At 28.9% G+C, this 72089-nt stretch overlaps 6 protein-coding genes across 7 annotated transcripts; 5 read left to right on the forward strand and 1 right to left on the reverse strand.

Annotated features, from left to right (window-relative positions):
• Positions 1-9297: 9297 nt before the first annotated feature.
• LOC145745580 (uncharacterized) lies at positions 9298-16128 on the forward strand. 2 transcript variants are annotated; one of them, XM_082563694.1, is made up of 17 exons: positions 9298-9429; positions 9501-9599; positions 9947-10050; positions 10260-10406; positions 10505-10651; positions 10916-11067; positions 11340-11449; positions 11602-11758; positions 11877-12017; positions 12185-12301; positions 12743-12905; positions 13269-13395; positions 13877-14039; positions 14230-14319; positions 14433-14587; positions 14970-15055; positions 15248-16128. In XM_082563694.1, the coding sequence occupies exons 1-17, from the start codon at positions 9341-9343 to the stop codon at positions 15343-15345; spliced, it is 2145 nt and encodes a 714-aa protein (XP_082419820.1). In that variant the 5' UTR covers positions 9298-9340; the 3' UTR covers positions 15346-16128. The 2 variants fall into 2 exon arrangements, with proteins under 2 accessions (XP_082419820.1, XP_082419821.1); XM_082563695.1 differs by lacking the exon at positions 10260-10406.
• Positions 16129-17156: 1028 nt separating this feature from the next.
• On the forward strand, positions 17157-21795 carry LOC145745735 (uncharacterized). Its single transcript, XM_082563888.1, has 14 exons — positions 17157-17289; positions 17655-17825; positions 17984-18141; positions 18258-18367; positions 18491-18647; positions 18770-18910; positions 19010-19126; positions 19240-19402; positions 19736-19862; positions 19953-20112; positions 20302-20391; positions 20485-20639; positions 20739-20824; positions 21398-21795. The coding sequence occupies exons 1-14, from the start codon at positions 17187-17189 to the stop codon at positions 21493-21495; spliced, it is 1836 nt and encodes a 611-aa protein (XP_082420014.1). The 5' UTR covers positions 17157-17186; the 3' UTR covers positions 21496-21795.
• Positions 21796-23898: 2103 nt separating this feature from the next.
• On the forward strand, positions 23899-24981 carry LOC145746008 (zinc finger MYM-type protein 1-like). Its single transcript, XM_082564186.1, has one exon. The coding sequence runs from the start codon at positions 23899-23901 to the stop codon at positions 24979-24981; it is 1083 nt and encodes a 360-aa protein (XP_082420312.1).
• A 22444-nt stretch (positions 24982-47425) lies between these two features.
• LOC145746009 (uncharacterized) lies at positions 47426-55254 on the forward strand. The gene is made up of 19 exons (XM_082564187.1): positions 47426-47514; positions 47586-47684; positions 48033-48136; positions 48346-48492; positions 48576-48719; positions 49258-49415; positions 49516-49625; positions 49776-49932; positions 50073-50213; positions 50394-50510; positions 50639-50801; positions 51129-51255; positions 51626-51788; positions 51982-52071; positions 52185-52339; positions 52728-52813; positions 53235-54503; positions 54718-54931; positions 55119-55254. Exons 1-17 carry the CDS (start codon positions 47426-47428, stop codon positions 53330-53332), a joined length of 2148 nt encoding a protein of 715 aa, XP_082420313.1. The 3' UTR covers positions 53333-54503; positions 54718-54931; positions 55119-55254.
• A 4188-nt stretch (positions 55255-59442) lies between these two features.
• On the forward strand, positions 59443-66120 carry LOC145744613 (uncharacterized). Its single transcript, XM_082562506.1, has 16 exons — positions 59443-60621; positions 60853-60956; positions 61157-61303; positions 61669-61839; positions 61998-62155; positions 62272-62381; positions 62506-62662; positions 62785-62925; positions 63026-63142; positions 63255-63417; positions 63771-63897; positions 63988-64147; positions 64339-64428; positions 64521-64675; positions 64775-64860; positions 65434-66120. The coding sequence occupies exons 3-16, from the start codon at positions 61201-61203 to the stop codon at positions 65529-65531; spliced, it is 1836 nt and encodes a 611-aa protein (XP_082418632.1). The 5' UTR covers positions 59443-60621; positions 60853-60956; positions 61157-61200; the 3' UTR covers positions 65532-66120.
• Positions 66121-66285: 165 nt separating this feature from the next.
• Positions 66286-68103, reverse strand: LOC145745704 (uncharacterized). The gene is made up of 4 exons (XM_082563848.1): positions 67626-68103; positions 67307-67385; positions 67085-67238; positions 66286-66947 (listed from the first exon to the last, which is right to left on the reverse strand). Exons 1-4 carry the CDS (start codon positions 67788-67790, stop codon positions 66728-66730), a joined length of 618 nt encoding a protein of 205 aa, XP_082419974.1. The 5' UTR covers positions 67791-68103; the 3' UTR covers positions 66286-66727.
• Between the last annotated feature and the right edge of the window lie 3986 nt (positions 68104-72089).

Genomic DNA, 72089 nt, shown 5'->3' on the forward strand with positions numbered 1-72089 from the left:
ACTTTTAGTTTTTTTGATAAATTCTAAGTGTAAATATGTCAAATAAAATGAATTTATGTACTTTTATGTGTGGTTTTATTTATTTAGACCAATGTGTGTTGGATTGTAATTTAACAAACCCATGTCCAGTTGTAATAGATGAAACCAAGATGTCAAGCAAATTAGAAATTCTTGAAGAAATGTTAGAAGCTGGTGAAGTAGCTGACATTTTAAAAAGTAAGGTTAAATGCCATGGTATTTTTATTGTTTATTTATTTGTTTAAGAATAGTAAAGCTCGTTACTTAATGTTAGAATTCAATTTAACCTGAAGCGTGGTGTAGTGGTAAGAACACTTGCTACAACACATGAGGTCGTGGGTTCAATCCCCTCTGCTTTCATGCTGTAGTGCACGCTATAAATGGTATAAACTCCTGCTTAGCCTGCACCTAATCAGCAGCATAATTATCGGGCATTTATAATCTATATAATATTCCAAACTGCAACAGGCAACTCAAGACTGAGTCAGTGTAACTGATTTTATTCTGTGTCCACATCAAGGATGAAGATAAATACATAAACATAAAAATTGTTGAATCTAAATAAGACTTTTTAGATCAACTAAAAAAGTTAATTTTTATTTATAAATATGTTTAATTTTATATACATGTAATAGTATGACACCAATTAAAACATAATATCAATTTGTGATGTAGTGGACTGGCAGATAGAACATCTTGTTAAAGCTGCTGTTGAAGGTTTGAAAAATAACATCATGAGTGATTTACAAAACCAGGTTGTATGTGAAGATTCCTTGAACCGATTTCAACTTCTTCATTCACTTTGCTCAAAAAAAGGAGTAGAAGAAAAATGGGTTTGTATACTACTTTAACTGTACAATAAAAGTTTAGAAGACTACAGTTAGCCTGTTAATACTTTAACATTACATTGCATGTTTTATATAGTATTGTTTACTCAATATTTATTTTTTTAAAGGCCTATCAAGAGTCTATTGGTGATGAACTTGCTAAAGTAAACGCTGTTGCAACCTTTATTATTTACTTAAAGATTTTGACAGATTCAGGCTATCCAAAAAGAGGGTAATCAAACATGTATTTTGTTAAATTGATGGCATGTTATGTATCATCAACAAAATATAGAAGAAAGTTAGTTAAATTATACTTTTTATATATTTTAGAAAAGAACTGGAGACTTTAACATTAATTCGGTCAATGATTTGGAATTATTGTGATGCATCTTCAGAATTTTGTGCAACTTGTTTCAAAAATAATCTTCATCAGTTGTTAGTTAAAGATTTAAGAACCTTGAAGGACACATTTTTTAAAAACATTACGGTACAAAAATATATAGCATTGAATCTAAAATATAATATTTAGTAAAAAATGTAAAAAACCATATCTAAATAAATTTACATCTTTATTACTCTATGCTTTTTACAGACTGAAGGAGATATTGTTTTGTCAGCGGTGCTGATTTTAATGAAATGTGCAAAAGCGGAAAGTAGTTCTGATTTTTTACGAAGTATGTTATCAGAAAGAGACATTATTTCATGGTATGCACTAACTACAGCAGAGGTTGATGTGAGTTATAAATTTATTTCAAATTTATTTTTATGTTTCGGTCATTTACTTTTAAAGTTAAAGTTAAGACTAGCAGGCTAAAGTAGCAGTTTACAATATTTGGCATTTTTAATTCTGCATTTTTTTTTTATATATCTTTATACGTAATGTGAAAACTTTGAATGCGCGGCCCTAACAAAGAGTTACATCAGTTATTTCGACTTGTCTCAATTTCACTTTGGCATTTTGGGATATTATAAAGAATATAATTGGCTTATAAAGAAGCTGCTGATTAGGTGCTGGATCAGAAAAAGTTTATACCGTTTATAGCGCTGTTTTCAAGGGCGCTACAGCATAAGATCACTGGGGATTAAACCCAGGGCTTCATGTAATGTGGAAAGTGTTCTGACCACTACACCACGCTGCCAGTATCTACACCACTATGCTGGTAATTTGTGTAGCATTGTTTTTGCTTGCAGGTCAAGTGTGAGGGATGCTTGTTTTCTTGCAGTAACATATTGTTGGCTTATATTGCTTTTGAAAATAAAACTAGAGTTGCCACAGTTGGAAAAAATGTCATTGAGTTCCTTATGAAGGTATTAAAAATCAAGTTTAACATTAGATAGTTATAGATTAAAAAAAACTGTTGTGTAAGTTTCTATTTTATATTATTTAAAAAAATTTCATTCCCTTATGTCTCTAATAAATTAGATATTTAGCTTCTTTATTTATTATGATTTTTAGACATTGGTGCAAGCTGTTAAGGAAGAAGACCATAGATATAATGGATTTAGTGCAGAAGAAGTTGTGATGGCCTTTACAAAACTGGCCCTTAATGAAAAAAACAGTTCCGCAATTTCAAAACATTCTGACATTTTTAGGATTGTTGAGCAGCTTCTGGATGCTGAAGGTTTAACTGTTTTCAGATATTCATTTTTCTTAATATTATGGTACCGGCAGCAAGGTGTAGTGATCTGACACTTCGTGTTCTGACATTTCCTATACTACATAAAGTTATGGGTTTGATTTCCAGTGATCTCATGATGTAGCCCCCTTGAGTAAGGAGCTATAAGTGATATAACCTCCTACTGAGCTAATACTTAATCAGCAGCATAATTATCGACAATTATAATCAATAATATCCCAAACTGCCACAGGCAACTTAAGACAGGGCCAGGGTAACTGATGTTACTTTGTTTAGGTTGCGCTTTCGACCTTCTCACATCGAGAATAAAGATCTATATAAAAAAAAAGTTAAAAATTTAGTTTTCATACTTATTTAGGAAGGGATAATGAAAAGGAAGCAGCTATCAATTTCCTGGGAAATATCAGTTTTTATCAATCCAATCGACGGGAAGTTTGTAAAAATTCATTTTTTATGGAAAGCATACAATTATTATCGAATGACAGGTGAATTAAAAACATCTATTTTCCACTTGTTATTAGGTTATATTCTTTATTTAGCTTAATTCTCAAAATATTAATCTTTCAGCAGTTAAATTGTCAACCTTAAGCATAAATGCTATACATATGTTTAAAGTGCATGGTGTAGTGGTAAGAACACTTGCTACATCACCTTAAGGTCGTGGGTTCAATCCCCACTGCTCTTATGCTGTAGCGCTCGTGAGTAAGGCGCTATAAACGGTATAAACTCCTGCTGAGCCAGCACTTAATCAACAGAATAATTATTGGGCAAATATAATCTATAATATCCCAAACTGCTAAAGGCAACTCGAGACTGGGTTGGAGTAACTGATGTTACTCTATGTTTAGGTCGCGCATTTGACCTTTCCACATTGAGGATAAGGATATATACCAAGAAAGTTATTTTACAGCAAAATTAACTTCATTTTATTATTTTAGAGCATTTTTAAGTTCGCTTAATGAGATGACAAATGTATCTGAAATACCAACAGATGAAGGCAAGGTGGACTCTTATCAACTATCTCCTAAGCCTGACAATGCTAATTCCATTGTGCACAGCCTTGTTGAAAGGTTTTCACAACTTAACACCAAGATAATCTGAAATTTGGGTATGTTTTTCTCTTCTTAAATGACTTTTTTTTAATTGTACATTTATATTATTAGTTATATTTTCAAAAAAAAAAGTGTTTTTTTGTGATATTTGAATTGTATTGTAGTTTAATGTATATATTCAACTTTAGCCTGGTTTAAAAAAAAAATCCTATAAAATGATATATGTAAAATTGCAGAAAAATGCCAAAAAACTCCATCTATTTTCTAATTTGTAATAAAATCTAATAAATGTTCTACTAAATGTTTATCTAATGTGACAATGTATGTATTTTTTATATTTTTTTTATTTTTTAAATTACTATTATTAAATTAACAAAATTAATAGTTTAACATTAGCTTTTAGTTTTTTATAGATTTTTTAAAATTTATTGAAGAAAAATGTATATACTTTAAAACTTAGCTTTTTGCTGGATTAACACTTTAGAACTAAACTTGCTTGAAAATCTATATTAATAAAACATCAATTTGGTATTACTTAGAAGACTTTAATATTTGAGGTTCAAAGTGCTATTTTACTGTATTAACCAAATAACTACTCACATTATAAAGTTTAATAAATTCCTTTACTGCTATTGCATTATTGCCACCTCACTACTATTACCAAGTTTTTAAATGCAGGAGACTGGTGTGCAGTATTTTTGTGGTCAGTTTAAATTAATTTATATAATTAAGTTCTCTTTCAACTTTAAGTAAATATTTGTTTTGGTTAGGTACAGGGCCGGTGAACTTTAAATATTATTTCAAAATTAATAATTATTGCAATGGTAAGCACATTTGTTGTTATGGGGATAATCTTATAGTGTAATAATGTTATTAGCAGAAATTTGCATTTTAGATACATGAGTATATTTGTGGTTGGTTTAAAGTATTTTAAATAATTAGTTTCTCTATTGAGACCTTCTGTAAATATTTGTTAAGGTTAAGGTTCAACCAGTGAAACTTAACATAACAATAAGCATGTATATTGTCATGGAGATATTCAGTTGCTTTTAAGTAGAGGGACCTAGTCTGATTGTTTCATACTGGTGTTGGTAAGCCTAGAAGCATTTAAGTAGTAGTTGGTGTAGTAAAATAATGAAATTTGTTGCAATTGGTGATTATAACTCTACTTCTGAAAATGATCTTTCTTTTAAAACTGGAGAAGTTTTGATTGTATATAGCAAGTAAGTAATGTTAAAGATGGTACTGCAGCCTTTTTGTAACACTATTTAAGAGGTTAATGCTTACAGGGTGGGTGAGATATGGAAAGCAAAACATTTACTTTCAGGAAAATGTGGAAGGGTTCCAAGTGATTGTGTAACGCCAGCCACTTCCTATCAAAAAGAAGAGTAAGTTATGTCTAGTAATTTTTAAAAGTAAAAATTAAACATTTAAAGCAGAACAACATTTAAACAATTTGGATAGAAAATTCGAAAAGTTATGATGTTAGGCCAACATTAAGCATTTGTTTTATGTAGGCTTTGATGTTAATGTTTAGATTGTTTTGGTGTTCTTATTTGTAAATCATGCTCACTCAGTAAATGATTGGTAGAAATCTTATACAAAGTTTAATGTCAATTTGGTATAGGATTATCTAAAGCATTGTTTACAAACTGACAGTTACCAATTAATTGCTTTTTTTTGTTGGTTTTCTAAATTAACATTACAATAACTAAATTTATTTAATTTATTTTTAATGTGTTTGTATGGATTATACCTTTTCTTTTTACAACGAAAATTTTGCTTAGGTGGTATTTTGGAAAAATAACACGCTCAGATTGTAGTAAATTATTAAAGAAAAAGGAAAACATTGACGGAACATTTCTTGTTAGAGACAGCTTTGAAAAACCAGGTATTTCAAACAAGCTTTTTTTGTAAGATTAACAAATAATACTGTATAGTAACTCTTGTGATGTTGTTGCTTTTGTTTTAATCAATGCTATTTTAAGCTATGTGTTTTAGGTTCATTTGCCATAGCTGTATTAAAACGAATGATTCTAGGTATGATGTGCGTGTTACATTATACAATTACAAGATTAGAAATATCAAAATTTGAAATCAATAAAAAACAGTTTGATTCAATTAGTGATTTGGTTAAGTACTGCCAAGGTAAAAATTACTTTTTATCTCTTTTTTTTTATTAATTACCCATAGTAAATATATTAAATTAAATGCAGTTTTGCTTGTTTTAATCATATTACTATTGTTGTCTCCTTTTTTAGACAATTGTTTTTTAAACTGTTTGTTAACAAACCCATGTCCAGTTGAAACAAATGAAAACAAGATGTTAAGCCTACCAAAGTTTCTTGAAGAATTGCTTTTAACTAGTCCAATTGCTGACATTGTAAAAAGTAGGCTTAAAAGTTTTGTTGTAAAAATATGTTTAGTTGTTTAAAAAATCAACCTATTATTCCCAGTAGGGCTAGGTTTAGTAGAACAATATCCAATCTATAAAATTACAAAGCTTTTAGCTTGATATTATAACAACCTAAAAGGGTAAACTACATATTACTAAAATATTTTTTGGTTATATAGTGGATTGGGATATAGGATGCCTTGTTAATGCTGCTAATAATGGGTTAACAGTCAATGCTGTAAAGGATTTACAAGACAAAGAAATATGTCAAGACTCTATAAACCGCTTTCAACTTCTTCAATCATATAAAGTTGTATTTCTTTTTAGTTTAACAAACAAAGAAAAAAAATTGTAATTTTTATTGTATTTTTTTTAGACCTATCAAGAGTCTATTGGGGATGAGCTAGCTAGAGTAAATGCTGTTGCAACTTTTATCGTTTACTTGAAGATTTTGACTGAAGTTTCATATCCAAAAAGAGGGTAATTTTGGTAACCGTATTTTTTTTTAACTTATGTGTTATTATGTAATCTGGCAAACTAAAATATAAAATGCAAAATGACATTACCTATCCAAATAGTAGTCTTAAACAATTAGAAAAGAACTGGATGCTTTGATATTAATACGGTCAGTGATTTGGAATTATTGCGATGTCTCTTCAGAATTTTGTGCAACTTGTTTCAAAAATAATCTTCATCAGTTGTTAGTTAAAGATTTAAGAAGCTTGAAGAACACATTTACCGAAAACATTACGGTACAAAAATAAGAAATATTTCATTTAGGTCTTACATAAATATTGAATAAAACATGTCAAAAAACATATCTAAATAATTTTACCCTTTAGTACTTTATGCTTTTTACAGACTGAGGGAGATATTGTTTTGTCAGCGGTGCTTATTTTAGTGAAATGTGCAAAGGCAGAAAACAGTTCTGATTTTTTGATAAGTATGACTCCAGAAAGAGACATTATTTCAAGGTATGCTCAAACCACGGCAGAAGTTCATGTAAGTTTTTATTTGTTTGGGATAATAAAAATCTGTAAAAGTCACAGCAACTCTCCTTTGCTTTACCCTTTTTTATTGCATAATTGCTTGCTTGTGAATTTTTGTGTATTTTTGCATTCAGGTAAATTCCGAAGGATGCTTATTTACTTGCAGTAACATTTTGTTAGCATATATTGCTGATAAAAATAAAACTGATGTTGCTACAGCCGGTAGTAATGTCATTAAATTTTTAGCCAAGGTAAGGTATTTTAAAACATATTAAAAGTTTATTATTTACAGATATTGTTTTATTTATTGCCTGTGTAAAATATATTGTTTTTATTTTTAGACATTGGTGCATGCTGTTAAAGAGGAGGATCACAGATATTATGGTTTTAGTGCAGAAGAAATTGTGATGGCACTTACAAAGTTGGCCCTCAATGAGAAAAACAGCCTTGCCATTTCAAAATATTCTGACATTTTTGCGATTGTAGATCAACTTTTAGTAACTGATGGTATGATTTAAAATTTAACACAGTTTTAACATTAAAAAATTAACTTTAATAACATAGTAGTGAATATTAAATTAAAAAATTAAAAACTATCTGATTTAGGCAGCGAGAATGAAAAGGAGGCAGCTGTAATTTTTTTAGGAAATATCAGCTTTTATCAATCAAATTGCCAAGTAGTTCGGGATAATCCATCTTTTATGCGTAGCATTCAAAGATTATCCAATGACAGGTATATTTATAACACCAAAATTAATAATAAAATTCATAATACAAATCATCTGTATACAAAGTGTTTAACAGAACAATTTCAAAAATTCAGTTGAAATACATTAACTTTTTAAAAGGTATGTTGAAAGAAAATCTATATTATAGTTATTTCATTATTGTTTTTAGATGCTTATCCTCTGTTAGTGAAACATTAAAAGTAGTTAAAACTCCAACACATAAAAACATTGTTCTGTGTTTGCAAGTTATACCATCCCTTGCCGCTAGGTTGGCTTTACCAAACACCAATTTTGAAACTGAAGTATGTTTTGATTTTAAGTAGGATTAAATCTAGTTTTTATTTTTATTAAAACTGCATTTCAAAAACTGCAAATAGTTTTTTATTGTGATAATTTAATTGTAATATCTTGTAGTTTAATATAAACAAATAAAGTAACTTTTTGGCTTAGCAAAATGTAAAATTATATTACATGAATACACAGCTTATTTGAATTGTTTTTGTAGTAGATTTGAACTGAAGCTGGGTTGATTTTAAAAAATGGAAATGATATATGCAGAATTGCAAAAAAGGTTAAGAAATTCAACTAATTTTGTAATTTGTAATAAAATCTAACAAATGTTGTACTAAAAATTTATGTAATGTGACTGTATTTAATCAATATATGTTATATATTTTTCTAAAATTAGTATTATTTAATTAACAAAATTAACAATATTAATGACCCAAATCGATAATTTATCTCTCACTCTTAGTTTTTTTAAGTGTGTTATATATATATTTTTTGTAAATACTAACTTTTAAAAAAGAAAACGAGTTGGATTATTTTATGTAAAGGTAATTTTAGATCATTTTTCATGTATGTATATATACCTATTAAAAGTACATAATTTAATTAATTAATTGTGTTTTTAGATTAACTTCAAAACTATATATATAAAAAAAAACTATATCATAATAAAAAAGCAATAATAAAATATATACTCGTTAGCTACATCACATGTTTGGTTTTTAACATAATTAGGGCCTGCAGCTTGCCACAAAAAGCAAATTAGGCGAAAAATCTGAGGTTGCCTAAAGCAAGTGCGTTTACAAAAATGCTGCTTTGCAGAATTAGCTCAAGTCTGCACTTGGTTTTAGTTGTACGAAATTCGTTTATCGAAAATATTATTATAAAACCTTTTACTGGGTTCTCAACTTATTAGGTGTTTGCATTCAATGTATCTAGAATTCAGCAAATATAAGGTCTGTTGAAATATTAACATAAGATTTAGCGTAGGCATTTTAATACAATTGACGCAGAACAGTTGTAAGGCGTTGAACCTGCGTTTTATATTGCGATTTCACAGGCAGTGCAGTAAGCATTCAAGGTTAAATAACAATTAAAATGCTTGTTCGGGTAACTGTAAGTTTATTAATTTTTCTTAAGCAAATATATGCCTTTTAAACCACGCGGATTGTTAAGCCAATAAATATTTAACTTGTGTGTTGTTGGTACGGTGATCTATTTGCGCCGTACTCAAAACAGTCTATTTAAATAAGTGACAAGAAAGAACTTTAACAGATTTTGACTGCTAAAAGGCAACTAATTATTGTAAGCCTTATATTTTAATGCATGTATTTAACCTTTAATCGGTTTATCGATAAATGACTGTATATCAATATAACAAAGTGGGAAAAAATTGCTAGGCCAAAATGAGATACGTTGCTATACGTGATCACAATTCTACATCCGCAAATGGCCTTTCTTTTACAACTGGAGAGATATTAATTGTATACAACAAGTAAGCGAATATGTGCTTAAATAATTCTTTAATTTTTCGCTGTACAATTTCACAACCGTTTTTGAATTTAGGGTAGGAACGACATGGGAAGCAAGGCATTTGGTATCAGGAAAATGTGGAAATATTCCAAGTGATTGCGTTAAACCAGCAATATCACATCAAAACGAAGAGTAAGTTAAAAAAATCGAATAATATTACCATTACGCTAATTTTTAAAGCTGTTAATAAGCAGTACTTTCATCGTTGTTTTTAATATCGCACTAGCGTTTTACACTGGCCTAGTGTTATTTGTTTTGCGCGTGTTTTAAAAAGTATTTAAAGTTTAATTTGTTTACCGATGTCGCAACGTCGTTTTTAATATTATATTTTCAATATCATTACGTTTTTACAAAACATAGCAGTATCACGTTACTCTGTACCACAAAAAGGGAAAACAAAATACAAGGCTAGACTTTTTTTGTTTGGTTCTGCATGAATACTAGTCTATAAACGTACTACATTATTACATTACATGTAGATGGTACTTCGGAAAAATATCTCGTTTGGATTGTGAAAATTTGCTAAAAAATGAAACAAATTCAATTGGAACATTTCTTGTGAGAGAAAGCACTACTGAAATTGGTAAGTTTCTAGACATAACTGTAATTAACATATATCTGTATATACTAGTAGGAAATTTTGTATGATTGATTGTGTAATATTTAAAGTTATTTAATTATGTGTTAGTACATTTTTGCATTTTATTAATATATTTTTATTCTAGTAATGCCATTAATGAATAAAGGTTGGTCCTATTAATTTATTCATTGTTAATATAAAATAACATTCAGGTTCTTTTGTAATATCTGTATGGATTAACAGTTCTGAAAGAAATTTTAGTCATTTTATAATAAAAAGATTAGACAATCAAAAATTCTTAGTTGGTGGGAATTCAATACAATTTGATTCAATTCAAGAAGCAGTCACATTTTATCAAAGTAAACCCCACTTTTATAACTAAAATTGGTATTTTATGTTTATTCAGTATCTATTTTTTAATGAAAACATAATTTATTTATTTTTTGTTATTTTTTAGGTAATTCACTATTGGGTTGTCCTTTAACAAATCCTTGTCCAGCTTTGAAAGGAAATAATCTTACTGAAATTCAAAACAATATGGAGAATATAAATGTAAAACTTGAAGAATTGCTAAAAGATGGAAAAGTAAATGAAATAGCTAACCGTAAGTAGCCATTGTTTGCTAATTACATACATTACTAATTACATATTACTAATTACATAATTACATACATAAGAGCGACTAATTTACATACAGTGTTGAATAAACAAAGAATTTAAAATTGTTTTTTGCGGTATATCAACCCTGTTTGTGCCACATTGTCATATATTATTATCTTAAAAAACTTGATAAAAGTTTTTGATGATAAAACACCTGAATACATCTATTTGGTAAAAGTAGTTAAAAAGTGTTTATTTTTTTAAATAGTTGACCTGAATATAAAACAAGTTGTGCAAGTTACAATATCTGGTTTAAAAGCTAATGTTGGACAAGATCAAAAACTTGGAACTATATGCAAAGATTCTATAATTCGATTTCTACTTCTTAATGCTTTATATGAAAAGGCCTCTGATTTTCCGGTATTTATGTTTTATTTAATTGTTATTTTATTTATAAAATGCTAAAAACAGAAGTAGTAGTTTTTTCTAAGTTAGGCCTAACTTTTGAATAAATAAATCATTTCTTAAACTGTAATAAAGATCAGCTTTCAATTGGATTTTATAAAAAAACATTATACATAATTGAAAATTAATGTGGTTTAAAATTCTATTAAATATGGTTAGGATAGTACAGAAAATAGTAACAAATTTTAGTTTTAAAAGTTGCAAGAATTTTTGTTGATTATTTTAAGAGAAATCGTAAACATATTGGAGATGAGTTAGCAGACACAAATGCTATTTCTATCTTTATTACATACATGAAGATCTTAACTGATGGGTATTCATTTTATCCCAAAACTGGGTAATATTATTTATTTATAAAAGTGTTTAATTAGTAAATACAATTTGAAACTAAATATATATAATATAGATAGAAATCTTAATTACCTAGAAACTATTAATGTTACCTAATAAAAAATTTACTTTAATTAACAATATTTTAAAAATATTTAGGCTAAACCTTGAAGCCTTTATTATGATACGCTCACTAATATGGAATTACACGGATTTATCTTCAAAGTTTTGCACTTCTTGTTTTACAAATAATCTCCATCGCTTGTTAATTAAAGATTTGGAGAAATTAAAAATCACATTTTCTACAAATCTGAAAGTAAAAATAACAATATTTAAATTTTTTTAAAATGATGTTAATTTCTTAATTTTAACTAATAAATAACTAACAAAAAAAGGACTTGCTAACAGTTAAAATACTGTGTTTTATGTTAAAGACAGAAGGAATGATTGTTGTGTCAGCTGTCTCAATTTTAATGAACTGTGCAAAAGCAGAAAACAGTTCTAACTTTTTAAGAACTATGACACCAGAAGTTGAACTTATCTTGTGGTATTGCAAGAATACAGCAGACATAAATGTAAGTTATTTATTCAGATCTTAAATTATCAGTAAACAGGCACAAAAAAGTAATCAATTGAAGTTGGTATGATTAAGTTAAACAATTTTATATTAAGGCTTTATCTTGCTGGCATAATAACATGTAAAATGGGCAAAATTACAACTTATTTACATATTTGCATGTAGGTAAATTGTGAAGGCTGCTTATGCACTTGCAGTAACATACTGTTAGCATATATTGCTGATGAGAATAAAAGTGACGTTATTACAGCTGGAAGTAATGTCATTGATTTTCTTATAAAGGTATTTGAAACAAGTGTAAGGTGTACCCACTACTGTATCATTATTAAATAAACGTTCTTATGATTTGCGATTTATTAACATTTTAATACTATTTTTTATTTTTTTTGTATATATCTTTATCCTTGATGTGGGAAAGTCAAATGCGCGACTTAAACATATGGTAACATAAGTTATTCCGACCCAGTCTCGAGTTGCCTGTGGCAGTTTGGGATATTATAGATTATAATTGCTCAGTAATTAAGCTGCTGATTAAGTGCTCGCTCAGCAGGAGTTCATACCGTTTATAGCTCCTTACTCAAGGGCGCTACAGCATAAGATCAGTGGGGATTGAACTCCCGACCTCATGTGTGGTGTAGCAAGTGTTCTTACCACTACACCACGCTGCTGTTATACAAACTACATTCTTGTTACAGTGAAATATATAATTTTTTTAATATTTAGACATTGGTGCAGGCTGTTAAAGAAAAGCATCATAGATATAATGGATTTAGTGCAGAAGAAATGATTATGGCACTTACTAAGCTGGCTTCAAATCAGAACAACAGCATGGCAATTTCCAAACATGTTTACATTTTTAAGATCATAGAAAAGCTTGTGGCAAATGGTATGTTATTTTATTTATTTTTTTATGTATATATATATATTTATCCTCGATGTGGGAAAGTCGACTCACGACTTAAACATAGAGTAACATCAGTCACTTCAACCCAGTCTGGAGTTGCCTGTGGCAGTTTAGGATATTACAGATTATAATTGCCCAACAAATAGGCTGCTATTTAAGTATTGGCTTAGCAGAAGTTCTTACCATTTATCGCGCCTTACTCAAGGGTGCTACAGCATAAGAGCAGTGGGAATTGAACCCATGACCTTATGTGGTGTAGCAAGTGTTGTTACCACTACACCACGCTGCTGTCAATTTTATATTTTATGTACAAAAGCTATTAAAAACGAATTTAATGTATTTAAGGAAGTGAAAGTGAAAAGAAGGCAGCCGTTAACTTTCTTGGAAATGTAAGTTTTCATCAATCGAGTCGTGGAGTTGTTCAACAACTTGATTCTCTTATGAGTAGCTTACAAAGATTATCCAATACCAGGTAACGATCAAAAAGTTTAAAACAATTCAAAATGATAATAGTTTCTGACATAGTCCAGCTAAATAAACTTGTTTTTTACTAAATATTTAATAAAAATACCATTTAAAAATGCTTTTATTTAAAATTTTTTTTTTTGTATATATCTTCATTCTCTATGTGGGAAGGTCGAATGTGCTACTAAACATATGGTAACATCAATTACCCTGACCCAGTCTCGAGTTGCCTTTGGCAGTTTGGAATATTATAGATTATAATTGCCCGATAATTATGCTGTTGATTAAGTGCTGGCTCAGCAGGAGTTTATATCGTTTATAGCACCTTACTCAAGGGCGCTACAGCATGAGAGCAGTGGGGATTAAAACTAGACCTCATGGTGATGTAGCAAGAGTTCTTACCACCACACCACGCTGCCTGTATTTTGTTGGTATAAAATGAATCAAGAGTTTAACAATTATGTGTAATATTTGTTTTATATTTTAAGAGAATTTTCTTCTTCTGTTAATGGATTAACTTGGATGTTGGAAAGAGCAAACAATGAAAACATGGTTGGATCTTATAAACTTCCTAATCAAAGTGCTAATGACATTCTGGAATCGATTATTGAAAACCTTACAGAACTTAATAACGACAAATCTGAGACCCAAGTATGATCTTGATATTAAAATCTTTTTGACCTAATTTTATAAGTTTACAGTTTTGATTATTAAATTTTTGTTTTGGCCTAATTTTATTTTACGTTTTATATGTTATAAGTTTAACAAATGTAATTTAATATGTTCGGTAATTTATAACTTATAAGGTCAACGAAACATTATTTTTGCTCACTTTTTTTAGATCACTAAAAGTAGAAGTTACAACAAAAGTGATATTCACATTATGATTAGTCATCATTTAAAAGATTCCATGAACAGTACAGTGCTAGAGGTAAATCCAAATTATTTTTAATATTTAATAAAGAAAATTTAACTTGCTTTGTCTGTAACCCTTTTTTTATATTTTATTGTTATTTTTCTTAACATTTTTTTGTTTTTTTGAAGTTGTATAATAAGCTGAATGCATCTGGTTATAAAGTATGGATCAAACATAGCAATATGTCAGGAAATATTTACAATGAAATGAATACGGCAATGCAGGCAGCAAATGTGGTTTTAATTGCAATTTCCCAAAACTACAAAGATGATTTTGTTACAAGGTGGTTTTAAAGAGTTAAAAAAATTTTTAATCTATATACATTTATCCTCGATGTGGAAAGGTCAACTTCACGATCTAAACATAGAGTTACATCAGTTACCTCGAAGCAGTCTTAAGTTGCCTTTGGCAGTTTGGGATATTATAAATTATAATTGCCTGGTAATTAGGCTGCTGATTTAGTGCTGGCTCAGCAGGAGTTCATACCTTGTTTTTAGCACCTTACTAAGGGGCGTTATAGCATAAGAGCAGTGGGCATCGAACCAACGATCTCATGTAGTGGAGCAAGTGTTCTAACCACTACACCATGCTGCGAGAGTTATATAAAATTTGTTATTTTGCTATTGGTTTTAAGTCATTATTTAAGTGTACATTTGTGTATACAGAATGGAAGCAGATTGCATAACAGAAAATAGCAAAAATTTTATTCCAGTATTAATTGAGAAAGGTTACACCCCTGATGGCTGGTTAGGTAAATTTTAAGTTATATTTTGTTTAAAATTAATAGCCTTAATTTAGACAAGATCACTTATGTTTTTATATTGTTTCCAGATCACTCTAAATATTATAGTACTTATTTGTGGCTTTTGGATAAAAGTCTATCTGCATATTGCTTAACAAATTACAAATCTATTGTTGGTAAATTTGGATTAAATTTGTGCAGGTTTAATGCTTGGTGGTTGTAACTTGGTTGATTTTGGAAATGGATTAAATGAAATGAAATATTTGGAATTGGAGAAAAAAATCAGGGAGTTAAAATAAATCAAAATTTAAATTAAATCTTGGTTTTTCGTTTTCTTTTTAATTTTGCTATATAACGATGGTCATGTATATATTTTTATCTTCTTAAATATCTTTATTTTTATTTTTTCGTCATATTATATTTTTTTATTAAAACTGTTATATTTTCTTAAATACTAAATTGTAAATATTTAAAAAGAAAAACAGTTTATATGTATTTTATGCATAATTGCAATTCTTTATTAGATTGTAGCCATGTTCTTAATCTTGTGAATGTTTTATGATTTATGTATTTAAAATTTTTAATTTAAAACAATAGTAATAAAAACGTGTATATTAAATTTATATTTAAACTAAAATTAAGTCTGTGCTTTCAGGCTTATAAATAAAGTTTGTTTTATTAGCTGTTAAATTAAGAAAGTTTGGTTAAGTTTTGTTTTTGCAAGTAACATAATTGCAATATGTTTGAATTAAGTTTAACTATTTGGTATTGTTCCGTAAAGTATTTGTTTGGCAAATGTTTAAAGGGAAAAAAAGGTGTGTTTATTTATTTTAGTATACTTTGTTTTAAAATCATACCGAATATAATTGCAACCTGGATTTTGTTTCAAATATAAAACTTTATTAAAATACAAACGAAATTTTACAAAATAACAAAAAGTAAAATTTTACTGTGTCAAAACAAGATTTGCATTTTTAACATGGGCATACTATGTACATAATCTTTATAGTGCATAACCTAAATGTACATTTTTATTATTGACTAGCACATAAAATAATTTTTTAAAGTTAACAAATAAATAATTAACCGAATTAAATCTTAGTGCCTATTTAATGACTGGTTAAATAAATAGGTGTTTAGGTTAAAGTCAATAAATGGTAATTCAAATATTATTGTTAAGTTAATATTTAACATTTTTTTAAAAGAACAAATGTATAACAAACAATGCATGTGTTGTAAGTACGTTTATTTTGTAGTCTTTTTATAAGTTAGTGTTGTTGGCCAACACATAGAGAAGTAAATTGTGAGTTAAATAATGAGATATATTGCTATTCGTGATTATTATTCTACTTCTTCTACTGAGCTTTCTTTTAAAACTGGAGAAATATTGATTGTATATAGCAAGTAAGTATATATGTTTTTTATGGTGTTTTTGACAAAATTTTAAATGTTTATTCAATACAGGGAAGGAACTGTATGGGAAGCAAGGCATTTGGTTTCAGGAGAATGTGGAATAGTTCCTAGTGATTGTCTAACTTCTGCAACTACTTATCAAAAAGAAGAGTAAGTTGCTTATTATACAATAATTATTACATAGAAAAGAGTAAAATATTCAGCTTTTTGTTGGCCTAATATGCTATAATTTTAACAAATTCAATATATATTATAAAAGACTAAAAATAATTTTGATTTTAGTGCATATTGGTCTTTTAGGTATATGTGTTTTACTACATTATTATGCAGCTTTAATGTTTAATTTATTGTGTGTACTTTTTAACTTTAACCTAACTAGATGGTTTTATGGGAAAATTTCAAGATGGGATTGCAGAAAATTGTTGAAAAACGCAAACAATTCTGTGGGGACCTTTCTTGTTCGAAATGGCTTTTTTAAACAAGGTACGCACAATAAAGTTAATTTATTTGTAAATATTTATAATAAATTTTTTGTTGTAACAACATAAGGTTATTTTGGCTGGTTTTTAGGCCTTTGACTGATTCAATTTTGCATAACATATTTTTTTATTGCATTATAATGTTGAGGTAAATTTTTGTTGTTGAAAGACAATTATAACATTGATACATTCATTATGATACAGGTTCATTTTCTATATCTGTTTTAAACAAAACATTTCTGGGTTTTATGCGCGTTTTTCATCACCCAATAACAAGAATAGGCATCGAAAAATTTGGGATTGATGAAAATCAGTTTGATTCAATCAAGGATTTGGTTAAATTTTGTCAAGGTAAACAAGTTTTTTACTTAGCAAAACTAAAACATTTTTATTTTTTTCTGCATATCACTTAATTCATGTTGCATTTATGTTTTGTATATATATTTATCCTCAATGTTGGAAGGTTGAATGCGCAACCTTAACATAGAGTAACAACAGTTACTTCGAAGTATTATAGATTATCCGATAATTAATCTGCTGATTAGGTGCTGGCTCAGCAGGAGTTTATACCAATTATAACACCTGTTGAGGGCGCTACAGCATGAAAATACTTGGGATCGAACCCAGGGCGTCATGTAGTGTAGGTAGTGTTCTGACCACCACATCATGCTGCCGGTATTAGGTTGTTTATTAAGTTATCATCTTTTTGTTTGCAGATAATTGTATTTTGGGGTGTGTTTTAACAAATCCATGTCCAGCTTTAAATGAAAATAGTCTCATAGAGAACACAGAAGCACAAAACAACATGGAAAACAATGATTTACTGCTTAAGGTTTTAAAAATAGAGGAGATGATAACAGATGGTAGATTTGAAGAAATTGTTAATAGTAAGTAATTTTTACAGTCTAAGCAATTTCAATGAGCCGTACTGAAATATTATTAATGTTATATTACATAAAAAAAGATTTTTAGAATCTTAAACTTGATTTGACTTGTTTTTTGTATAACTACTTTGTTTTTAAAAAAAGCTTATTTTTGATTTAAGTGGACATGAGTATAAAACAAGTTGTTCAAGCTACTATTATTGGTTTAAACGGCAACATTAAACAAGATTTAAAACAAGGGAAAATTTGCAATGATTCTGTAATTCGATTTAATCTTCTTTACGCTCTTTATCAAAACAAAAAAACTGCTGGATTTCAGGTACAGTTTATGTTACTTAGCATTAGGCTTATACATAACACCACATTTTTCGTAACACTTTAAAAGTAAAAATATATAAATTCTTGTATTTAACTTGAATTAATTTATGTTGTAAGAAAAATCGTAAATCTATTGGAGATGAGTTAGCTGAGGGCAATGCTGTTTCCATCTTTATTATGTACTTGAAGATCCTAACTGATGGATATACATTTTATCCAAAAACAGAGTAAAGTTGTTTTTAAAAAAAATCCATATAGACTTAAAAAACTGAAGAAAATCAAAATAAAAAACTTTGTAGTTACTTAAACTTACTTTTCTTGCTTAAATTAAAAATATTTTAATAATTCAGAAAAAACCTTGAAGCATTTACTATCATACGGTCAGTGATATGGAATTATTGTGATGTATCTTCTAAGTTTTGTACTTCTTGTTTTCGAAATGATCTTCATCGATTGTTAATCAAAGATTTAAAACAGTTGAAAGACACATTTTCTGAAAATATTAAGGTATAAATAAAATTATAATTCTTTGAAAAATTTCCTAATCTATATAACATTATTATTTAATACTTATAATAATTTGAATGCTTAATTTTGATTAAATCACTTTGTAAATATGATTGTTTAAGCTGGAAGGAGAGATTGTTATGTCAGCAGTCTCAATTTTAATGAACTGTGCTAAAGCAGAAAACAGTTCAAATTTTTTGAGTACGATGAGATCAGAAGTTGACATTATCTTGTGGTATTCCAAAAACACAGCAGATGTTAATGTAAGTCGTTCTCCATTTTATCTTTGCTTTATAAAGATATAAAAAATCACATTTAATATTTTGAAAAGTTTAAGTAGTGTTTATTTTTATGTGTTTAAGGTAAATTGTGAAGGCTGCTTATGCACATGCAGTAACATTTTGTTAGCATATATTGCTGATGAAAATAAAAGTGATGTCATTACAGCTGAAAGTAATGTCATTGAGTTCCTAATTCAGGTAATTTGGACTAATAAAATTATTTCATAAACATTATTTGTAGGCCTAGAAGTGTATACCTTAATTATACATATTATAGAGGGTTAAATTAATTGTAATTAAAATTTTTTTAGACGTTGAAGCAGGCTGTTAAAGAGGAGGATCATAGATATTATGGTTTTAGTGCAGAAGAAATTGTGATGGCACTTACAAAGTTGGCCTTAAATAAAAATAACAGCATTGCCATTTCAAAACATTCTGACATTTTTAAAATTGTAGAACAGCTCATGGATGAAGGTACCACAGCTTGTTTTATAAGTTATATATTATTGTTAAATATTACTTCTATTAATTGATCGGCAGCGTGGTGTAGTGGTAAGAACTCTTGCTACATCACATAAGGTCGTGGGTTTAATCCCCACTGCTTTTATGCTGGAGCACCCTCAAGTAAGGCTCTATAAAACTCTTTATTGGGCAATTATAATCTCTAATATCCCAAAAAGTCAGTTGACACTGGGTCAGAGTAACAGTTGTTACTCTATGTTAAGGACATGAAGTCCACTCTTCCACTTAAAGGTATATAAAAAGAAAATATATTTAAGTTATAAAAGTAATGTTATTTTTATCAAGGAAGTGAAATTGAGAAGAAGGCAGCTGTAAATTTTCTGGGAAATGTTGGTTTTCACAAACCAAGTAGCGAGGTAATTCGGCAAAATCGACCTCTAATGAGTAGCTTAAAAAGTTTGACCAACAGCAGGTAAATTGTTAACTTTTAATGAATATAATTATTAACTTTTAATGAAAGATTTTCATAATTTACTTCTTCACCATAATGTAACATTTTAAGAGAGCTTTCTTCTTCTGTGAATGGTTTAACTTGGATGTTGGAAAGATCGGGAAATGAGAATACGGTCGGAACTTATAAACTTCCTAACACGAGTTCAAACTGCATTTTGCAATCAATTGTTGAAGATTTAGAACTAAACAACATCAACTCTGAAATCCAAGTATGAGAATTATTTAAAGAATATAACATTTACTTAAAATTATAATTGCAAAGTTATATGTCATAGTAATTTTGACATTTTAGAATGTATTTTTTACTTCTAACTTTGTTTAGATTTATATGAAGTTAATATATCACTTAAAATTGTAAATTTCTTGTGTAAGAACTCTATTTTATGTTTTTGTTGCAGAGTTCTCCAAGTACAAGTTACAACAAAAACGATGTACGAATTATGATAAGTCACAATTTAACTGATTCAAACAACAAAACAATACTCACTGTAAGTTTTTTTTACTTAAATCGTAAAACAAAGCATGGTACAGTAAATGTAAAAACTACATTTAACAATTAGTAACTTATTTATTTTTAAAAGTTGCACGATAAGTTGACTGCATCTGGGTATAAAGTATGGATGAAACACAGCGATAAGTCTAGGAATATTTACGATCAAACGAATGCATCAATGCAGGCAGCAAATGTGGTTTTAATTGCAATTTCCCAAAACTACAAAGATGATTTTGTTACAAGGTAGTTTGACAAATATAAATTATTCAGTATTTATTAGGAAATATGTCTTACCTGGTTTAAAAACTTATTTTTGACGACAAAAATAAAATATTTCTGCAGAATGGAGGCAGATTGGATAACAAAAAATGGCAAAAACTTTATTCCGATCTTGATTGAGAAAGGTTACACCCCTGGTGGCTGGTTAGGTAAATTTAATTAACACTTTGTTTATTTGTTTAAAAAATTAATATTGTGAGTAAGATGGATATGACTACAATAATAGATCATAAACAAGTTGTAGTGGTTAAGGCACTTGGCTTTCTAAACGAGTGACTTGGTTTCGATCCCCACTGCTTTTATTCTGTAGCATCCTTAAGTAATGTAACGTATTAAGTCTTTATTTATCCAATAACAATCTTATTTAAGCTTATTCAAATATAATTAATTAAATACACAAAATATAAAATATGTACTCAACACTAAAAAAGAACTAGTTCAAAAAAGCTTACTAACAAAAAACACAACTCGCAAACAATAAAGATAACAGTAGGCGTAAACACGTGACTAGAAGAAATAAAAGGTGTAAGCACGTGACTAAAAAATGAGATAACGACAGTTCAATAATATTACAGTAAAGTATTTTAGAAAACTTTTGCTAAACTTATGCCAAGCCTTTAAAAATACAATTTGTGACAAATAATCTGTACCAATAATGTAAAACTTTAAATAAACAAACCTAAATCTACTAGCAGTTTGTTATTTGGACTTTAATTTCTAAGGTTTAATGCTTGGTGGTTGTAACTTGGTTGATTTTGGAAATGGAGTAAATGAAATGAAATATTCGGAACTGGAGAAAAAAATCAGAGAATTAAGATAACTTTTTTATATAATATTGTAACGTAAATTGCCTGTTTTCTTTTGTATAATAAGCTGTTGTATATCTTGTAGTTTATTATTGCGAAAGGTTACGTGCAATCGCCCATTTACTCGTATCACGAATGCCCCGATACCATACAATCAATTACAGTTAAACTTATATCCACGTGTTTCAGAACACGTGATAGAGATACGGTGTAAACACGTGACTTGAGGTGTTAACATGTGACTAGAAACAGATAACACTTAGCGTAAACAAGAAAATGGCGGATTTGTTACAATATCTTCTTTAAAACTTTACTATAAGTGATATTATGTATATGTTTTTTGTTTTGACTGTTTTAATATTTTATATAAGACTTTAATTATATTTTGTAAACATTACACGTTTTCTTATTATTTATACATAATGCATTTTGTAAATAGTAATTTAAAAAATATTAATTTACGAAAACAATTTTTGTGTATATTTGCATGTTTTTATAAATATTCTTTTAATTTTTATTTGTTAATAATAATTTTGCTTCGTTCTGTAATCGAACCCGGGTCCTTAAGCTAAATGTTTAGATTTCACGCCTGAATAAAATCACATCAAAACGGCTGTGTTTGCCTTAAGCAACTTGGTCTTCAGCGTCGTTTTTGGAATTCATTGTAGAGGTTGTTTCGATTAGGATTGTTCATAATGTGTAAGATTGTAAATTCTTAGCAATGGATTAACGTAAATTCTTAGCAATGAATTAACAGAAATTAGTAATAGATTAATTAGCAATGGATAAACAGAAGAAAAGGGTTTTATCACTTGGATTACTTTGCATTTATTTCAAGAGAAGACTTCAGTATATACCAGGTATGTTAATGTTATATAACTTTCATAACATCTAAAACGCTACATAACATATGATAACCAGCAGTGGCGGCTCGTCTATGTAGCTAATGGGGCTAAAACCCCCACTTTTTAACATGTTTTTTTTTAATTATAATTTATTTTATTTTGAATAATATTTGTTTTTTCGGCAATGTTTTTTGCTAAAATTATTAAAAATATTAAAAATTAGCGCCTATTTTGGCCACGAAATACGCCAAAATTTTCGAAAAACGTAGCGTAAACATGTGAGGGCTAAACCAAAATTAGCCCCACGGGCTGTCAAATAAAAAATATTTTAACGCTGTTTTTGCCTTCAGGATTCCGAAATTTAAAAAAAAGTTGAGAACTTGAATCAAAAAGTGGGGCTAAGCCAACCATAAAGTTGCCAAATAATTTGACAATTTTAGCTTTGTGATTTTTTTAAATTTGACGTTCAATTTACTTAGTAATTAAAATATAAAATAATTAAAACATAATTTGGGTATTTTATGATTTTCTCTGGAGGTAATAAGTCCCTAAATAATATTTTTAAGTTAACAAATAAAAATAATCAATTGGATTTTTGTATGTAAGGTCGTCGCACAAGTTTTAGAAAGGGCGTGCACATGTCTTGCGGAAACAGTCATTTTAGGCTAATTCCGCATACGTTTTTTTAGTAAAAAAATGTATAAATTTGTTAATTTTAATTGAATTTTGGTAGTGTTTTTAGCCAAATGTTATTTATTTATTGATTGGCAGTCGAAGTAAAGTGCAGAGTTTATTCTGCCTGCCCACGCCATATCCAGCCAGTCAGCCCAAACGGCGAACGCCATGATTAGCAGATTAGAGTTTTGCCATATATAAAAAAATATCTAATCGTGGAAAACTTGAAAAAACCAAACTGTGTACTAAAATAGTTTGTTGGCTATTATATTTTTTATCATTTTAGCAAGCATTATTTAAACAGAAAATAGCAAGTATTTTGCTTAGTTGTAATTTGGTATAAGACTGATAAGAACAAGTTTGTGATTTCTTAGTAATATTTCGACTATTTTTGTGGATACCATAAACCATGAACCAGGTTGATTGTATTCTGAAAAGTTTTCCTTTGAGTTTTGAGGCAAAGTTAGACTTGAAGCGCCTTGGACCTCATCAGCCAAAATGTATTGAAATAAAAAGTACAGGCCCTAAGCAAAACCGAAAGTTTAATGTTCAGTGGTTTTCGAGAAAGGAATGGCTTACTGTAAGCGAGGAAAAAAAAAGTTTATTTTGCTTTTACTGCCTTTTGTTTCGAAAAGGTGAAGAAAAAGAAGTTACTTGGTCAAAGGAAGGTTTTAAAGATATAAAACATATTTCAGAAAAAATAAAGCGACATGAGAGTTCAAAAATGCACATTACCAATGCACTTTCATATAGCCTACTAGGAACAGTAGATATTCAGTCACAGATTAGTGTAGGACACAGCTTATCTGTTGAGAGGCACAATGAAATTGTTAAAAAGAATAGACACATGCTCGACCTCATTGTTGACTGAAATTTTGTGGAGTACATGAAATAGGTATGCGAGGACATGATGAATCAGAAGGTTCCTTTAACCGAGGCATATTTTTGGATTTATTGCAGCAAATAGCAAAATCAGATAACGTTTTAAAAGAGCATTTGGAAAGTGCCACCGTAAATAAATACACATCCAAGACAATCCAAAATGAACTTTTAGATTGCATGTTTACTGTATATAGAAATACATTAGAGAATGACATAGGTAATGCTGATTTTGTTGCTGTTCAAGCAGATGAGACAACTGATATTGCCAATCGATCACAATTTGCAGTACTTCTTAGATTTGTAGTGGATGGCTATTCTGTTGAACGGTTTCTGTCATATTATGAAGCTAATGATCGTACTGCTGATGGTATGACCTCCCTTTTAAAACATGCACTTCAACCTTTTCATCTAAAAGAAAAGCTTATTGCCCAGACATATGATGGTGCATCTGTTATGAGTGGGAAAAAAAATGGCGTTCAAAAAAAAATGCAGGAATGTTTTCCCCATGCCAAATTTGTGCACTGTTATGCTCACCAACTAAACCTGATACTAAAGCATGCATGTCAAAGTATTAAAAGCATTAAGTTGTTTTTTGCCAACTTGTCTGGATTCTCTACCTTTTTTTCTATGTCTCCGAAACGTTCAGATGTGTTACGATCAGTTTGTGAAAAACGACTTCCAAGACCATGTGAAACAAGATGGAATTTTCAATCTCGAGCTGTCCAAAGTGTTTTAAATAATAAGGAGAATCTTTTAGCAACTTTTGAAAAGATTCTTAATGAAACACACTGGGACATAACTTCAACACAAGGATGTATTGGATTGACACAACTTTTAAAAGATCCCACATTTCTTTACTTTTTGAAGTTTTTCAATGATGTCTTTCACCATACAGATATATTGTATAATATTCTGCAGTCAAGAGAATCGACTGGGGTGACTGTTGCCTTTGCTATTGATTCGTTTCAGAAGGTTATTAATGATATTCGTGGAAAACTTGTGGAACCTAGTATGGAATTTTGTCCAGAGTTGTCAAAAAAAGGGTTGCTACTTCTTCAAGATTGCTGTGCGCAAATGCAAAAGAAGCCTGTGATATAATAATTGTTGAAATTATTAATCGATTTAGCAACATAAAACAATTTGAGTCGTTCTCATTAGTTAATCCATGTTTGTTTAAAAGGTTTAAAAACATATTTCCAGTTAACTTGGTTAAACAGTTGGTACTGGGTTACCCCATGATAGATAGTTTAAAGCTGGCCAACGAACTTAAAGTGTTGTACACTAACAACAGCTTTGAAAACATTAAATCAGTTGTGGGTTTGAATTCATTTCTGATAAAAGGTTCACTTTTGAATACTTTTTCTGAAGTTAGTAAGGTTATAGGAATAGTTTTAACTACTCCAATTGCAACTGCAGAATCTGAGAGGTGTTTTAGTACTTTAAAACGAATTAAAACATTTTCAAGAAACACCATGAGCCAAGATAGGTTAAATGCTTTAGCAGTCTTATCCATTCACAAAGATGTCATTTCAGCCACACCTGATTTTAATAAAAATGTCATAGAATTGTTTTCCAAGTTAAAAATTAGAAGAACTTTTTTAAATTATAAATAAAGTGTTTTTGATGATGAGTGTTGTAATGTTGATGTTTTCTTAGATAAGGATTATGCCGACCCTCCACTGTTGATGTGTTGAGTTTTCCTGGAAAATAATCGATTATGCCGACCCTCCACTGTTGATGTGTTGAGTTTTCCTGGAAAATAATCGATTATGCCTGCTCTCCACTGTTGATGTGTTGAGTTTTCCTGAAAAATAATCGATTATGCCTGCCCTCCACTGTTGATGTGTTGAGTTTTCCTGGAAAATAATCGATTATGCCTGCCCTCCACTGTTGATGTGTTGAGTTTTCCTGGAAAATAATCGATTATGCCTGCCCTCCACTGTTGATGTGTTGAGTTTTCCTGGAAAATAATCGATTATGCCTGCCCTCCACTGTTGATGTGTTGAGTTTTCCTGGAAAATAATCGATTGTGCCTGCCCTCCACTGTTGATGTGTTGAGTTATACTGGAAAAAGTTGATTATGTTTCTCCAGTAAAGGTTGATTGTGTAAAAACCATTTGTTCGGAAAAAAAAACAATGGATACATGCAAATTGGATATATTTAAAAATTTATGTGCATATATATATAAAAGCAATTATAAAAATTTAAAATAAATTAACTGGAATTTATTTTTAGGTTGAAAAGAATTAAAAAGTTTAAAAAAAAAAAGGTTATGAATTTTACTTTCAACCAATATGGGGGAGGGGAATGGAGGTAAGAAACAAATTTTAATAATTTATATAGCTTGTTAAAATACCTTATTAAAAAAAGGAATAGTCAATTTATTTACTTTACACATTTTTTAAAATCAAATTACAAAAATTATAGTGGTCAAGGTGGTGGAAGAAGGGGTCGGGGTGGAGGAAGGGGTCGTGGTGGAGGAAGAGGAAAATGGGTTTGGCGAGGAGAGGAGGGGGAATGGGAGGATAAGGGCTGGGGGAAAAGAGGAAGAAGGTCGGGTGGGTGGAAGGAAAGAGGAGAGAAGATGAAAAAATTAGGGTAACTGCAAATATTATATTTAAATATTTCATTAATTTAACAATTAAATAAAAAAATTTTAGAGAAGAAAACATGAAAAGGAAAGAAGAAGAAGAAAGTGAGGAGGAGAGGTAACTTAGGTCTAAATTAACAAGTTTACAATTAGAAAGTTTAGTTTTTTTATTGGGTTGAAAGTTTAGCGTTATTTTTTTAGAATTTATAGTTTAGTATTATATCATTAAATGAGAATTTAGGTTTTATAATATAAAATCTAGAAGTTTAGCTTTAACGAAGCTAAAAGATTTTTCACCAGCTTATTAAAAATAATTTGATAAAAATATTTATTAAAAAAGAAAAGTGGAGTTAAAGAGGAGGAGAGTAGAGAGGGAGGAAAGAAGGGAGCAGGAGAGGTAAATAGTTCAATATCCCTTCATAGTTTGTTTTGTTTACTTATTATATATAACTAATTATTTGTAATGTTGCTTTTAAGAAATGCTGAAGAGTTAAAGAAAAAGGTGATCAAAGTTTTAATTTTTTTCATTAGTTCGTTTTATATATATTGATTTTTTGTTGATATGTAATTTTAATTTTTTTAAATTATATCATTATTTTTCGCACAAACTATCTAATGACATTAATGTCTCAAATAAATATGTTGCTGATTTTATGTTTTAATTAACTTAAAGTATTTTTACTGCTTTTTGTGTCTAAAAAATGGTTATTAGTGGTCAACTAAATTTTAATCCAGTTTGCTAACCATTAATGAAAGAAATGTATTATGTACTGTACTGCTTTTCATTGAATTTGAAATTTTTTTTAGAAGGAAGACGCCGAAAAAAATAAAAAATAACAAAAAAAAACATTTTTATTTTATGCAAGATATAGGCTACATTAGTAGTTAATTGAATAAAATACAATTGTGTTTATTTAAAAAATGTTATTAAAAATGTTGTATGCCCTACACCCCAGTTACTAATAGCTTTAAAGGCACACCTTAAAATTGTTCCCATTATCAGATAAAATAAAAATTTTATCTTTTTAAGTAATATAAAAAAAGATCGTTTTGTATCTAAAATAGCCGATTTACGGCCATCAATATCAAAAAAATTTGGACCCCCCTAGTCGCGCTGTGACCTTCTAAAATTAGCCCCCCCTGTCATTTTGCCCACGAGCCGCCACTGAAGCGCGTTAGCGTCCTTTTGTAAACAACTACGAATCAAATATCGTTGCTTAGCTAGGGAATAGTCGTGTGCCAGATTTTGATATTCGGGTTCAAAGCTAATAAAATATTGAAATTCACACGCTATAGTTTAATTAAATAGAAAATAAATTCAATTCACTGATAACTAATTATAGTTCACAACTGTGAATCAATCATTATTTTTTTAATAAAAGTTCGACAAAATAACTTGTATTTTATACAAATTAAATGCAGTCTAAATAAAAAAGAAACATATGCATTAAGGTTTCGTGTTATATATATATATATATAATAGGCATTTTTGAAGATGTGTTTATTTAAGATGAGTAGGCTACTCTTTGCTTGCTATGCTACAAAAAAAACCTATGTACAAACATATGCGCATAAGTTTAACGGGCGTTATTGCATTCATTGGACGCCACTTTGAGGCTATAAACAGCATGGCCCCTTTCCAAGCCTCTTTCTTTCCCTTTATTTTTTCGTACAAAAGGCTTGAACGGACTTCGGTTTTGGCTAGACTAGATTCATACTTTTATTATTAGAGACGCCATGTTTTTTAGAATATATCTTACGTATGAATTTTGTTAAACAAACGGATCTACTTTTATGTTACATATTTAGATTGACCTTTATTGCCACAAAATTTGTGTCATTTTTCGTGACACAAAGTGTTAAAAACACGCGCCACGTGTTTTAATACTAGAAATCTTATTACTACATTTAGGTGGTTTTGTAAAAAAATAGCTTATTCGGAATGCGGTTAACTGTTGAAAATAAGACCAATTTCATGGAAACATTTCTTGTACAAAAAAGCATCACTGAAAAAGGTAAGTCGATGTAGCTTATTATATCAATATTTTTTTACTTTTGATTATCCTCGATGTGGGAAAGTCGAAATGCGTGACCCAAACATGAAGTAACATTAGACCCTTAAGTTTCCTTACCAGTTAAGGATATTATAAATTATAATTGCCCGTTAATTATTCTGCTGATTAAGTGTTGACTCGGCAAGAGTTTATACCGTTTATAGCACCTTATTCAAAAGCACTACAGAATGGAAGCAGTGGGGATTAAACCCAGGACCTTATGTAGTGAAGATAGGTGTTTTGACTACAACACAACAAAAAAAAACATTATTTTATTCTTTATTGTATTTACTTTGTACTTAAAATATTCACTTTTAAACAAGGCAGTCCATGTATTTAAACAGGTCATGTCTATGTCACCGTAAATTTCACTGTAAGTGTGCTTGCTGTGCAATAGTTTGTTGTTCCGAAAGGCAGTCCATGCTGATAACAGGTCATGCCGAACTTGTGAAACAGTTTTATTTCCTAATTTATTTTTTTACTAACCTTTTCAATAAATTTGTAATTGCACTATTTCTTGACTGCACCTAAGTACTCACAATAATTTTTTTTTTTTTTTTATGTTTTTTTTATATATTTTTTTTCTGTTACACTGTGTGCTACAATTTCAAAACTCTTCTGTTTAATTACCCTTTGAAATTTTGCCAAACCCAGTGTCAAAACACCAAAGCAGCATTGTTTTTAATAAATTACCAGTAAATTATCCTTATAAATACATTAACTAAGAACTTATTACTGCCGAGAATTTTTTTGTTTTTGCAGACTGGGCTCTCAGACCATATACTTCAAAAAGCAACACCAACCTTACCATATTCCTCCAACCACCCTGAACAAATAATTTGGACCATACAAAGCTACTTATTCATTCAGCTACTCTAACACTTTGCGTCACAAACTTAACTTAAATATGCAGTCTCTCTTTAAACTATCAATGTAATATATTTTAATTTATCAAGTTTCCTCTTTCTCTTCTATTATTAACTAGTTTTAAACATTTATATTCACTTACTCTATATACGTGAACCCCCACTAGTTGGTGGGTTGTTTAATATTTTTGTGCGTTGTATGTGATATACGTTGTGAAAGGCCATTCTGGGACGTTCTTTCTTTAGGTAGGTTTATTTCGGTTAGTCCCTTTATCACATGCAATTTATCGTGACCAGTTCGTGCTTTCCTACTAGAGCCATACTGGGTTATATTAAATGTAATTATTATTTTCTTTAAGTTATTTTTTACACTGTAACTACCATCGACAGTGATTGCTCTACTATTATAAATCATATGTGTCGTAACTTTCTTTTTTTTTCGTTCAATTTTATTTTGTTATTTTGTCACTCCTTTGTTATAGTTTTATTTTTTTTGGTGTATATTCTGTAAAATGTATTTTATTTATCGCATTTATTAATAATATAATCTATACTGGGTTTGGTGACCATGTCATAAAATAATTATCATTTTTATGTAAACATTAATTCTTTTGGCATGTTTTAAATCATTAAATTGATTTTGTCATTTTTTCCCGTCGCATTGTTGTAATATTAATTGTATATCGTATTTATTATTTACTTTTATCAATGCGCGAAAAACCAAAATAAAAAAAAAAACACCATACTGCCATTTAATAAGTAATTTTTACATTTGTTTTTATTGTTTCATTTTTTTTATCATGCACAATATTGTATTACTGTTAAAAGAAACTTTAAGCAAAAATTATATAAGCCTAAATATTTTATTAATATTAAAATTCTTATTGAAAATGCAATAAAGCATGGTATGAAGCACGTGGTTTTCCGAAACACATTAAACTTATTTGAGTTAATTATTAACAAACAAACTGACCAAATATAGCCTACCACAGTCTAAGCACCGGTATTTTACGTTATATGTTAAACTAATCATTGTGTAATGCCATATTGTTAAGAAAAATTAGGTTAATGTTTAATTGTTGTTTGTATTCTTGTACACACAAACCTATATGTAATTTGTTATTAGTTATTGTATAATAACATAATGAAATTCATTGCACATCGTGACTATGCGCCTACTGGATCTATAGATCTGCCTTTTAAAACTGGAGAAATTTTGCTTGTAAATAACAGGTAAGTAAAAATTAAATAGCCATTATCTTTATAATATCCCAGTTTGACACAATTTTATTTTGTTATAGGGTGGGAGAGACATGGGAAGCTATACATTTACTTTCAGGAAAATGTGGAATTATTCCAATTGATTGTGTAACACCAGCAACTTCTTATCAAAAGGAGAAGTAAGTAATATATAATAAACTGTAGAAGCTGATAATAAATTGTAAATGTCAATGTATTTCCTTATCTTATAAAAAAATTCATTAATTACATTGGCATAAAAAATACTTTTTTTTTTTTAAATAAATGTGTACATAGATGGTTTTTTGGAAAAATACCACGCCCAGATTGTAACAAATTATTAAAGAAAAGGGAGCACATGGATGGTACATTTCTTGTACGTGATAGTATTTCAAAACCAGGTTGGTACAATAATACTTTTGAATTCAAAATTAGAATTTATTTTAGTTGTAGTTTAAACAACTACTACTTTAAAAAAATGTTCATAATGTTGTTGCTTCTGTTTTAATTTAAAAATGCATAATATAAGTGACCATTTGTTGTTACTTTTGCTATTCCATTGGTCTTAATATTTTTTTTAGGTTCTTTTTATATAGCTGTGTTAAATAGAACAGTTTTGAACATTATGTATGTTTCTCATCACCTAATAAAAAGAATAAACATTGGAAAATTTGAGCTCAATGAAAAACAATTTGATTCGATTAGTGAGCTTGTAAAGTATTGTCAAGGTAAGCAATATCTTTTTTTTGGTAATCTAGACTTTTTTTGGTAATCTAAATAGTAAGTAAATTAAATAAAAAGCATTTATATACATTTTAAATCAGTTTGTGTTGTTTTTTTTAGACAATTTTTTTTTGGATTGTAATTTAACAAACCCATGTCCAGTTGTAATAGATGAAACCAAGATGTCAAGCGAATTAGAAATTCTTGAAGAAATGTTAGAAGCTGGTGAAATAGATAACATTTTAAAAAGTAATTTCGATGCTTTGGTATTTTTACTGTTTATTTGTTTTAGTATAATCATACCTGTTACTTAGTTTTATATTGCATTTTTAAAACAAAGAAGTTAATTTTTTATTTTTATTTATAAATATGTTTAATTTTATATACATGTAATAGTATGACACCAATTAAAACAAAATATATTTTGTGATGTAGTGGACTTTGATATAGAACATCTTGTTAAAGCTGCTGTTGAAGGTTTAAAAAACAATATCATGAGTGATTTAAAAAACCAGGCAATATGTGAATATTCCTTGAACTGTTTTCAACTTCTTCACTTACTTTTCTTGAAAAAGGAAGTAGATGATAAATGGGTGCGTATATTACTTTAGTAATTGTATAGCGCTTTAGTGACAATTATTAACTAAGCAATCGTTCGTCTTTTTAAAGGCATATCAAGAGTCTATTGGTGATGAACTTGCTAAGGTAAATGCTGTTGCAACCTTTATTGTTTACTTGAAGATTTTGACAGATTTAGACTATCCAAAAAGAGGGTAGGTAACCTTACATGTATTAAGTAGTGTGATTAAATGTAATGTATTTAAAATAATAACTTTTATTAAAATTTAGAAAAAAACTGGAGGTTTTGACTTGGATTCGATCAATAATATATAATTGTTGTGATGCATCTTCAAAATTTTGTACAACTTGTTTAAAAAACAATCTTCATCGATTGTTAATAAAGGATTTACGATGTTTAAAAGACACATTTTTAAAAAATATCACGGTATAAAAAAATAAATATTGTGTAGTATCCATATCTAAATAGTTTTTTTTTATTACTTTATGCTTTCTACAGACAGAGGGAAATTTTGTTTTGTCAGCAGTGAGGATTTTAATGAAATGTGCAAAGGTGGAAAACAGTTCGGATTTTTTACGAAGTATGTTAAAGGAAGAAGACATTATTTCATGGTATGCAAAAACCACAGCAGAGGTTGATGTGAGTTATGAATTTAACTAGTTATGTTCTTGAGTCAAAATTTGTAATCTTTGGCGGCAATTTACATTATTTAGCATCTTAATATTTGCATTTTGTATTAACAATTCTGATTTAAGTGTTATGGAAAAGTTTGATTGTTTTGTAATTTAGCCTATCTTTTAGGAAATGACATAACAATTGTTTTATTTGTATGTATCCCTTATATTATAAAATAAATGACCTTTCTAAACTAGTAAATGCCCTGGGTACTCCGGTTTTTACCGAAAAAAACAAAATTTTATAACTTAGGTATTTATGTTAATGACTGACAGAAGGTGTGGTAACTTTCTTTAAATAACACAAGAATAATAAGTTAATACAGTTAAAAAACACATGCGTTCACGCTCACACCCAAATCTAAACTGACCTTTCTTGAGCGCCTAACAAAAACATGCAAAAACGCAATAAGATTTGGAGCAACAAATTTCGATAAAATAGTAACATTACAATTTTGGTATACTTGGGGCACTTTACAAACTATTGGGCACTAAAGACTACACATAAAAACATTTATGAAAAAAGTTTACTTATTTAACAGTGAAATTAAGGTAAACCAGCATTTACTCTGCTGGTTGACTGTATTTTGCCCTGCCTAAAAAAGCGTGTTATACAAAATATATATTTTCTTACATAATATCAGATAAAAAATACACCATTGTGTACAATGTTTCTAAAGCATACAAGGGGTTTGTTTATTTATGTACATTTTTGCTTGTAGGTCATTTATAAAGGATGTCTCTTTCTTTGTAGTAACATACTATTGGCATACATTGCTGATGAAAATCAAATTGATTTTGCCTCAACTGAAAGTAATGTCATTGACTTTCTAATTAAGGTATTTAAAACAAGTTTAAAATTTAGTATTTATAAATTTAAAACTGAAAAGTAATGTCATTGACTTTCTAATTAAGGTATTTAAAACAAGTTTAAAATTTAGTATTTATAAATTTAAAGAAAATCCTTTTAGTTTTTTTAAACATTTTTCTATTTTTTTTAAAGTCACTAGTATACCAATTGTTTTGCTTCTTTATTTATTGGTTTTAAGTATATTTATTAAAACTTTCATGTTTTATTTTTCTTGTAGTTACTTTTTTTTAAATTTTAGACATTGATGCAGGCTGTTAATGAAAAAGATCATAGATGTGATGATTTTAGTGCAGAAGAAATTGTGATGACACTTACAAAGCTGGCCTTAAATGAAAATAACAGCATTGCAATTTCAAAACATTCTAAAATTTTAGGGATTTTAGAACAACTTCTTAAAGCTGAAGGTATAACTGTTTTTTCGTATTATTATTTGTGTAAATTAATTTTCTTGTTTTTTTCCATGTGTATCTGGGCATTTAATAAAAAAAGTGTTATTGTGTTGTAATAAATGTTAAGTTAAATTAATAATTATACTGCTTTAGGGAGAGATAGTGAAAGGGAAGCAGTGATCAATTTTCTTGGCAATATTAGTTTTGATCCAAATCATGGAACAGTTCGTAATTTTTTTTTGGAAAAGCATAAAAAAATATTAAATGACTTGTAAATTAAAAAATAAAGTTTCTTTTAATAAGCTTGAACCTTAAAAATTTTAATTATTTAGCAACTAATTTGCCTTTGAAAAATTGCTATACGAAAGTGGCTTTTAATAAATTGCTATTTTATTTTATTTTTAATATTTTTAGTTGGCTTTTATGCTTCCTTAATGAGGTAACAAGTATTTTGGAAACACCATCAGATATTGAAGTAGGATCTTATTAACTTTTGTAGCTTATTGTGCATAAGCTTACCTTTCATTTACATTAAAAACAATTAAATTTATTTATTTCACATTTGGTGGAATTATTTTTGTTATCATTTCTTGATTTCATCAAAACCCTATATTAACTCCTATTTGGATATGTCTTTTAATCTTAAACTTGTTTTTAAAATGTGGTTTGCTTTTGACATGGGATTCGATTCTTTGTTATTCTTTTTAAAACAGTTATCTTATGCCTTTCTACAAAGTAGTTGTATTTTGGATTTTGGAATTTAATTTTTTGTTTACCATTATTGAAATTTGAATTTGATTTTAATAAGAAATTGCCGTATAATATAATTATACAGTGAATTCACCTGCATGGTTAATTTATGAAATTCTAACCAGCAGCAAGGTTATCAGCTAGTTAAGAAAAACAATTAACTGTCTTTAGCTTTAATAAAACCTTCCGATTGGGTTGACGGAGACCGCTACAAATTGGTGACTGCCCTCTGTGATTAAAGTGTGAGAATTCTAACAATCAGGACTTGTAGCACCTGACTCACGCTGTGAACATCGCAAAAATGTTGGACACAATACTGTTTGGATTTATTGTCTTCAGTCAGCAAGCCCGTGTTGATCATACCAACAAGAAGATCTTCGTCAACGAACAATAAGTACCCTTTTTATCTTTGTATACTATGAGAAGAGTATACATTTTTGGTGTTTTATGTAGTGTATAATTATATCGTATTTAACGGTTATGTTTCCCTCTTTATTTTCTAAACGTAATCGGTCTGATAAGAGGGTTGTATCTTTTCGTGATAATGTTGATTTTAATTTTCTGGTAGTGATGTTGACTTAGGTTGTAATGGCACTAAAAATGTTAGATGGGGCAACGCGTTGTTTCCAACGCCCTAGTTAATGTCTTGTCATTACCTATCTCGTGTGCTTGTAATTAGTTAGTTATCTAATTACCGTTTTATGTTAGTGTATTAGCAAATGGTAAGTAGTAGATCCTGTTGTTTTTTTTCTGTTATTTGACTCTTGATTGGATAAATAAACGAAATTTTGATTTTAAAGTATTGCCTTTAAAAGTTGGTGTATTTTGGGTGGTTGTGTTGGTGTGTTACGAATATAAATTAGCGTATTTTTATATAAAATTGGTTTGGTTAAATATATTTTTTTTAATGTTAAAACCTTTGTAAAAATGGGAAATCGCAAATGAATATTTTTTAAATATTTTTTGTCATCTAAACTTGAAATGTTGACGCTAATTCGTGACGTTAATTCGTGACGTTACACAACACGTGTTTGATTACAAACATACGAGATTTTTATTTAAATAAATTAAGAAATCAAACGTGTAGTGGGAATTTAAATCACGAGGTTAAAAATTCCCCAGTTGCCAGTATTTTCACGCTCGATTTAAGGCAATTAAGATATCGTAAAACGAAAGCGCGTTAGCGGCCTTTTGTAAACAACTACGAATCAAATATCGTTGCTTAGCTAGGGAATAGTCGTGTGCCAGATTTTGATATTCGGGGGGCAATACTAATAAAATATTGAAATTCACACGCCATGGTCTAATTAAATAGAAAATAAATTCAATTCATTGATAACTAATTATAGTTCACAACTGTGAATCAATCATTATTTTTTTAATAAAAGTTCGACAAAATAACTTGAATTTTATACAAATTAAATGCAGCCTAAACAAAAAAGAAACATATGCATTAAGGTTTCGTGTTATATATATATATATATAATCGGCATTTTTGAAGATGTGTTTATTTAAGATGAGTAGGCTACTCTTTGCTTGCTATGCTACAAAAAAAACCTATGTACAAACATATGCGCATAAGTTCAAAGGGCGTTATTGCATTCATTGGACGCCACTTTGAGGCTATAAACAGCATGGCCCCTTTCCAAGCCTCTTTCTTTCCCTTTATTTTTTCGTACAAAAGGCTTGAACGGACTTCGGTTTTGGCTAGACTAGATTCATACTTTTATTATTAGAGACGCCATGTTTTTTAGAATATATCTTACGTATGAATTTTGTTAAACAAACGGATCTACTTTTATGTTACATATTTAGATTGACCTTTATTGCCACAAAATTTGTGTCATTTTTCGTGACACAAAGTGTTAAAAACACGCGCCACGTGTTTTAATACTAGAAATCTTATTACTACATTTAGGTGGTTTTGTAAAAAATTACCTTATTCGGATTGCGGTTAACTGTTAAAAATGTAAACAATTTCATGGAAACATTTCTTGTACGAAAAAGCATCACTGAAAAAGGTAAGTTGATGTAGCTTATTATATCAATATTTTTTTTACTTTTGTTTATCCTCGATGTGGGAAAACGAAATGTGCGACCCAAACATGAAGTAACATCAGACCCTTAAGTTTGAAGGAAAGGCACTACAGCATGGAAGAAGTGGGGATTAAACCCAGGGCCTCATGTAGTGAAGATAAGTGTTCTGACTACAACACCACACTGCCATTTAATATGTAATTTTTACATTTGTTTTTATGGTTTCATTGTTTTATCATGCACATTGTATTAATGTTAAAAGAAACTTTAAGCAAAAATTATATAAGCCTAAATATTTTATTAATATTAAAACATTATTCAAAATGCAATAAAACAGGGTATAAAGTCCTTACCGAAAACAAACATACTTTAAACTTCTTCAACTTAATTATTAACAGACTATAAAGAGTTTAAATGATCAAAAATTCTTATATTAAAGGATTTAAGTTTTACGTCAATATTTGTTAGGGTTTAGGTAAACCCTAGATTTTAAATATTTTAAAGTTAATATTTAACATAAATGTATGTATGCACATTTATGGCTATGAAAAGTTATATTAAAGATCTGGTGTTGTTTGTTTTTGGTGGAGATAGTTTCATACGCATTTAAGTAGTAGCTTGTGTATAATCATAAAATGAGATACATTGCAATTCGTGATTATGTTGCAACATCAGCAATAGATCTTTCATTTAAAAGTGGTGAAGTTTTACTTGTTTATAGCAAGTAGGTAAAAATTAGTCAAGTTATTATATAATGCCTTAGGTAATTTTGTTTTATATTTTTTTTTGTTATAGGGTAGGAGAGACTTGGGAAGCTAGACATTTACTATCAGGAAAATGTGGGATTATTCCAATTGATTGTGTAACGCCAGCAACTTCTTATCAAAAAGAAGAGTAAGTTATATATAATAAACTGTAGGAGCAGAAGAATATTTTGTAAAGGCTAATATATCTCTTTGCATGGATTATACTTTTTTTTTACAAATAAAATTCTGCTTAGATGGTTTTTTGGAAAAATAACACGCTCAGATTGTAGTAAATTATTAAAGAAAAAGGAAAACATTGACGGAACATTTCTTGTTAGAGATAGCTTTGAAAAACCAGGTTGGTATTTTAAAGTAGTCTAATTTGTAACTAGAATTCAGTTGTAGTTTAAACACTTAATGCCATACAAAAATTTATAAGATTTTTGGTGTTATCAATGTTGAATGATATTGGTGATCTTTTGTTAAAATTTATGCTATTCTAATGGTATCAATATATTTATTTTTCAGGTTGTTTTTTTATAGCTGTATTGAAAAGATCAGTTTTAGGCATAATGCGTGTTTTTCATCATTTAATAAAAAGAGTTGGCATTGAAAGATTTGAAATCAATAAAAAGCAGTTTGATTCAATTGATAAAGTGGTTAAATATTGCCAAGGTAAGCAATAACTTTTAGTTTTTTTGATAAATTCTAAGTGTAAATATGTCAAATAAAATGAATTTATGTACTTTTATGTGTGGTTTTATTTATTTAGACCAATGTGTGTTGGATTGTAATTTAACAAACCCATGTCCAGTTGTAATAGATGAAACCAAGATGTCAAGCAAATTAGAAATTCTTGAAGAAATGTTAGAAGCTGGTGAAGTAGCTGACATTTTAAAAAGTAAGGTTAAATGCCATGGTATTTTTACTGTTTATTTATTTGTTTAAGAATAGTAAAGCTCGTTACTTAATGTTAGAATTCAATTTAACCTGAAGCGTGGTGTAGTGGTAAGAACACTTGCTACAACACATGAGGTCGTGGGTTCAATCCCCTCTGCTTTCATGCTGTAGTGCACGCTATAAATGGTATAAACTCCTGCTTAGCCTGCACCTAATCAGCAGCATAATTATCGGGCATTTATAATTTATATAATATTCCAAACTGCAACAGGCAACTTGAGACTGGGTCAGTGTAACTGATTTTATTCTGTGTCCACATCAAGGATGAAGATAAATACATAAACAAAAAAATTTGTTGAATCTAAATAAGACTTTTTAGATCAACTAAAAAAGTTAATTTTTATTTAGAAATATGTTTAATTTTATATACATGTAATAGTATGACACCAATTAAAACAAAATATCAATTTGTGATGTAGTGGACTGGCAGATAGAACATCTTGTTAAAGCTGCTGTTGAAGGTTTGAAAAATAACATCATGAGTGATTTACAAAACCAGGTTGTATGTGAAGATTCCTTGAACCGATTTCAACTTCTTCATTCACTTTGCTCAAAAAAAGGAGTAGAAGAAAAATGGGTTTGTATACTACTTTAACTGTACAATAAAAGTTTAAAAGACTACAGTTAGCCTGTTAATACTTTAACATTACATTGCATGTTTTATATAGTATTGTTTACTCAATATTTATTTTTTTTAAAGGCCTATCAAGAGTCTATTGGTGATGAACTTGCTAAAGTAAACGCTGTTGCAACCTTTATTGTTTACTTAAAGATTTTGACAGATTCAGACTATCCAAAAAGAGGGTAATCAAACATGTATTTTATTAAATTGATGGCATGTTATGTATCATCAACAAAATATAGAAGAAAGTTAGTTAAATTATACTTTTTATATATTTTAGAAAAGAACTGGAGACTTTAACATTAATTCGGTCAATGATTTGGAATTATTGTGATGCATCTTCAGAATTTTGTGCAACTTGTTTCAAAAATAATCTTCATCAGTTGTTAGTTAAAGATTTAAGAACCTTGAAGGACACATTTTTTAAAAACATTACGGTACAAAAATATATAGCATTGAATCTAAAATATAATATTTAGTAAAAAATGTAAAAAACCATATCTAAATAAATTTACATCTTTATTACTCTATGCTTTTTACAGACTGAAGGAGATATTGTTTTGTCAGCGGTGCTGATTTTAATGAAATGTGCAAAAGCGGAAAGTAGTTCTGATTTTTTACGAAGTATGTTATCAGAAAGAGACATTATTTCATGGTATGCACAAACTACAGCAGAGGTCGATGTGAGTTAAAAATTTATTTCAAATTTATTTTTATGTTTCGGTCATTTACTTTTAAAGTTAAAGTTAAGACTAGCAGGCTAAAGTAGCAGTTTACAATATTTGGCATTTTTAATTCTGCATTTTTTTTTATATATCTTTATACGTAATGTGGAAACTTTGAATGCGCGGCCCTAACAAAGAGTTACATCAGTTATTTCGACTTGTCTCAATTTCACTTTGGCATTTTGGGATATTATAAAGAATATAATTGGCTTATAAAGAAGCTGCTGATTAGGTGCTGGATCAGAAAAAGTTTATACCGTTTATAGCGCCGTTTTCAAGGGCGCTACAGCATAAGATCACTGGGGATTAAACCCAGGGCTTCATGTAATGTGGAAAGTGTTCTGACCACTACACCATGCTGCCAGTATCTACACCACTATGCTGGTAATTTGTGTAGCATTGTTTTTGCTTGCAGGTCAAGTGTGAGGGATGCATGTTTTCTTGCAGTAACATATTGTTGGCTTATATTGCTTTTGAAAATAAAACTAGAGTTGCCACAGTTGGAAAAAATGTCATTGAGTTCCTTATGAAGGTATTAAAAATCAAGTTTAACATTAAATAGTTATAGATTAAAAAAAACTGTTGTGTAAGTTTCTATTTTATATTATTTTTAAAAATTTCATTCCCTTATGTCTCTAATAAATTAGATATTTAGCTTCTTTATTTATTATGATTTTTAGACATTGGTGCAAGCTGTTAAGGAAGAAGACCATAGATATAATGGAATTAGTGCAGAAGAAGTTGTGATGGCACTTACAAAACTGGCCCTTAATGAGTAAAACAGTTCCGCAATTTCAAAACATTCTGACATTTTTAGGATTGTTGAGCAGCTTCTGGATGCTGAAGGTTTAACTGTTTTCAGATATTCATTTTTCTTAATATTATGGTACCGGCAGCAAGGTGTAGTGGTCTGACACTTCGTGTTCCAACACTTCCTATACTACATAAAGTTATGGGTTTGATTCCCAGTGATCTCATGATGTAGCCCCCTTGAGTAAGGAGCTATAAATGATATAACCTCCTGCTGAGCTAATACTTAATCAGCAGCATAATTATCGACAATTATAATCAATAATATCTCAAACTGCCACAGGCAACTTGAGACTGGGCCAGGGTAACTGATGTTACTTTGTTTAGGTTGCGCATTTGACCTTCTCACATCGAGAATAAAGATCTATATAAAAAAAAAGTTAAAAATTTAGTTTTCATACTTTTTTAGGTAGGGATAATGAAAAGGAAGCGGCTATCAATTTCCTGGGAAATATCAGTTTTTATCAATCCAATCGACGGGAAGTTTGTAAAAATTCATTTTTTATGGAAAGCATACAATTATTATCGAATGACAGGTGAATTAAAAACATCTATTTTCCACTTGTTATTAGGTTATATTCTTTATTTAGCTTAATTCTTAAAATATTAATCTTTCAGCAGTTAAATTGTCAACCTTAAGCATAAATGCTATACATATGTTTAAAGTGCATGATGTAGTGGTAAGAACACTTGCTACATCACTTTAAGGTCGTGGATTCAATCCCCACTGCTCTTATGCTGTAGCGCCCGTGAGTAAGGCACTATAAACGGTATAAACTCCTGCTGAGCCAGCACTTAATCAACAGAATAATTATTGGGCAAATATAATCTATAATATTCCAAACTGCTAAAGGCAACTCGAGACTGGGTTGGAGTAACTGATGTTACTCTATGTTTAGGTCATTTGACCTTTCCACATTGAGGATAAAGATATATACCAAGAAAGTTATTTTACAGCAATATTAACTTTATTTTATTATTTTAGAGCATTTTTAAGTTCGCTTAATGAGATGACAAATGTATCTGAAATACCAACAGATAAAGGCAAGGTGGACTCTTATCAACTATCTCCTAAGCCTGACAATGCTAATTCCATTGTGCACAGCCTTGTTGAAAGGTTTTCACAACTTAACACCAAGATAATCTGAAATTTGGGTATGTTTTTCTCTTCTTAAACGACTTTTTTTTAATTGTACATTTATATTATTAGTTATATTTTCAAAAAAAAAGTGTTTTTTTGTAATATTTGAATTGTATTGTAGTTTAATGTATATATTCAACTTTAGCCTGGTTTAAAAAAAAAAATCCTATAAAATGATATATGTAAAATTGCAGAAAAAGTCAAAAAACTCCATCTATTTTCTAATTTGTAATAAAACCTAATAAATGTTCTACTAAATGTTTATCTAATGTGACAATGTATGTATTTTTTATATTTTTTAAATTACTATTATTAAATTAACAAAATTAATAGTTTAACATTAGCTATTATTTTTTTATAGATTTTTTAAAATTTATTGAAGAAAAATGTATATACTTTAAAACTTAGCTTTTTGCTGAATTAACACTTTAGAACTAAACTTGCTTGAAAATCTATATTAATAAAACATCAATGTGGTATTACTTAGAAGACTTTAATATTTGAGGTTCAAAGTGCTATTTTACTGTATTAACCAAATAAATACTCACATTATAAAGTTTAATAAACTCCTTTACTGCTATTGCATTATTGCCACCTCACTACTATTACCAAGTTTTTAAATGCAGGAGACTGGTGTGCAGTATTTTTGTGGTCAGTTTAAATTAATTTATATAATTAAGTTCTCTTTCAACTTTAAGTAAATATTTGTTTTGGTTAGGTACAGGCCCGGTGAACTTTAAATATTATTTCAAAATTAATAATTATTGCAATGGTAAGCACATTTGTTGTTATGGGGATAATCTTATAGTGTAATAATGTTATTAGCAGAAATTTGCATTTTAGATACATGAGTATATTTGTGGTTGGTTTAAAGTATTTTAAATAATTAGTTTCTCTATTGAGACCTTCTGTAAATATTTGTTAAGGTTAAGGTTCAACCAGTGAAACTTAACATAACAATAAGCATGTATATTGTCATGGAGATATTCAGTTGCTTTTAAGTAGAGGGACCTAGTCTGATTGTTTCATACTGGTGTTGGTAAGCCTAGAAGCATTTAAGTAGTAGTTGGTGTAGTAAAATAATGAGATTTGTTGCAATTGGTGATTATAACTCTACTTCTGAAAATGATCTTTCTTTTAAAACTGGAGAAGTTTTGATTGTATATAGCAAGTAAGTAAAGTTAAAGATGGTACTGCAGCCTTTTTGTAACACTATTTAAGAGGTTAATGCTTACAGGGTGGGAGAGACATGGAAAGCTAGACATTTACTTTCAGGAAAATGTGGAAGGGTTCCAAGTGATTGCGTAACGCCAGCCACTTCCTATCAAAAAGAAGAGTAAGTTATGTCTAGTAATTTCTAAAAGTAAAAATTAAACATTTAAAGCAGAACAACATTTAAACAAATTGGATAGAAAATTCAGAAAAGTTATGATGTTAGGCCAACATTAAGCATTTGTTTTATGTAGGCTTTGATGTTAATGTTTAGATTGTTTTGGTGTTCTTATTTGTAAATCATGCTCACTCAGTAAATGATTGGTAGAAATCTTATACAAAGTTTAATGTCAATTTGGTATAGGATTATCTAAAGCATTGTTTACAAACTGACAGTTACCAATTAATTGCTTTTTTTTGTTGGTTTTCTAAATTAACATTACAATAACTAAATTTATTTAATTTATTTTTAATGTGTTTGTATGGATTATACCTTTTCTTTTTACAACTAAAATTTTGCTTAGGTGGTATTTTGGAAAAATAACACGCTCAGATTGTAGTAAATTATTAAAGAAAAAGGAAAACATTGACGGAACATTTCTTGTTAGAAACAGCTTTAAAAAACCAGGTATTTCGAACAAGCTTTTTATGTTTCGAACAAGCTTTTTTTGTAAGATTAACAAATAGAACTGTATAGTAACTTTTGTGATGTTGTTGGTTTTGTTTTAATCAATGCTATTTTAAGCTATGTGTTTTAGGTTCATTTGCCATAGCTGTATTAAAACGAATGGTTCTAGGTATAATGTTCGTGTTACATTATACAATTACAAGATTAGAAATATCAAAATTTGAAATCAATAAAAAACAGTTTGATTCAATTAGTGATTTGGTTAAGTACTGCCAAGGTAAAAATTATTTTTTATTTCTTTTTTTTTGTTAATTTACCCATAGTAAATATATTAAATTAAATGCAGTTTTGCTTGTTTTAATCATATTACTATTGTTGTCTCCTTTTTTAGACAATTGTTTTTTAAACTGTTTGTTAACAAACCCATGTCCAGTTGAAACAAATGAAAACAAGATGTTAAGCCTACCAAAGTTTCTTGAAGAATTGCTTTTAACTAGTCCAATTGCTGACATTGTAAAAAGTAGGCTTAAAAGTTTTGTTGTAAAAATATGTTTAGTTGTTTAAAAAATCAACCTATTATTCCCAGTAGGGCTAGGTTTAGTAGAACAATATCCAATCTATAAAATTACAAAGCTTTTAGCTTGATATTATAACAACCTAAAAGGGTAAACTACATATTACTAAAATATTTTTTGGTTATATAGTGGATTGGGATATAGGATGCCTTGTTAATGCTGCTAATAATGGGTTAACAGTCAATGCTGTAAAGGATTTACAAGACAAAGAAATATGTCAAGACTCTATAAACCGCTTTCAACTTCTTCAATCATATAAAGTTGTATTTCTTTTTAGTTTAACAAACAAAGAAAAAAAATTGTAATTTTTATTGTATTTTTTTTAGACCTATCAAGAGTCTATTGGGGATGAGCTAGCTAGAGTAAATGCTGTTGCAACTTTTATCGTTTACTTGAAGATTTTGACTGAAGTTTCATATCCAAAAAGAGGGTAATTTTGGTAACCGTATTTTTTTTTAACTTATGTGTTATTATGTAATCTGGCAAACTAAAATATAAAATGCAAAATGACATTACCTATCCAAATAGTAGTCTTAAACAATTAGAAAAGAACTGGATGCTTTGATATTAATACGGTCAGTGATTTGGAATTATTGCGATGTCTCTTCAGAATTTTGTGCAACTTGTTTCAAAAATAATCTTCATCAGTTGTTAGTTAAAGATTTAAGAAGCTTGAAGAACACATTTACCGAAAACATTACGGTACAAAAATAAGAAATATTTCAACTTACATAAATATTGAATAAAACATGTCAAAAAACATATCTAAATAATTTTACCCTTTAGTACTTTATGCTTTTTACAGACTGAGGGAAATATTGTTTTGTCAGCGGTGCTTATTTTAATGAAATGTGCAAAGGCAGAAAACAGTTCTGATTTTTTGATAAGTATGACGCCAGAAAGAGACATTATTTCATGGTATGCACAAACCACGGCAGAAGTTGATGTAAGTTTTTATTTGTTTGGGATAATGAAAATCTGTAAAAGTCACAGCAACTCTCCTTTGCTTTACCATTTTTTATTGCATAATTGCTTGCTTGTTGATTTTTGTGTATTTTTGCATTCAGGTAAATTCCAAAGGATGCTTATTTACTTGTAGTAACATTTTGTTAGCATATATTGCTGATGAAAATAAAACTGATGTTGCTACAGCCGGTAATAATGTCATTGAATTTTTAGTCAAGGTGAGGTATTTTAAAACATATTTAAAGTTAATTATTTACAGATATTGTTTTATTTATTGCCTGTCTAAAATATATTGTTTTTATTTTTAGACATTGGTGCATGCTGTTAAAGAGGAGGATCACAGATATTATGGTTTTAGTGCAGAAGAAATTGTGATGGCACTTACAAAGCTGGCCCTCAATGAGAAAAACAGCCTTGCCATTTCAAAATATTCTGACATTTTTGCGATTGTAGATCAACTTTTAGTAACTGATGGTATGATTTAAAATTTAAGACAGTTTTAGCATTTAAAAATTAACTTTAATGACATAGTAATGAATATTTAATTAAAAAATTAAAAACCATCTGATTTAGGCAGTGAGAATGAAAAGGCAGCAGCTGTAATTTTTTTAGGAAATATCAGCTTTTATCAATCAAATTGCCAAGTAGTTCGGGATAATCCATTTTTTATGCGTAGCATTCAAAGATTATCCAATGACAGGTATATTTATAACACCAAAATTTTAAGCCAAATTCATAAAACAAATCAACTGTATACAAAGTGTATAACAGAACAATTTCAAAAATTCAGTTGAAATACATTAACTTTTTAAAAGGTATTTTGAAAGAAAATCTATATTATAGTTATTTCATTATTGTTTTTAGATGCTTATCCTCTGTTAGTGAAACATTAAAAGTAGTTAAAACTCCAACACATAAAAACATTGTTCTGTGTTTGCAAGTTATACCATCCCTTGCCGCTAGGTTGGCTTTACCAAACACCAATTTTGAAACTGAAGTATGTTTTGATTTTAAGTAGGATTAAATCTAGTTTTTATTTTTATTAAAACTGCATTTCAAAAACTGCAAATAGTTTTTTATTGTGATAATTTAATTGTAATATCTTGTAGTTTAATATAAACAAATGAAGTAACTTTTTGGCTTAGCAAAATGTAAAATTATATTACATGAATACACAGCTTATTTGAATTGTTTTTGTAGTAGATTTGAACTGAAGCTGGGTTGATTTTAAAAAATGGAAATGATATATGCAGAATTGCAAAAAAGGTTAAGAAATTCAACTAATTTTGTAATTTGTAATAAAATCTAACAAATGTTGTACTAAAAATTTATGTAATGTGACTGTATTTAATCAATATATGTTATATATTTTTCTAAAATTAGTATTATTTAATTAACAAAATTAACAATATTAATGACCCAAATCGATAATTTATCTCTCACTCTTAGTTTTTTTAAGTGTGTTATATATATATTTTTTGTAAATACTAACTTTTAAAAAAGAAAACGAGTTGGATTATTTTATGTAAAGGTAATTTTAGATCATTTTTCATGTATGTATATATACCTATTAAAAGTACATAATTTAATTAATTAATTGTGTTTTTAGATTAACTTCAAAACTATATATATAAAAAAAAACTATATCATAATAAAAAAGCAATAATAAAATATATACTCGTTAGCTACATCACATGTTTGGTTTTTAACATAATTAGGGCCTGCAGCTTGCCACAAAAAGCAAATTAGGCGAAAAATCTGAGGTTGCCTAAAGCAAGTGCGTTTACAAAAATGCTGCTTTGCAGAATTAGCTCAAGTCTGCACTTGGTTTTAGTTGTACGAAATTCGTTTATCGAAAATATTATTATAAAACCTTTTACTGGGTTCTCAACTTATTAGGTGTTTGCATTCAATGTATCTAGAATTCAGCAAATATAAGGTCTGTTGAAATATTAACATAAGATTTAGCGTAGGCATTTTAATACAATTGACGCAGAACAGTTGTAAGGCGTTGAACCTGCGTTTTATATTTCACAGGCAGTGCAGTAAGCATTCAAGGTTAAATAACAATTAAAATGCTTGTTCGGGTAACTGTAAGTTTATTAATTTTTCTTAAGCAAATATATGCCTTTTAAACCACGCGGATTGTTAAGCCAATAAATATTTAACTTGTGTGTTGTTGGTACGGTGATCTATTTGCGCCGTACTCAAAACAGTCTATTTAAATAAGTGACAAGAAAGAACTTTAACAGATTTTGACTGCTAAAAGGCAACTAATTATTGTAAGCCTTATATTTTAATGCATGTATTTAACCTTTAATCGGTTTATCGATAAATGACTGTATATCAATATAACAAAGTGGGAAAAAATTGCTAGGCCAAAATGAGATACGTTGCTATACGTGATCATAATTCTACATCCGCAAATGGCCTTTCTTTTACAACTGGAGAGATATTAATTGTATACAACAAGTAAGCGAATATGTGCTTAAATAATTCTTTAATTTTTCGCTGTACAATTTCACAACCGTTTTTGAATTTAGGGTAGGAACGACATGGGAAGCAAGGCATTTGGTATCAGGAAAATGTGGAAATATTCCAAGTGATTGCGTTAAACCAGCAGTATCACATCAAAACGAAGAGTAAGTTAAAAAAATCGAATAATATTACCATTACGCTAATTTTTAAAGCTGTTAATAAGCAGTACTTTCATCGTTGTTTTTAATATCGCACTAGCGTTTTACACTGGCCTAGTGTTATTTGTTTTGCGCGTGTTTTAAAAAGTATTTAAAGTTTAATTTGTTTACCGATGTCGCAACGCCGTTTTTATTGTTATATTTTCAATATCATTACGTTTTTACAAAACATAGCAGTATCACGTTTCTCTGTAACACCAAAAGGAAAAACAAAATACAAGGCTAGACTTTTTTTAGTTTGGTTCTGCATGAATACTAGTCTATAAACGTACTACATTATTACATTACATGTAGATGGTACTTCGGAAAAATATCTCGTTTGGATTGTGAAAATTTGTTAAAAAATGATACAAATTCAATTGGAACATTTCTTGTGAGAGAAAGCACTACTGAAATTGGTAAGTTTCTAGACATAATTGTAATTAACATATATCTGTATATACTAGTAGGAAATTTTGTATGATTGATTGTGTAATATTTAAAGTTATTTAATTATGTGTTAGTACATTTTTGCATTTTATTAATATATTTTTATTCTAGTAATGCCATTAATGAATAAAGGTTGGTCCTATTAATTTATTCACTGTTAATATAAAATAACATTCAGGTTCTTTTGTAATATCTGTATGGATTAACAGTTCTGAAAGAAATTTTAGTCATTTTATAATAAAAAGATTAGACAATCAAAAATTCTTAGTTGGTGGGAATTCAAAACAATTTGATTCAATTCAAGAAGCAGTCATATTTTTTCAAGGTAAACCCCACTTCTATAACTAAAATTGTTATATTATGTTTATTCAGTGTCTATTTTTTTTAATAAGTTTAATATTTTTTTAGGTAATTCACTTTTGGGTTGTCCTTTAACGAATCTATGTCCAGCTTTAAAAGGAAATAATCTCACTGAAATCCAAAACAATATGGAAAACGAAAATATTTCTCTCTTAAAACTTGAGGAAATGCTTAAAGCTGGTGGAGTAAACTGTAAGCAATAAAAAATTAAGTTTTTAAAGTGAATGGCAAACATTGAAAGCAAACATAATATGACAAAGTATAGCCAGCTTATTATTTTTATAAATTTACATACAGTGTCAAGTAAACATAGCTAGAAAAATGCTGTAGCAGTTAAATATTTTTTATTTATTTTTTTCTGTATATGTATTTATTCTTGATGTGGGAAAATGGCATGTGCGACTTAAACATAGAGTAACATTAGTTACTCCGACCCAGTCTCAAGTTGCCTGTGGCAGTTTGGGATACTATACATAATAATTGCCCGATAATTATGCTGCTGATTAAGTGCTGGCTCAGTAGAAGTTCATACGTTTATAGCACCTTATTCAAGGGCTTTACAGCATGGGATCAGTGGGAATTAAACCCAGGACCTCATGTGTGGTGTAGCAAGTGTTCTTTCCACTACACCATGCTGCCCGTCAATATGAACATCCTAAACTTGTTTTTGTATGCTTAATATTTTTTTTGTTTTTATAAAGTCTTAAATAATGTTTTTATTTTTAACAAGTGGGCTTGAGTATAAAACAAGTTGTTCGAACTACTGTTGATGGTATTAAAGCCAATGTTGAACAAGATTTAAAATGTGGGACAATTTGCAGGGATTCAATTATTCGGTTAAATCTACTCAATCAACTTTATTTTAGTGAAAGAAGTGTCGATATTCAGGTTTAATTTTTTGCTTATGTTTATGGCAAAATACAAGCTAGTTTGTGGTTGTGTTGTTTTCATTTACATGTGCTGAATCTGATCTTTTTTTCTTTTATAGAGTGACCAAAAATCGATTGGAGATGAGTTGGCTGACACCAATTCTGTTTTAACCTTTATCAAGTATTTGAAAATTTTAACGGATGGCTGTTCATTTTATCCTAAGACTGGGTAACGAACGTTGTTCAGTAAATTGTGCTTTTTTACTAATATTTAAAATAAATGTGCAAATTGTAAAAGTTATTTCATAAAAAAGTTATATAATTTGAAGGTTTGCGACAATAAGATTATAACTAAATTTAAAATATTTTTTATATTTAGACTTAACCTTGAAGGTTTTGATTCCATTCGAAACCTGATATGGAATTGTTCTGATGCTTCTTCTAAATTTTGTACTTCTTGTTTTAAAAATATTCTTCATCGACTGTTAATAAAAGATCTAAAAAAATTAAAAGACACATTTTCTAAAAATATCCAGGTTAAAAAAATTCAAAATTGTATTTATGTGGTATATGTTAATTAAATATGATAATAGAATGTATGTGAATTGCTAAGAAAAACTGTAGATGCAAAATTGTTAAATAATATTTTTTTGATATGTTTTTTTTAATTTTTAAGACTGAAGGAATGTTTGTGAAATCAGCATTATCAATATTAATGAACTGTGCGAAAGCGGATAATAGTTCTGACTTTTTAAGGACTATGTCATCAGAGGTAGACATTATCTTGTGGTATTCCCAAAACACAGCAGATATTCATGTAGGTAACAAACAAATCATTAGATTTGGGAATTTTTTAATTCTTCTGAAAAGTTTATTATTTTACCTTATCAGTTTATTTATCTTTTTAAATCAAGCAAATTAAGCAAATTATCATGATCGGAATAATTTAAATGTTAAGAAACACACAACCTCATTCAGCTTACTGAATTGTGTTTAGGTGCAATGGAAAGGCTCCCTTACCATATGTAGCCATATAGTGTTAGCATATATTGCTGATGAGAATAAAAGTGATGTCATTACAGCTGGAAGTAATGTCATTGAAATCCTGATAAAGGTGGGTAAACTTTTTTTATATTTATATTTTCATTGAGTATAAACTTTACTATAATATTTACCAGCGAAGTTGTTTCGTTATGTTTTCGTTATATATATAAATTTTAAATAAACTTCATGCTTTTTTAGACACTGGTACAGGCTGTTAAAAAAGAAGACCATAGATGTAATGGTTTTAGTGCCGAAGAAATTATTATGGGACTTACAAAGCTGGCTTCAAATCAGAACAACAGCATTGTCATTTCCAAACATGTTTACATTTTTAAGATTATAGAACAGCTTGTTGCAAACGGTATGTTATTTTATTTTTTTTATGTATATATCTTTTTCCCAATGTGGAAAGGTAGACCGGGACCTAAACATAGAGTAACATCAGTTACTTCGACCCAGACTGGAGTTGCCTGTGGCAGTTTAAGATAATATATAGCTTATAATTGCCCAACAAATAAGCTGCTATTTAAGTATTGGCTTAGCAGAAGTTCTTACCATTTATCGCGCCTTACTTAAGGGTGCTACTCGTGTGGTGTAGCAAGTGTTCTTACCACTACACCACGCTGCTGTCAATTTTACATTTTATGAACATATTTTGGTTATTAAAAACAAATTTAATCTATTTAAGGAAGTGAAAGTGAAAAGAAGGCAGCCGTGAACTTTCTTGGAAATGTCAGTTTTCATCAATCGAGTCGTGGAGTTGTTCAACAACTTGAATCTCTTATGAGCAGCTTACAAAGATTATCTAATACCAGGTAACGATCAAAAAGTTTGAAATTTTTTTTTTTAGATCGAAAAGTTTGGAAGGTCGAATGTGCTACCTAAACATAGAGTAACAACTGTTACTGCGACTCAGTCTCGAATTGCCTTTAGCAGTTTGCGATAATATAGATTATAATTGCCCGGTAATTAAACTGCTGATTAAGTGTTGGCTTAGCAGGACTTTATACCGTTTATAGCGCCTTACTAAAATGCGCTACAGTATGAGAGCAGTGGGGATTGAACCTAGACCTCATGGTGATGTAGCAAGAGTTCTTACCACCACACCACGCTGCCTGTATTTTGTTGGTATGAAATGAATCAAGAGTTTAATAATTATGTGTAATATTTGTTTTATATTTTAAGAGAATTTTCTTCTTCTGTTAATGGATTAACTTGGATGTTGGAAAGAGCAAACAATGAAAACATGGTTGGATCTTATAAACTTCCTAATCAAAGTGCTAATGACATTCTGGAATCGATTATTGAAAACCTTACAGAACTTAATAACGACAAATCTGAAACTCAAGTACGATCTTGATATGAAAATCTTTTTGACCCAATTTTATAAGTTTACAGTTTTAATTATTAAATTTTTTTTAGCCTAATTTTATTTTGCAAGTTATTTTATATATTATAAGTTTACCAAAAGTAATTTAATATGTTAGTTAATTTATAACTTATAAGATCAACGAAACATTATTTTTGCTCACTTTTTTTAGATCACTGAAAGTAGAAGTTACAACAAAAGTGATATTCACATTATGATTAGTCATCATTTAAAAGATTCCATGAACAGTACAGTGCTAGAGGTAAATCCAAATTATTTTTAATATTTAATACAGAAAATTTAACTTGCTTTGTCTGTGACCCTTTTTTTATATTTTATTGTTATTTTTCTTAACATTTTTTTGTTTTTTTGAAGTTGTATAATAAGCTGAATGCATCTGGTTATAAAGTATGGATCAAACATAGCAATATGTCAGGAAATATATACAATGAAATGAATACGGCAATGCGAGCAGCAAATGTGGTTTTAATTGCAATTTCTCAAACCTACAAAGATGATTTTGTTACAAGGTAGTTTTAAAGAGTTAAAAAAATTTTTTAATCTATATACATTTATCCTCGATGTGGAAAGGTCACTTTCACGATCTAAACATGGAATAACATTACCTTAAAGCAGTTTTAAGTTGCCTAAAGCAGTTTTAAGTTGGCAGTTTGGGATATTATAGATTATAATTGCCCGGTAATTATACTGCTGATTTAGTGCTAGCAGGAGTTCATACCTTGTTTTTAGCACCTTACTCAAGGACAGGACAGCATAAGAGCAGTAAAGATCGAACCCACGATCTTACGTAGTGTAGCAATTGTTCTAACTACTGCACAATGCTGCGGGAGTTATATAAAATTTGTTATTTTGCTATTGGTTTTAAGTCATTATTTCAGTGTACATTTGTGTATACAGAATGGAAGCAGATTGCATAACAGAAAATGGCAAAAACTTTATTCCAGTATTAATTGAGAAAGGTTACACCCCTGATGGCTGGTTGGGTAAATTTTAAGTTATATTTTGTTTAAAAATAATAGCCTTAATTTACAAAAGGTCACTTATGTTTTTACATTGTTTGCAGATCCCTCTAAATATTATAGTATTTATTTGTGGCTTTTGAATATTTTTTTTGTTTTTGTATTTATCTTTATCCTCGATGTGGGAAAGTTGAATGCGCGACTTAAACATAGAGTAACATCAGTTACTCCAACTCATTCTCGAGTTGCCTGTGGCAGTTTGGGATAATATAGATTATAACTGCCAATAATTAAGCTGCTGATTAATTGCTGACTCAGCAGGAGTTCATACCGTTTATAGCGCCTTACTCAAGGACGCTACAGCATGAGATTAATATAAGTCTATCTGCATATTGCTTAACATATTACAAATCTATTGTTGGTAAATTTGGATTTAATTTCCAAGGTTTAATGCTTGGTGGTTGTAACTTGGTTGATTTTGGAAATGGATTAAATGAAATGAAATATTTAGAATTGGAGAAAAAAATCAGGGAGTTAAAATAAATCAAAATTTAAATTAAATCTTGGTTTTTTCGTTTTCTTTTTAATTTTACTTTATATCATCTATATATTTTTATTTTCTTACATTTTTATTTTTTATTTTTTTGCCATAATATCTTTTATATAAAAACTGTTATATTTTTTTAAATACTAAATTGTAAATATTTAAAATAAAAACAGTTTTTATGTATTTTATGCATAATTGCAGTTTTTTATTAGATTATAGCCATGTTCTTAATCTTGTGAATGTTTTATGATTTACATATTTTTATTTTATTAATTTTAAAACAATAGTAATAAAAATGTGTATACTAAATTTATATTTAAACTAAAATTAAGCCTGTGCTTTCAGGCTAAATTTAAATAAAGTTTTGGTGAATTCCAGTTTTAAAAAGAGACTGTCAAGTTTAAAATGATTGGTTAAGTTTTGTTTTTGCAAGTAACATAATTGCAATGTGTTGAAATTAGGTTAAAACTATTTGGTTTTGTTTTGTAAAGTATTTGTTTGGCAAATGTTTAAAGGAAAAAAGGGTGTGTTTATTTATTTAAGTGTTATATGTTTTAAAACCATACAGAATATAATTGCAACTTGGCTTTTGTTTCAAATATAAAACTTTATTAAAATGCAAACGAAATTTTACAAAATAACAAAAAGTAAAATTTTACTGTGTCAAAACAAGATTTGCTTTTTTAACATGGGCATACTATGTACATAATCTTTATGCCGCATAACATGAATGTACATTTTTAATATTGGCTAGCACATAAAATTATTTTTTAAAGTTCACAAATAAATAATTTACCAAATTAAACCTTAGTGCCTATTTAATGAAAAACGCAAACAATTCTGTTGGAACATTTCTTGTTCGAAATGGCTTTTTTAAACAAGGTTCGCGCAATAAAATCAATTGATTTGTAAATATATATGATATATTTTTGTTGTAATACCATTTGGGCCTTTTGCTTATTACAGTTTTGCATAACCTAATTTTTTTATTGCATTTATTATGTTGAGATTCAAGTAGTAAACTTTTCACAGTTATAATATTGATACATCGAATATGATACAGGTTCATTTTTTTTTAACATGGAAAGCAAGGCATTTGGTATTAGGGAAATGTGGAAATATTCCAAGTAGTTGCGTTAGGCCAGCAGTATCACATCAAAACGAAGGGTAAGTTAAAAAAATCGAATAATATTAATTACCATTAATTCTTAAAGCTGTTAATAAGCAGTACTTTCATTGTTGTTTTTATTATAGCACTAACGTTTTATTCTAGCCTCGCTGTATTTGTACTGCACATATTTGCGAATAAAATATTTAAAGTTTAGTTTGTTCACCAATGTCGCAACGTCGTTTTTAATATCATTACGTTTTTACAAAACAGCAGTATCACGTTACTCTATAACACAAAGAGAAAAAACAAAACACAAGGCTAGACAACTTTTTAGTTAGTTTTGGTTCTTTAAACGTACTACAATATTGCATTACATGTGGATGGTACTTTGGAATAATATCTCGTTTGGATTGTGAAAATTTGTTAAAAAATGAAACTAATTCAATTGAAACATTTCTTGTAGGGGAAAGCACTACTGAAATTGGTAAGTTTGTAGACATAATTTTAACTGATGCAATATTTTTTATTAATTTATTGTGTAGTGTTTAAAGTTTTTTAATTATTTCTTTGTACATTTTTGCATTTTATTTAGATATTTTAACTATGGTAAAATCATTTATTATAAATAAGGGTTTATTAAGTAAATTTACCTTTAAAATATTGGAATTCAGGTTCTTTTGAAATATCTGTACAGTTCTGAAAGAAATTTTAGTCATTTTATAATAAAAAGGTTAGACAATCAAAAATTTAAAGTTGGTGGAAATTCAAAACAATTTGATTCAATTCAAGAAGCAGTCACATTCTTCCAAGGTAAACCCTAACTCCTATAATTAAAATTGTTAAACTAAGTGTAGTCGGTGTCTAGTTTTTCAACAATTTTTTTGTTGTTAATATTTTGTAGGTAATTCACTTTTTGTCCTATAACGAATCCATGTCCAGCTTTGAAAGAAAATATTTTTACTGAAATTTAAAACAATATGGAAAATATAAATGTGAAACTTGAAGAATTGCTAAAAGATGGTAAAGTTGATGAAATAGCAAACCGTAAGTAATTCAAAGCCTATGTTTGTATATACTCAAAGAATTTAAAATTGTATTTATGGTATATCTATCCTGTTTTGCTTCAGTGCCTTATATTACTATCTTAAAAAACTTAATAAAAGATTTTAACATTTTAAATATACTTATTTGGTAACAGTGGTTATAATATGTTTATTTTTTAATAGTTGACTTTGATATAAAACAAGTTGTTCAAGTTGCTATTATTGGTTTAAAAGTCAATGTTGAACAAAATTTAAAACGAGGAACAATTTGCAAAGATTCCTTAATTCGAATCATTCTTTTTGATGCTCTTTATCAAAACAAAAAAACTTCTGATTTTCAGGTAAATTTAAAAACATTTTGCTATGTGCTTGAAAAAACATCTTAGGCTATTTTGTAACAAGTTTGGACAAATAATAATAGTTTGCTATTTAATTTGTTTAATTGCTGTATTTGTCAATGTTTTAAGAAAAAACGCAAATTTATTGGAGATGAGTTAGCTGATGCCAATGCTGTTTCCATCTTTATTACATACATGAAAATTTTAACTGATGGGTACTCATTTTATCCAAAAACTGGGTAATTTATTATATTTATTGAGTATCAGTTACATTTATAAATAAGCCATCGAAATTAAAGATAAAAAATAAATAAAATATATAACTTAGTATTTAACTTGATTAATTTTTTTAATTTACTATTTTAGAGAAAGTCTTAAAGCTTTTAAAACCATAAGGTCACTACTATTAAATTATTCTGATGCTTCATCGAAGTTTTGTACTTCTTGTTTTCAAAATGATCTTCATCGATTGTTAATTAAAGATTTGAAGAAATTAAAAGACACATTTTCTAAAAATGTTGAGGTATATTTAACCATATAACATTTTTCAAAAATTACAAATACACTCCAGGAAATTATTTTTTTAATTTTTAATATTTAGCTTAGTTTTAATTATGCGAACCTTTAAACATATGTAATAGTAGCTTACAAATCGTGTTTTATGTTTAAGCTGGAAGGAGATATTGTCATGTCCGGCGTAGGTATTTTAATGAACTGTGCCAAGGCAGAAAACAGTTCAAATTTTTTGAGGACTATGAGATCAGAAGTTGACATTATCTTGTGGTATTCCAAAAACACAGCAGACATTGATGTAAGTTGTTAATTTAAATTTTAATTTATCAACAATGTAAATAGCCTTCAACTTAACACAATAAAAATTTGTTGCTGTTATTGAATTTATCAAATGGTTGATACTTAGGCTAAACTTCAGGTTAAAGTATTGAGCGTTAGGCTTACATTTGAAATTTGATTATGAAGCTTTAAAATTGTAGTTGCCTACAGAACTTTCTTTCTTACATAAAAAATAAATCAATAATTTAAAATAGTTTTATATTATATTTATTTGAACCTTCATTTAGGTACATTGTAAAGGGTGCTTATGCACATGCAGTTACATACTGTTAGCATATATTGCTGATGAAAATAAAAGTGATGTCATTACAGCTGGAAGTAATGTCATTGGATTTCTTATAAAGGTATTTGAAACAAGTGTAAGGTGTACCCACTTCTTTATTACTATCAATTGAAAGTTTTTATAATTTGCAATTTATTAGCGTTTTAATACTGTACAAACTACATTCTTGTTACAGTGAAATATATTATTTTTTTTGATATTCAGAAATTGGTGCAGGCTGTTAAAGAAAAGCATCATAGATATAAAGGATTTAGTGCAGAAGAAATGATTATGGCACTTACTAAGCTAGCTTCAAATCAAAACAACAGCATGGCAATTTCAAAACATTTCTACATTTTTAAGATTATAGAACAGCTTGTGGCAGATGGTAAGTTATTGTAGTTGTAAAATGTTTAGATTCTTAAGTTTACCATTTTTAGATTTTGAAAATTTATTTAATGTATTTAAGGAAGTGAAAGTGAAAAGAAGGCAGCCGTGAACATTCTTGGAAATGTCAGTTTTCATCAATCGAGTCGTGGAGTTGTTCAACAACTTGAATCTCTTAAAAGTAGCTTAAAAAGATTATCCAATACCAGGTAATGATTTAAAATTTTTAAACAATTCATAATGATAATAGTTTCTGGCTTAGGTCAGCTAAATAAATTTGTTTTTTATTACTAAATATGTAATAAAAATATTAATTAAGAATGCTTTTATTTTGTTAGACAATTTTGTTAGTAAAGAATTAACCAAGCTGTTTAACAATTTAATGTAAAATATTTTTTTATATTTTAAGAGAATTTTCATCTTCTGTGAATGGATTAACTTGGATGTTGGAAAGATCAAGCAATAAAAACATGGTTGGATCTTATAAACTTCCTAATCAGAGTACTAATGACATTCTAGAATCGATTATTGAAAACCTTACAGAACTTAATACTGACAAATCTAAGACCCAAGTGTGTGATATCAAAAACTTTTGGCAACGTTTTTATTAATTTATCATTCTAAAAACTAAATTAATTTTATTTTTTAATACATGTATTGCTGTTTTTTTGATTAAATCTAGATGTGTGTAGTTCATTTTTATTTTTTTTTTAAAGTTATTTTGCAAGTTGTAAGTTTAACAAAACTAACATTATTTTAATTAATTTTTTTAGGTCACTGAAAGTAGAAGTTACAACAAAAGTGATATTCACATTATGATTAGTCATCATTTCATGGATTCCACGAACAGTACAGTGCTAGAGGTAAATTCATGTTGGTATACTACTATTAATATTTTAAGATAAAATTTGGATTTGTCTGAGATTTTTTTTAATCTTACTTAACATTTTGTTGTTTTTTTTAAAGTTGTGTAATAAGCTGAATGCGTCTGGTTATAAAGTATGGATCAAACAAAGTAATATGCCAGGAAATATTTACAATGAAATGAATACGGCAATGCGGGCAGCAAATGTGGTTTTAATTGCAATTTCTCAAACCTACAAAGATGATTTTGTTACAAGGTAGTTTTAAAGAGTTAAAATTTTTTTTTAATCTATATACATTTATCCTCGATGTGGAAAGGTCGACTTCACAATCTAAACATAGACTAACATCAGTTACCTCGAAGCAGTCTTAAGTTGCCTTTGGCAGTTTGGGATATTATAGAATATAATTGCCTGGTAATTACGCTGCTGATTTAGTGCTGGCTCAGCAGGAGTTAATACCTTGTTTTTTAGCATCTTACTAAGGGGCGTTACAGCATAAGAGCAGTGGGGATCGCACCCACGATTTCATGTAGTGGAGCAAGTGTTCTAACTACTACACAATGCTGCGGGAGTTATATAAAAATTTTTATTTTACTATTGGTTTTAAGTCATTATTTAAGTGTCCAATTGTTTAAACAGAATGGAAGCAGATTGCATAACAGAAAATGGCAAAAACTTTATTCCAGTATTAATTGAGAAAGGTTACACCCCTGATGGCTGGTTGGGTAAATTTTAAGTTATATTTTGTTTAAAAATAATAGCCTTAATTTACAAAAGGTCACTTATGTTTTTACATTGTTTGCAGATCCCTCTAAATATTATAGTATTTATTTGTGGCTTTTGAATATTTTTTTTGTTTTTGTATTTATCTTTATCCTCGATGTGGGAAAATTGAATGCGCGACTTAAACATAAAGTAACATCAGTTACTCCAACTCAGTCTCGAGTTGCCTGTGGCAGTTTGGGATATTATAGATTAGAACTGCCGATAATTAAGCTGCTGATTAATTGCTGACTCAGCAGGAGTTCATACTGTTTATAGCGCCTTACTCAAGGTTGCTACAGCATGAGATTAATATAAGTCTATCTGCATATTGCTTAACATATTACAAATCTATTGTTGGTAAATTTGGATTTAACTTGTGTAGGTTTAATGCTTGGTGGCTGTAACTTGGTTGATTTTGGAAATGGATTAAATGAAATGAAATATTTAGAATTGGAGAAAAAAATCAGGGAGTTTTTTTAATTTTACTTTATATCATCTATATATTTTTATTTTCTTACATTTTTATTTTTAATTTTTTTGCCATATATTTTCTTAAATACTAAATTGTAAATATTTAAAAAGAAAAACAGTTTTTATGTATTTTATGCATTTTTTATTAGATTGTAGCCATGTTCTTAATCTTGTGAATGTTTTATGATTTATGTATTCTAAAATTTTTAATTTAAAACATTAGTAATAAAAACGTGTATATTAAATTTATATTTAAACTAAAATTAAGTCTGTGCTTCCAGGCTTCTAAATAAAGTTTGTTTTATTAGCTGTTAAATTTAGAAAGTTTGGTTAAGTTTTGTTTTTGCAAGTAACATAATTGCAATATGTTTGAATTAAGTTTAACTATTTGGTATTGTTCCGTAAAGTATTTGTTTGGCAAATGTTTAAAGGAAAAAAGAATGTGTTTATTTATTTTGGTATAATTTGTTTTAAAATCATACAGAATATAATTGCAACCTGGCTTTTGTTTTAAGTATAAAACTTTATTAAAATGCAAACGAAACTTTACAAAATAACAAAAAGTAAAATTTTACTGTGTCAAAACAAGATTTGCATTTTTAACATGGGCATACTATGTACATAATCTTTATAGTGCATAACCTAAATGTACATTTTTATTATTGACTAGCACATAAAATAATTTTTTAAAGTTAACAAATAAATAATTTACCAAATTAAACCTTAGTGCCTATTTAATGACTGGTTAAATAAATAGGTGTTTAGGTTAAAGTCAATAAATGGTAATTGAAATATTATTGTTAAGTTAATATTTAACATTTTGGTAAAAGAATAAATGTATAACAAACAATGCATGTGTTGGAAGTACGTTTATTTTGTAGTCTTTTTATAAGTTAGTGTTGTTGGCCTACACATAGAGAAGTAAATTGTGAGTTGAATAATGAGATATATTGCTATTCGTGATTATTATTGCACTTCTTCTACTGAGCTTTCTTTTAAAACTGGAGAAATATTGATTGTATATAGCAAGTAAGTAAAGTTAGTTTTTAATGCTGTTTTTGGACACAACCTAAAATGTTTATTTAATACAGGGAAGGAACTCTATGGGAAGCAAGGCATTTGGTTTCAGGAGAATGTGGAATAGTTCCTAGTGATTGTCTAACTTCTGCAACTACTTATCAAAAAGAAGAGTAAGTTGCTTATTATACAAAAATTATTATATGAAAAAAAGAGTAAAATATTAAGCTTTTTGTTGGTCTAATATGCTATGCCTTTAATGTATTAAATATATGTTATAAAAGACTAAAAATAATATTGATTTTAGTGCACATTGGTCTTTTAGGTATATGTGTTTTACTACATTATTATGCAGCTTTAATGTTTAATTTATTGTGTGTACTTTTTAACTTTAACCTAACTAGATGGTTTTATGGGAAAATTTCAAGATGGGATTGCAGAAAACTGTTAAAAAACGCAAACAATTCTGTGGGAACATTTCTTGTTCGAAATGGCTTTTTTAAACAAGGTACGCACAATAAAGTTAATTTATTTGTAAATATTTATAATAAATTTTTTGTTGTAACAACATAAGGTTATTTTGGCTGCTTTTTAGGCCTTTGACTGATTCAATTTTGCATAACATATTTTTTTATTGCATTATAATGTTGAGATAAATTTTTGTTGTTGAAAGACAATTATAACATTGATACATTCATTATGATACAGGTTCATTTTCTATATCTGTTTTAAACAAAACATTTCTGGGTTTTATGCGCGTTTTTCATCACCCAATAACAAGAATAGGCATCGAAAAATTTGGGATTGATGAAAATCAGTTTGATTCAATCAAGGATTTGGTTAAATTTTGTCAAGGTAAACAAGTTTTTTACTTAGCAAAACTAAAACATTTTTATTTTTTTCTGCATATCACTTAATTCATGTTGCATTTATGTCTTGTATATATATTTATCCTCAATGTTGGAAGGTTGAATGCGCAACCTTAACATAGAGTAACAACAGTTACTTCGAAGTATTATAGATTATCCGATAATTAATCTGCTGATTAGGTGCTGGCTCAGCAGGAGTTTATACCAATTATAACACCTGTTGAGGGCGCTACAGCATGAAAATACTTGGGATCGAACCCAGGGCGTCATGTAGTGTAGGTAGTGTTCTGACCACCACATCATGCTGCCGGTATTAGGTTGTTTATTAAGTTATCATCTTTTTGTTTGCAGATAATTGTATTTTGGGGTGTGTTTTAACAAATCCATGTCCAGCTTTAAATGAAAATAGTCTCATAGAGGACACAGAAGCACAAAACAACATGGAAAACAATGATTTACTGCTTAAGGTTTTAAAAATAGAGGAGATGATAACAGATGGTAGATTTGAAGAAATTGTTAATAGTAAGTAATTTTTACAGTCTAAGCAATTTCAATGAGCCGTACTGAAATATTATTAATGTTATATTACATAAAAAAACATTTTTAGAATCTTAAACTTGATTTGACTTGTTTTTTGTATAACTACTTTGTTTTTAAAAAAAGCTTATTTTTGATTTAAGTGGACATGAGTATAAAACAAGTTGTTCAAGCTACTATTATTGGTTTAAACGGCAACATTAAACAAGATTTAAAACAAGGGAAAATTTGCAATGATTCTGTAATTCGATTTAATCTTCTTTACGCTCTTTATCAAAACAAAAAAACTGCTGGATTTCAGGTACAGTTTATGTTACTTAGCATTAGGCTTATACATAACACCACATTTTTCGTAACACTTTAAAAGTAAAAAAATATAAACTCTTGTATTTAACTTGAATTAATTTATGTTGTAAGAAAAATCGTAAATTCATTGGAGATGAGTTAGCTGAGGGTAATGCTGTTTCCATCTTTATTATGTACATGAAGATCCTAACTGATGGATATACATTTTATCCAAAAACAGAGTAAAGTTATTTTATTTTTTATAAAAAAATATGTACAGACAACTGAAGAAAATTAAAATAAAAAACTTTGTAGTTACTTAAACTTACTTTTCTTACTTAAATTAAATAAATTTTAATAATTAAGAAAAAACCTTGAAGCATTTACTATCATACGGTCACTGATATGGAATTATTGTGATGTATCTTCTAAGTTTTGTGTTTCTTGTTTTCGAAATGATCTTCATCGATTGTTAATCAAAGATTTGAAACAGTTGAAAGACACATTTTCTGAAAATATTAAGGTATAAATAAAAATATAATTCTTTGAAAAATTTCCTAATCTATATAACATTATTATTTAATACTTATAATAATTTGAATGCTTAATTTTGATTAAATCACTTTGTAAATATGATTGTTTAAGCTGGAAGGAGAGATTGTTATGTCAGCAGTCTCAATTTTAATGAACTGTGCTAAAGCAGAAAACAGTTCAAATTTTTTGAGGACGATGAGATCAGAAGTTGACACTATCTTGTGGTATTCCAAAAACACAGCCGATGTTAATGTAAGTTGGTCTTTATTTTATCTTTGCTTTATATAGATATAAAAAATCCACATTTTAAATTATGAAAACTTTAAGTATTGTTTATTTTCATGTTTTTAAGGTAAATTGTGAAGGCTGCTTATGCACATGCAGTAACATTTTGTTAGCATATATTGCTGATGAAAATAAAAGTGATGTCATTACAGCTGAAACTAATGTCATTGAGTTCCTAATTCAGGTAATTTAGACTAATAAAATTAATTCATAAACATTATTTGTAGGCCTAGAAGTGTATACCTTAATTATACATATTATCGGGGGTTAAATTAATTGTAATTAAAATTTTTTAGACGTTGAAGCAGGCTGTTAAAGAGAAGGTTCATAGATATTATGGTTTTAGTGCAGAAGAAATTGTGATGGCACTTACAAAGTTGGCCTTAAATAAAAATAACAGCATTGCAATTTCAAAACATTCTGACATTTTTAAAATTGTAGAACAGCTTATGAATGAAGGTACCACAGCTTATTTTTAAGTTATATTTTAATGTTAAATATTATTTGACCGGCAGCGTGGTGTAGTGGTAAGAACTCTTGCTACATCACATAAGGTCGTGGGTTTAATCCCCACTGCTTTTATGCTGTAGCACCCTCAAGTAAGGCTCTATAAAAGGTTGAACTCTTGCTGTGCTAGCACCTTATTTATTGGGCAATTATAATCTCTAATATCCCAAACTGACAAAGTCAACTCGAGACAGGGTCATAGTAACAGTTGTTACTCTATGTTTAGGTTATGAAGTCGACCCTTCCACTTAAAGTTATATAAAAAGAAAATATATTGAAGTTATAAAAGTAATATTTTTATCAAGGAAATGAAATTGAGAAGAAAGTAGCTGTAAATTTTCTGGGAAATGTTGGTTTTCACAAACCAAGTAGCGAGGTCATTAAGCAAAATCGACCTCTAATGAGTAGCTTAAAAAGTTTGACCAACAGCAGGTAAATTATTAACTTTTAATGAATATAATTATTAACTTTTAATAAAAGATTTTTATAATTTACTTCTTTACCATAATGTAACATTTTAAGAGAGCTTTCTTCTTCTGTGAATGGATTAACTTGGATGTTGGAAAGATCAGGAAATGAGAATACGGTCGGATCTTATAAACTTCCTAACACGAGTTCAAACTGCATTTTGCAATCAATTGTTGAAGACTTAGAACTAAACAACATCAACTTTGAAATCAAAGCATGAGAATTCTTTAAAGATTATAACATTTACTTAAAATTATAATTGCAAAGTTATATGTCATAGTAATTTTTACATTTTAAAATGTATTTTTTACTTCTAAAACATTGTTTAAATTTATATAAACTAAACATATTACTTAAAATTGTAAATTTCTTGTGTAAGAACTCTATTATATGTTTTTGTTGCAGAGTTCTCCAAGTACAAGTTACAACAAAAATGATGTACGAATTATGATAAGTCACAATTTAACTGATTCAAACAACAAAACAATACTCACTGTAAGTTTTTTTTCCATAAATTGTAAAACAAAGCATGATTCTGTAAATGAAAAACTACATTTAAAAGTTAGTAACTTATTTAATTTTAAAAGTTGCATGATAAGTTGACTGCATCTGGTTATAAAGTATGGATGAAACACAGCGATAAGTCTAGGAATATTTACGATCAAATAAATGCATCAATGCAGGCAGCAAATGTGGTTTTAATTGCAATTTCCCAAAACTACAAAGATGATTTTGTTACAAGGTAGTTTGACAAATATAAATTAGTCAGTATTTATTAGAAAATATGTCTTTTTTTGTTTAAAAACTTATTTTTGACGACAAAAATAAAATATTTCTGCAGAATGGAAGCAGATTGGATAACAAAAAATGGCAAAAACTTTATTCCGATCTTGATTGAGAAAGGTTACACCCCTGGTGGCTGGTTAGGTAAATTTAATTAACACTTTGTTTATTTGTTTAAAAAATTAATATTGTGAGTAAGATGGATATGACTACAATAATAGATCATAAACAAGTTGTAGTGGTTAAGGCACTTGGCTTTCTAAACGAGTGACTTGGTTTCGATCCCCACTGCTTTCATTCTGTAGCATCCTTAAGTAATGTAACGCATTGAGTCTTTATTTATCCAATAACAATCTTATTTAAGCTTATTCAAATATAATTAATTAAATACACAAAATATAAAATATGTACTCAACACTAAAAAAGAACTAGTTCAAAAAAGCTTACTAACAAAAAACACAACTCGCAAACAATAAAGATAACAGTAGGCGTAAACACGTGACTAGAAGAAATTAAAGGTGTAAGCACGTGACTAAAAAATGAGATAACGACAGTTCAATAATATTACAGTAAAGTATTTTAGAAAACTTTTGCTAAACTTATGCCAAGCCTTCAAAAATACAATTTGTGACAAATAATCTGTACCAATAATGTAAAACTTTAAATAAACAAACCTAAATATACTAGCAGTTTGTTATTTGGACTTTAATTTCTAAGGTTTAATGCTTGGTGGTTGTAACTTGCTTGATTTTGGAAATGGAGTAAATGAAATGAAATATTCGGAACTGGAGAAAAAAATCAAAGAATTAAGATAACTTTTTTATATAATATTGTAACGTAAATTGCCTGTTTTCTTTTGTATAATAAGCTGTTGTATATCTTGTAGTTTATTATTGCGAAAGGTTACGTGCAATCGCCCATTTACTCGTATCACGAATGCCCCGATACCATACAATCAATTACAGTTAAACTTATATCCACGTGTTTCAGAACACGTGATAGAGATACGGTGTAAACACGTGACTTGAGGTGTTAACATGTGACTAGAAACAGATAACACTTAGCGTAAACAAGAAAATGGCGGATTTGTTACAATATCTTCTTTAAAACACTATAAGTGATATTATGTATATGTTTTTTGTTTTGACTGTTTTAATATTTTATATAAGACTTTAATTATATTTTGTAAACATTACACGTTTTCTTATTATTTATACATAATGCATTTTGTAAATAGTAATTTAAAAAATATTAATTTACGAAAACAAGTTTTGTGTATATTTGCATGTTTTTATAAATATTCTTTTAATTTTTATTTGTTAATAATAATTTTGCTTCGTTCTGTAATCGAACCGGCGTCCTTAAGCTAGATGTTTAAATTTCATGCATGAATAAAATCACATGAAAGCAGCTGTGTTTGCCTTAAGCAACTTGGTCTTTAGCGTCGTTTTTCAGAATTCATTGTAGAGGTTGTTTTGATTAGGATTGTTCATAGCAATGGATTAACAGAAATTAGTAATATATTAAGTTGCAATGGATAAACACAAGCAAAGTGTTTTATCACTTGGATTATTTTGCATTTATTTCAAGAAAAAATTTCAATATATACCAGGTATGTTATATAACTTTCATAACATCTAAAACGCTACATAACATATGATAACCAGTATTAGAAAGAAAGAGCTTTATTTAAATGTATTTATGCATATTATTTAAAGTTAAACAAAGGTTGTTTTTATAACAGTAATTGAATAAAAAGATTTGCGAGGTGTAAACACTTTACATTTTAGCTTAAGCGTGTGAATAGCTTAAAGCCGTTTAACGTCATTGTTCAGCGTCTTAAATAAGTTTAAGTGTAAACCTTATAATATTATTGAATAAATTTTTTAATTTTAAACATTTACTAACCTATAGTAGCTATAAAATCAACGAATCATGTAAATTACAGCAAGCCAGGTAAAAATTGCTACTTTAAATGCTACAAAGTATTTAAAATGTTGCATATAGTTTGTTAACTTATGTACTTTACGACTTCTTCAGCTCGTTCGTGCAAATCTTTGACTGTGATTTCAACAAATTTAATTTGAAGTTCCCTCATAAGATTAAGCATAAGTTCGTGGTAATCTAACAAAGGCTGAAAACCACCTAATTCGATTCGGACGCCGTCGTTTACCATAAACTCAACGCAAGGCCTGATCACAAATGTAAAATGCGTTGTTTCTTCTCTATAGCTAAGGTAATATATAAGCATTAATTAGGTAAATCTATTCAAGTTAAAGTCGGTTATTTAGTTACAATATGTGAGATATACAATTTCAACGCTAAACAAAGCGTTACTAAACAGTTGTTATATTAAAAGCGTTATTACCCTGCCAACAAATCCATTAAACTTGATTGATTTTGTGCAACTTTTCGCTCATTTGTGCCCACCAAAAGATCGATGTAAGTTAATACATCCACAGCGCCTCTGTCCCACAGAATAATTTCTGATCCGTCGCCATGCAATTGATATTGCTTTTCGACTGTGTAGATATTTTTAAAACATTGTTAAATAGTCGATCTTAATTAAAAGTATTATAAAATAATTTACCAGCAGTTTTTTTGGCAACTATACGCCTTAAAATTTCTTTGTTGAGATTAAGAAATTGTTTTTTGTCATGCTGCATATCCTGTAATTAAAAAACTTTACAGTGTTGTTGTTATAGGGCCCTAGGCCGGTAAAATCGTATTTAAATTACTTATAGATGGTTTAGTTAGGTGCAGTATTAATATAACCATTGCCACCCTATACGATAGTCTATAGAAGCGCGGTAGTCAGTGCCTTAAACCGCTATGCTATGTCAACGTACAAAAAACGTAAAAAATCCAAAATTTTAAAATACTGTTATTGTCATAAACTATAAACTTACCTCAGTTATTTTCATATCCGCGATAACTTGTCGTGCAATTTCTTCCTGCGCAATAAAATTAAAGTCTTTAAATGCTTTATTCCCTGAAAGATAATTCACCAAGGTTGTTTTGCCAACAGAATGAGCTCCGCAAATGTGGATTTGGCGAATTTTACCCGGCTTCATAACGTATTCCTTATAAAAATTCACTCAAATAAACTAAATAAAATCCTAAAATTATAGGACTAAACTAAATGTTGCGAGCTGCGTTAAATATCTGATACGATTATATCTGCAACTATAGTAATAAAGCATGTTGACACAGTATTTTAACTCAATAAAGTTTGTATATTGGTTCAGTTTGTTTGCGAGTTATTGTCAACATAAGCTATAAAAGTATTTATTAATATTTAAACACTTTATATATGTTTCCCTATAATTTAGTTTGGTATTTTGTGAAGTCAAACTATTGTAATATTGTATAACGGTTTGCCAAGTAAAAATATTTAAAAGTATACAGATAATATAATTTGTATAATTTATGTCTATATTAATAAATACTGTTCTCTGCGATTAGATTTTTTGATTATATTTTCTGCGCTTTGCTTGGCCTAACAATTGTAAAAGTAACGAAGACCGGTACTGTATATAATTGCTTTTAGACGCTGGGTTACCAGTTTTATTGTAGTTAGTAATTCAACCCACACAACAACAATGTATTGATTACAAAGAAATACTAAAGTATTGCTGGACAACACTTTCTACTATGGTACTTTCCCTTTGTTAAATTATTGATGATAGTATTTAGACAGTTTTGTGCGATTTATTTATTTTTTACAAGTTGGTATTTTTTATTTTTTTTTAATAAGCTTATATGTAGTACTGTATTTTTATAGAACTTTAAACTAAAATAATTGTAAACTGCTTAAATGTCAATACTTTTTGTTATCAATATAACTTTTATTTCTATTGTATCACCCGAAAAAACAATTTAAAAAACAAAAATGAACCTTACAAAAAATCCTTTTAATATAAACACTACAGAAAACACATTTTCACCAATATTTAAACTTTCACCTTAACACAGCACCTTATGCTACGCAATTTAGTGATAATACACATATAGTGTAAACCCTTTTAAACTATTGTAATGATTGGCAATAAATTGCATGTAAGGGTAATTACCAATATTATAATAATAGACACTATTTTGATATGAGCCAGAAAATGTTATCGGGTAAGAATAATAATCTGTATAAAGGGTTAGATTATCGGCTCCAGATTCGGTTTGAAAATCATTAAAAGTTAAATGGAGATGAGAATAATAATCTACATAACCAAAAAACCAGCACTCGTTTAAGTTATCGGGGTAGTAATATGGGTAGTTATTGGACACAGCGTTATCATAATTAGAAATATTGTGAACAATAGAGCAATTATGAGATGGAATAGTAGCTGTATATCTTAACTGAAACCCATTGTTTGTACCAGAACCATCTGTGATAAAAGTTAGGTGCATATACTTTCCAGAAGAGTAGACTTTGGTTGCATTAACATTTCCGCTAAAAAGACCTAAGAGTGAGCTGTAAGAAGCGTAACTGTTGTCATATACACGCAAGTAGTCGTAACCCATTTCCGAAAACATTTCTGGAATTTCAAGTTCAATTACATATCCATAATAACCAGTATAGATTGTCCAAGAGCAATCAAGGTTGTTATAATAGTTATATGGGTAATTGGGCGAATAAATATAGCCGTAGTAATTTGGATAAGCATAATAAAGTGACCCAGAGCAAGTTGTATTACTCGGAGACTCGGTCGTTGTAGCTTGGGTTGTTTGCACAGAGTTAGGGTAACTGTACTTGTAACCCAGTTGAAAACCCTTTCTATTATAAATATTATCTGATAAAAAGTTTAGAAACATATATCTACCAGTCGAATAAATTGAATGCAAACCGTGTATTCCTGTATAAGTTTTTAGCAACCCATAGTTGTCAGAAGATCCGTCATATACATACAAATAATCATAACCATTTTCAATATCCATATCTATGACAGTTAGGTTAACCACGTAGTTTGAATAATAAGCAGATATTCGCCAAGAGCAGTCGATGTAGTTGTAGTAGTTATTTGGATAGTTAGGGGAGTTAAAGTAGTTGCTATATGAGTATGCGGTAAGGTAAGATAAGTTATCGCAAGTTTCTGAAGAGTTGGTAGTGTCTGTAGTTACATCAGGGTAAGCAGTCGTTGGGTAAGTTGGATAACTATATCTGTATCTTAAGTTAAAACCTTTACTAGTAATTGATCCATCGGTGTAGAAGTTAACGTACATATACCTACCAGTAGAGTATATGTATTCGTAACTGTGATTTCCAGAATAAATACCGATAAGCGAGTTTGAATTAATGTACGAATCATCATAGACCATGAGTTTATCGCAGCATTGTTCTGTAACTAACTCAATGATAGTTAGCTCAACGACATAACTTGAATAATAAGCTTGTATGCGCCAAGAGCAGTCAATACCATTGTGATAGTTATTTGGATAGTTAGGTGAGTAAATATAATCATACCCGGAATATGCAGTAAGGTAAGAGGTCTCGCACGTGTTGTTAACAACAGCAGTTGTGGTTGTCTTAGGAGGTACGGTTGTAACTGGCAAAGGCGCATACACACTTGCTTCAGCTGAGAACCCACTACTAGTAAAGGAACAATCGGATTGCAGATGAAGAAAAACGCTATTTGAAGTGGTTTTAAATGAAGTGGTATGGGATTGCAAATCGCTAAAACTACCAGTAATTACCTCAATAACATTGTCATGTATAGAAAGCCCATCATATATTGTCAAACGATCGCAACATTCTTCAATATCTAAATCTGTAATTTCAAGACTTACAGTTTTGTTATCGGGAACCCTTATCCACCATGAAATGTCAGCATTATTGGGGTACGCGTTAGGGTAGTTAGGAGACTCAATTTTAGCCTTCATTGCGTTTACTCTGAGCCCATACATGTCTAACGAAACGCGAGCACGGTTTAAAGGTTTGGTGTTGGTTACAACGGCCTTTGTGATAGTTTCGATGTATTGCAGTTCGAAAGTCATCTCAGTTTCGCCCTTTATATGGACAGTGTTCTGTGCAGTCTGTATCTCGTTGTCGTAGTTGTCTAAGTACAAAATTTTGCAAATGTTAAATCAAATAGGGAATCAAAAATCAGGAAACGTTAATAAATAATTCACAAATTAAACTTCGATTCAATAAGTTATATAAATCTCTGACATTTGTTTAATAAATATACTATATTACGATGTAAAACTGGGCTATTCACATTTCTAAAACATATTTTATTGGTTATTATGATAATGTTAAATTCCGCTTTAAAATAAAAATTATTTTAAGAAATGGTATTTAATGACTATATAATGAAATGTACCAAATTATATTTACCAAGGACTGCTTTAGGAACATAAACTGCAGCATTATGATCGTTTTCGCTTGCCATACTCATGACCTCTTCCGCCACCACCCGGTTTGTTTTTTTGGCAACGTAGGACATTTCATCGGTGTGCATAGAAAATGAGGTCATTTCTGCGTTTTCGGGCAGATAGGAATGAAAGCTGACGTCATCTGCTAGGTAGACCGGGTTTTCAATGCTGACCCTCAGCGTTTGAGCTTTGTCATCTGGTTTTGTTGTGTTCGGCTGCATTTAAACAAACATAAAATTATTATAAATTTTGCAGCTTATAGCTTATTTGATAAAAAAATTACAACAGCAAAGTACCTCCGTCTATGTATTTTTTTATTGGAGCAAAGATGGTGCTTATAAATTTTGTAAAAAGGCGTTTAATTGTGTGGTTAATTTAGTAGTACTAGTTACAAGATTAATACGAGAAAGTTTTAAGTTAGGTTAAACTAAAATTATTTACCGCAGCGTAGATCGGGTTGTCGGGAAAGAGCCCCACTACGAAAGCTTCGTCATCAGAAAGAGATATTGTGACGTCATAGCAAGACGTCACCAGCAGTAAAAATAAATTAATTTTAAAAAGCATTTTCTAATAAAAAGAACGTAAACACAAAAAATTTAAAACAATTAAAAAAATAATAATAAAAAAGCGATACAAAATTATATCACATTAAAAAATATTTAAAAAAAATTAAAAAGACCTCACGAAATATAATTTTAATTTTTAATAACTCTAATTGAAGCCTTGTTTTTATAGCGTTATTACTTGCTCATAAAAAATCAAAAGAGTTCCTTGTCAAAGTTAAGAGCAATATTTATAGCGTTTTATTTCAGCACCACGTGTGCTGGAAAAGCAACATCTGGTTTGAAAACAATATTGTTTTTTTATCTTAATTTCGAAGAATTGCTTATTTAGTTAATTGTTATCGTGCGAATTATGGCATACACTTCACTTATTGAACAATTGTGGCTTTTTAGGTGACGAAAATTATTTATCATCGCTTATGGGAAACTTCTTGAAGT

Source organism: Corella eumyota, chromosome 3 (assembly GCF_963082875.1).
Source record: "Corella eumyota chromosome 3, kaCorEumy4.1, whole genome shotgun sequence".
Classification (NCBI taxonomy): Eukaryota; Metazoa; Chordata; class Ascidiacea; order Phlebobranchia; family Corellidae; genus Corella; species Corella eumyota.

Coding starts and splice junctions, on each gene's coding strand:
- LOC145745580 (XM_082563694.1), top strand. CDS start 9,341: ATGAGATACGTTGCTATACGTGATCACAATTCTACATCCGCAAATGGC. Junction 12,018..12,184: donor AGAATACAGCAGACATAAAT/GTAAGTTATTTA, acceptor ATTTGCATGTAG/GTAAATTGTGAAGGCTGCTT. Junction 14,040..14,229: donor ACGACAAATCTGAGACCCAA/GTATGATCTTGA, acceptor CACTTTTTTTAG/ATCACTAAAAGTAGAAGTTA.
- LOC145746008 (XM_082564186.1), top strand. CDS start 23,899: ATGCGAGGACATGATGAATCAGAAGGTTCCTTTAACCGAGGCATATTT.
- LOC145746009 (XM_082564187.1), top strand. CDS start 47,426: ATGAGATACGTTGCTATACGTGATCATAATTCTACATCCGCAAATGGC. Junction 48,720..49,257: donor TAAAGCTGGTGGAGTAAACT/GTAAGCAATAAA, acceptor ATTTTTAACAAG/TGGGCTTGAGTATAAAACAA. Junction 50,214..50,393: donor AAAACACAGCAGATATTCAT/GTAGGTAACAAA, acceptor AATTGTGTTTAG/GTGCAATGGAAAGGCTCCCT.
- LOC145744613 (XM_082562506.1), top strand. CDS start 61,201: ATGCGCGTTTTTCATCACCCAATAACAAGAATAGGCATCGAAAAATTT. Junction 63,418..63,770: donor AGAACAGCTTATGAATGAAG/GTACCACAGCTT, acceptor ATTTTTATCAAG/GAAATGAAATTGAGAAGAAA. Junction 63,898..63,987: donor AAAAGTTTGACCAACAGCAG/GTAAATTATTAA, acceptor TAACATTTTAAG/AGAGCTTTCTTCTTCTGTGA.
- LOC145745704 (XM_082563848.1), bottom strand. CDS start 67,790: ATGAAGCCGGGTAAAATTCGCCAAATCCACATTTGCGGAGCTCATTCT. Junction 67,239..67,306: donor AGTTGCCAAAAAAACTGCTG/GTAAATTATTTT, acceptor ATATCTACACAG/TCGAAAAGCAATATCAATTG. Junction 66,948..67,084: donor TTAATGGATTTGTTGGCAGG/GTAATAACGCTT, acceptor ATATTACCTTAG/CTATAGAGAAGAAACAACGC.
- LOC145745735 (XM_082563888.1), top strand. CDS start 17,187: ATGCGCGTTTTTCATCACCCAATAACAAGAATAGGCATCGAAAAATTT. Junction 18,368..18,490: donor ACATTTTATCCAAAAACAGA/GTAAAGTTGTTT, acceptor TTAATAATTCAG/AAAAAACCTTGAAGCATTTA. Junction 20,113..20,301: donor ACATCAACTCTGAAATCCAA/GTATGAGAATTA, acceptor TTTTTGTTGCAG/AGTTCTCCAAGTACAAGTTA.